We start from the raw sequence: 72,089 nt of genomic DNA on the forward strand, positions 1-72,089 counted from the left end.
GCGAAAGTATCGAGATTTGATGAACAGCAAGGGAGCGACCGTTGGATTCAACTACCATCTAATCTGAAGGCTTGGAATTTCAGCGCTGTGGTGCTTGGCAGAGACTTCCGATTTTGATGCTCTATGAAGAAGCGACCGTCGGATGCTTCTGAGAACTGATCTGATGGCTGAGAACGGAGGCGCTTTTGTGTGTAGAAAATGAGGTTGTGCGCACCATTCTTCGCGGCTTCCTTGCGTAATTTCTCCCGGCTTTTCACTACTTTTCTGCTCTTTTCGCTCCGCGACTCATCCGAACTTTATTTATTACCTAAAAATGCAAAATTAATTAATAAAAATATTTATTCTTGAAAACAATGAAAATACAGAATATGGGATAAAATGTAGAATTAATGCGCAAAAGATGAGTTAAATGCCAACAAAAAGGGATAAATATATACAATATTTGGCACTCATCAAGCACTCAGATGAAATATGTTGACCAAGGATTGCAGAATACAAGATAAATATGCTGAAAGTGTATGTCTACATTGAAGAGGGTGAAGCTCCAGGAGAAAATGATCAAGCTACTTGCAGCGCCCCCTAAGCTAGCAGCTGACTAATCCAAGAGATTAACTAAATAAAGAGGCACCAAAGAATCTAAATTATTTACTTAAACATTCAATTAAGAAATCTGCTACAAAACTTAACCCAAAACTAGCCCTGCTCAGAAATATATATACAAGAACTCCTCTCAAATGATACATATACAATAGTCATTTGGTATACAAATAGAATATACAACATGATAAACATAACAGAAAAATAACCAACGGACTCAACGCCACAAAGCTTCCGCTGCGCAACTCTGATCTGTCTTTGAAACTGAAAGTGGGAATGGATGAGCACATCATCGCTAAAAGGGATGCCCAGCAGGAATAGCATTTATCTTTAAAGAAATCATGAGCAAAATTCGGAAAACAATACATTTTTCCCAAACATCAAAGTGACCAAGTCACTGGAATGCACAAATATGTATATGGACAAACTCCTTCGTCAAACAATGTATAATATTGATGCCACTTCCACACCGAATTGTAATATTGATGCCAATTCCACACCGAATATACTTATAATAGGTATAAATGTGAAGGAGCGCATCCTATATACCACATGTGGAAATTCTCATTTTTTTGTGAACTGTATCCGAACCGCAACTCCATCCTGTTAATCCGAAAGCTGAAGAACAACTCTGTTTTTTTGTGATAGATGATCAACTCTGATCGTACATAATTTCTTCATATATAGCGTTTTGAGTGGTACAAACCAGTGATTCATTCACTATTAATTCACTTGTAAATGTGGGTTTTGAAAATGAATGAAGTATAGCTGTTTGAACTATTAAAATATGATTGATTTAGCAAAAATTGGAAAATTGGAAAAGTGATTTTGATTTCCTAATTGATCAATACTGATCGATGTAATGGATATCTTAAGAAATATTAAACTGTAACTCTGTTTATTTTGTAAGACTTGAATGTAATTCGCAATCAATTTAGTTGATTATCTCAATTCGAATGTAAATTTGATGAAATTGCAAAATCAAAAAATCAATTTCAATTTCTCTGCACATTTGTTGTGACGGACAACATTGGTTATTTTTCATCACATAGGGACTCCCTTTGGTCGTCCAATAAGACCAAAGCTGGTTAACGGGACACTCCTCAAAAGGATAAGGGCAGGTGGGTCGGCTAAATCAGAAAATGACTATTTTACCCTTCACACGGTTCTGAAGATATCTTCTTCGTCTGGTATCCAAACGAAACGTTCGAGTAGACCATTTTGCCTAACTTTTCGAGACCTATTCAATGATACTAGTTTCGTATCTAGTTCGTTGTTAGATCAGTACCTATTAATTAACGTTCGTGTTAAACTAGTCGAGTTATTATCGGCTAATTCGTCACTTGATTGGTCTAATAGCGTTGACGAGATTGAGCGTCCTTACACTACTGAAGGAAATGAGAGAGTTGAAAATCTAATAAATGCTGCTGCAAGTCTCCGAATTTATGAGAGTGAAATGGACAAAGTGGACTATCAAACAAGAGGTATCAAAAGAAGAACAATAGAAGCTGATACAACAACTGAATTTGAGGAAGTAATAGAGTATTACAAACAAACAAACAATGGATGTCGGCACTGAAGATGAAAACTCTGTCAAATCTGGTGATTATCCTAGAGATACAAATTATAGAAGGGGAGTATCAAAGAGTAAAAATATTGGAGTAATAGGAGACATAAGAACTAATGCTGGGTGTATGAACAATTTGTCAGAGGATGAAAAAAGAAGGTTGAAATGGAAAGCTCCAGTGATAGGGGAAAACAATGCAAATCCAAAAGAGATTAAACAGAAGAGACAAGCAGATTGGTTCAGAATGTTGAGTCAGTATGCAGGTCTGGGGGGAAGAAAGAGTATTGTTATCAATGACTTGGGAGAAAGTGATAAGGGAGAAGGAAAAAATGAATGGATAGTGGTAGAAGGAAGAAGAAATTCAAATGCTAGTGATATGGCTGTTCTTAATGAAGGAGTTGGACAAGCCTTGGTGTAATTGTCTAAACAATATGAACTGAATAAACAAGAAATATACAACATTTCTTGTGAAAGTGAGGAAGATAGACTTTGCTGGAGTATTATTAAAGCTGATAATAACACTGAGCAAATGATGGCCAACACTGAAGTTTTTGCTGATGACTCTATCCCGATGGACCATGTTTCTCCTTCTGAGGTATTTTTAAAAAATTCCTCCCTTATGATAAGTTAAATTTATTTTGCTGCCTTTATTTCAAAACTACATGCTGGCATATTATCAACTCAAGCTTTCTTCTTTTAATGTTTAAAATTTCTAGAATCAATTGCAAAATAAACATTTATCAACAACACCTTCATGTGTGCTTCTTTTATTTGTGTATGTTTCTCAAAAATAAGATAGATAGTTTCTTTCTTTGTATAACCAATTACCGTTCTCCTATATAGTGATGGATGATGGAGCTTATGGTTATGACTTCAAGTTTTTATCATGGAATCTCCAGGGTATTGGGTCTGAGTTAAAACAAGATCACTTGAATCATCTGAATAAAACACATACCCAGACATGATTTTCTTACCAGAGACTAAAGTTAAAATACAATGTGTAGAAAAATGTCTTACCAAAATGAAAATGAGGATTGGTTTATCATCCTCTCCATTGGTAGATCAGGGGGTTTGCTGTTGCTTGGATCTAGGGAGTATCTGCTAATCTCAATTCTTTTAAAGATAATGTTTTTAACTTTCATGATATAAAAAATAATATGAGTTTTAATATCACTTTTGTATATGGAGCTTTAGATAAAAATTTAAGGATTAAGCAATGGGAATTTATTTCTAGTTTTAGTGATATAAATAACCCTTGGGTTTTGATAGGTGATATGAATTTTATTCTTCACAAGGATGAAAAAGAATGAGGAAAGGATACTAATTCCAGTAATCTAGCTTATGTTTATAGTTGTATTCAGAATTTAGGACTAGTAGATTTAAAATATACAGGTTTGCCTTGTACTTGGACAAATAAAAGAATGGGAATGAATAATATTTAGGAAAGAATTATAGATCTTTATTCAATCATAAATGGCTATAAAGATTTCCTAAATCTTATACGAAACACCTCACAAGAGTAATGTCGGATCATGCCCCAATAATGTTAGAAACCTTGCCAAAAGTAGAATATATGAGATGCTGGCAGGAACATAAATCTTATAACAACATAATTGAAAACTCTCTAGAAAAGAGCATAAATCATTGCTCTGATATAAATGATACCACTAGAAAGTTAAGTATTGATCTTTGAATATGGAACAAAAAAGAGTTTGGAAACATTTTTAAAAAAATTTCAGATATTTTAAATGATATAGAAGTGGAAAATAGAAAACCTTATAACTACGAGTGTAGATGGGGAAAAACGATTTGCTGGTTTTTAGGGAATGGAGAGACGACAGAGCGGACGAAGGCTCCTCAACTAAGCAAACTGCCTAACCTCAAACAGATGCATTGCACGGGAGTGCTTTAAGTTCGAGAGATCAATCTATAGGACTCCGGCCTAAACCAAGATAATAGTCGTTCCAGAGTCAATTCGGTCACAAAGAGGGAAGAGGGTTGATCTGTAGGAGGGAAGCTGAGAAGTGTGTGAGATCAATGATGATCGAGGATTGTGAATGTGTTTTAGTTTTCTGTGAACTGTTGAGTTAAAATAAGTTCTGGTTGATTGATTGAATTCTTGAGTGATTGCTCGGAATTCTTTTGTTGTTCAATCGTGGATTCAGAGACTTATTTGTATTACGGGAATGTAAACATATTGATCTCCAGTAAGTGTGACGGTTGTTCGAGCGAAAGAGTGGGAAATCGTGGTTGCACCAGTTCCTCGTACGTGAGAGGGTTGGTTGCTTGTCCACCCACTACTTTGCTAACACCCTCAACTTCTTGCACGACTTACTCATATTTCTCATCGTGGATGAAAACACATGTTGTAAGCCGCCAGACCAAAACCCTAATTAATATCCCCCATGTGACGTGATTGATGTCTCATGAACGTGGAGTCTGCAAGGAAGACATGTATTTGACTAGTCAGTCATTGACTTGATTAGACGATGGGTCTAAGTATTGTTCAGTGGATCATGATTGTCTAATGCTGTAGGATTCATGGATCGAGCGTCTGCTAGGACGCATAGTTCTCGAATGAATAATGTTAATAGTCTGAGCAAATATTGCTCGTATCATGACTTGTTAAATATTGATGGTTGAATCAATATTCGAGCGTCTGAGAAAGTATTGCTCTTTCGATGGATTACTGATAGTTGAATCAATATCTGTGCAAGTATTGCTCATTCGATAAATTACTGAATATTGATAGTTGAATCAATATCTGAGCAAGTATTGCTCATTCGATAAATTACTGAATATTGATAGTTGAATCAATATATGAGAAAGTATTTATCATTCGATAAATTACTGAATATTGATAGTTGAATCAATATTCAAGCATTTGAGCAAGTATTGCTCATTCGGTAAAATATTGGTACTGTGACCAAATAAAATAATAATTAAAATATTGGTAGATGGACCGAATATTGTATAATTAATCCAGATGTTGATTGCTGGACCAATATAAAATTATTAGTGTTTGAACTTGCTCAGAATTATGATTTGTAGAGCGTTTGTTCGAAACCCTAATTTTGATCAATTATTCTTCAATTGATGATTTACTGAAAGTAAGTCATTGAGTGAAGGAGGGACCGATTACATGGGATTATGGATGACCATGTAGCACCCAATTGCTCGAGTGAGCATGCACCAAAGTCTTTTGTTGATTAGTTGGTGAAAGAATGATCAAATGTTGGTTCAATCATTTATCAAAATAGTGCTCGTGTGAGCGTTAGGTAATAAAACCTAATTATGGAGAGATGAGGGACCGACCAAGAGGGCATGGAACAGGCCCTTGTGGTCGTGGGACCAGCTGATGGTCGTTTGAGTGAGTCCTAAGTTGTTTGGAGAGAGTTTGGACCCAATATGAGCGATTGATAGCAAATTAGGTCAAAATTATGAAAATGTATAGGACCGGCTTATTGCAAGCCTTAGGGTCGGCCTTGGTCAGTCAAGGTAGCATTCCATGTCACCATGATGTCCATGTCTCAGTCCTGAGAGTTTTGGTATTTTTTGGTGAGTGATTGAGCAATATTTTGGATTTTCAGAAGAGTTTGATCTTGACTGAAACTCTCAATTTTGCTCGAATGAGCAAGCAGAACTTTGTTCTTGCTACTGATATTTTGAGAATATTAAAATAATGATATTTTAATTTTTGACGTGAGAAGCCTAGTCGGTCAAGTGACCATTTGACTTTTTGGTTTTTTCATGATTTGAGCAATATTTGAGAAAATATTGAAAAACCAGGGTTTTCGCTCAAACGATAGAGTTCCATGAGATGATGGAAAATAATAATATGAGAAAATAAGAAATTATGAGGTGTGGGACCGTCCACGGCTAAGGCATGGCCGTCCGGCTAGGTGGCCCGTCCCGTGACACCTTTCCCTATTTTTATTTGATAAAAGTATGGAGAAACTAAGAGTTTCGCTCAAACAAGGGAGTTTTCTCAAGTGAGGGAGTCTCCATGAGATGAGGGAAATAATTTATTAAAATAAAATAAAACAATGTGCCGCCGTGGCCGATGGGCCCGGCCCCACGCCTCTTGTTTATTTTATTTAATATTATTTTCCTTCATAAGTTGCTCGTTTTTCCATATTTTTGAATGATTGTTCGTAGGACTGGCAACGGATAAATATCCGCCGGATATTGGCCATACCGATAAGGTTAAGGTTAAGGGTTAGCGGATATCCGATAACATCCGAGGGAACCCAAAAATTCCAATCCGATAAGGTTAAGGTTAAACTATCGGATATCGAATTTTTATCCGATAAAATCCGGTAACAGAAGTAAATGTTCAAATAAAGTACACCCCTAGGTTTCTCAAACATAACCCATCACTAGACTACTCTTCTTCTTCACTTTTCATATCTTCACTGGATGAGTTATCTTTTCTTTGTCTAAGATCACAAAAGAAATCCGCCAAAACAAATTCATAATCAGGCATCTTCTTATACCCAGGGGTATAATTAATGTCAAAAACGAGATAATGATTACTAGCTCTTGAATTCATCTTCAGTTGTGGTAGTATATATCGAAGTATTAGAAAAATAAGATGTTGCGGTTGGAGTAGGAGAACATAGAATGAAAACGACGTTGATGGTGATAATGAGGGTGATGTTGTTGTTGGCGACGGAGATGATATGGAATTATTGAAGTTTTCCATTGTTGCAGCTTTAGTAGCAGCAACTTGGATATCACGAGGTGATTTAGAAGCTGGATGAGGTAATGAAGAAGCGAGTGTTAATCAGATGCAGTCCCGAGGTAATGAATCCCTAATGACAGGGCGACAAATAATACGTAGGGGTAGGAAATTGCAAGTACACCTAGGCTATCGGATATTAACCTAACGAAAGCAACCTATTCCGATAGGGTTAAGAGGTAAAATCCGATAGAATATCCGATTCCGATATCCGATATGTCGGATTAAATCCTATAGGATTCCGGATTTTCGGAAACGGATATCGGACTTCGGCTATCCGTTTCCAGCCCTAATTGTTCGTGCATTCGGGTGCTCGTTCGTGCCTTATTGTCAAGTACACTTGCACCATTTTCTCGGGACTTACTCGGTGATGGCTCAGACGCCCGATTGTTGAATATTTATTACTAATTCATGAAATTCAGCTGGGTATAATCCATGAAACGGAGTAATAAAATGATTTGATTATCTATTACTAATCCATGAAATCCAGCCGGGGAATTCATGGAACGGAGTAATGAGATAAAATGGTTATCTATTACTAATCCATAGGATCAGCTGGGGATCAACCATGGAACAGAGTAATGAGATAAAATAGATTATTTTCTAGGAATTCAGTTGGCGAATGACACGGTAGAATTAATCTATTTGCAGAATCAATATGAGATAGTTGAAGCATCATATTCGTTCTGAGGGGGTGTATAGTCAGGGAACAACGAGCGACGTGACGTCCTGTAAGCGTTAAGCTCTCTAACAAACAATTATGTCTAAATAACCGCCTGATTCTATACATGGTCTCTCTACATAGTCAGGGAACAACGTGCAGCGTGATGTCCTGAAGGCGTTAAGCTCTCTAAAAAACAATTATGTCTAGAGAACCGCCTAATCATTAAGATTCTATGTTGAGGTGGGTCTTTCTAGGTAGTCAGGGAACAACGTGCAACGTGATGTCCTGAAGGCGTTAAGCTCTCGAACAAACATTTATGTCTAGAGAATCGTTGAATCATTCGATTATACGTAGAGGTGATGAAATGTGTGAAGCATCGAACGCTCAGCTGAGAGGCCTTTCGAGAAACATATTCATCATAGATCTGAGAGGAATGCTCACTCAGTCAGAGATCGTGAAACAGTTCACTGATCATAAAATATGAATCGTCACATGCGTTCCTGAAGTCGGGTCAGAAACATGCAGTATCATGATTTTACGATTTTGGCTCTTGTTGAAAATCCACCATCAACAACGAGTCCAAGAAAAAATTAGAAAATTTACACGATGATTTAAATTCTTGGTATACCATAGAAAAAATGTATTGGGGACAACACGTAAAGGATAAATGGATAAAAGAAAATGATCACCAAAATGCTTCAGAAAGGAAAAGAATAAATAGCGGCTACGCTCTTAGGGAAGAAAGTGGGCTGTGGATTGAGGGTCAAGACAATTTATATAAATTAGTAACTGATCATTTTAAAAACATTTATCAGACAAATGACAATGATATTGATCCGATTTTTAGCAGAATTTTGAAACCTAAGATTAACCAGAATGATAATGCTAGTCTCTGTAGTACCCCTGATGAATATGAAATTAAAGAGGCGCTTTTCAATATGAATTCTTGGGGGGAGCCTGGTCCGGATGGTTTTCCATTGGGTTTTTATCAAAATCATTGGAATGAACTAAAAACGAATATCATCACCTGGGTTCAGCAGGTCTTTAGAGAAAAAAATAAATAAACAAGAAATAAATCACACTTTTATATCCCGATTCCAAAAAGTAAAGCACCAAAAAAACCCAGTTACTTTAGACCTATTAGTTTAAGTAATGCTTTGTACAAGATAATAGCTAAAATTCTAGCAAATAGGATTAAGCCTCACTTAGACAAGCTCATATCTCAAAACCAGTCAGCCTTTGTTCCCAAGAGACAGATAACTGACAAAAATTATAGTTGCACATGAGATTCTATATACAATGAAAACTAGTAAAAGGAAAAATGGGTTTATGGCCTTAAAACTTGATCTTTCTAAAGCTTTCGACAGACTTGAATGAAATTTTATTATAAAAATTTAGATTGTCTGGGCTTCTCAAATGTTTTCTGTGATCTTATTTATGCTTGTATCTCGTCTGTTTCCTATGCTGTCTTAGTTAATGGCATCCCAGGTGAAACTTTCTTCCCTACTAGGGGGATCAGCCAAGGAGATCCTTTATATCCTGCCATCTTTATAATTTGCATGAATGCTTTATCTTCTCTCTTACTTCATGCTGAAACTCAGGAAAATTAGCGGCATTAAAGTTACAAAGCAAATTCCTTCTCACATTTGTTTTTTGCAGACGACTCATTCATTTTCTCTTATGCTAGTATTTCTCAGGCTCATAATATTTTAGACATTCTCAAAAATTTTAGTACTTCTTTAGGTCAGCTCATAAATCATCAGAAATCTGGTATTTACTTTAGCAAAAAAGTTCAGAATAAACATTGTAAAATTTTAGCTAGGATCCTTAAGGTTAGTATAATCACCAAAACTGACTCTTACCTTGGCACTCCTCTATTTTTTTTAATATGACTAAGTCTTTTAACTATCAAAATATGCTAGATAGAGTGTATAATAAAATTCAGGGTTGGAAACCAAAATTTCTGTCACAAGCTTGTAGGACTACACTCATTAAATCTGTCACTAGTGCCATGCCAATGTTTCAGATGATGTGTTTCTCTTTACCAAAGAAAACTCTTGATAGACTAGACGCTCTTCAAAGAGATTTTTGGTGGAAAAAAACTAGGAATAATAAAGGTTTATATATAAAGGCTTGAGATGCTATGTGTATAATGGTGGCTCTCTAAAAGAGTCACAAACTAATACCGCAAGTGCACGACGTCGATGTAGCTAATGTGCAAGTGCGAGTCGATCCACAGGGACAAGGTGTGTGTTGAAATCTTCCTAAGCTAAAGTTATCTAAACAAGTAACTAAGTGGCAGTGAGATAGTGAACCAAGGAATAACTGTGAAACAATGGCATTGAGCCAAAGGCAGTGAACTAGTGTAATGAATAAAAGAAGATGAAAGTAAACAGTTGTGGATTAAGAAGATCAGTGAAATAAGGGGTTTGATTTCACCCTAGTTCATGCTATGCATTCTCTTATTGAAATGTTAAACACAACTATAGTTCTTTCCAAAGTACTAGTTGTCTTTTTAAGGTACAACTAGTCAAAGGCATGTGAATTCAGCATGAAGTTGCAATGAAAACTCACTCAACATTCAGAAAAAAGATACATAACAATGCTAGGGCTAATGAAACTATCCTAAGAACAAATCATAAGAACATAACATAACATAAACATGAACAGGAGCTTGATATAAATTGTAACAATCACACACTCAAATTCAATACATGTTGGAGTTCAGAACAGCTAAAATTAACAATGCATTTGAATTGAGAATCATGGAATTGAAAAGATTGATAACCCTCAAAGCTACAGTTCATGGAAATAACAAAACTAAACTATTCTACTGATGCTCTGGCTAATCCAGGCATGAGTTCTAATCCTCCCACACATCCCCTATTTATACATGCAACATCAAAATATCAAAATCCCCAAAAATTAGGGTTTCACCTAAATCGAAATTAAATCATACCAACTCTCTGAAATTTGATTTTGATTTCGACCCATCCCTCTTGTGCGTCTCCTACATCTCCTGTTGCTTTCAATTTGCGCCTTTAGCTTAACCTAGTTTGCCATTTGTACACGCCTAGGGTTTCATAGAGCCGTGTAAAAATGGAAAAGTAGACAGCTAAGAGAAGGGGTATGTGATGATGGGTGTGGAGCGGTGTACGTGGTGATTATGGTGGTGGTTGAGGAGTTGGTGGCGGACATGGGTGTAGCAGGTGGAGGAGCAGGTGGTGGAGGTTGTTGTGAAGAAGAAAGGAGAATAGAGGAAATCGAGTGAGAGAAAAGTGTGATCGGTTAGGGTAGATAGGGTTTGGTGTTCCGGTGTTGATCGGACGCATCAGATTTCGATATTCGGCGAGTGATAGGCGTTGGATCGATCCATCTGAAATGCATCCAACGATAAGATGGAACATAGCTTTCAGCAACCGTCGGATGAAGAGATACAACGAAACTAACGGCGTGAGATGGAGTTAGGTGATGTAGTGTTGGTCAGGAATTTCAGACTTTGATGTACTGGCGATGCTGCGACCGTAGGATGCTGAGATGATCCAATCTGACGGCTAGAAAGGGAAAACGGGTATGGATTTTGGGTGAGGGTTTTGGGCCTTGGGTATGCCAAGCCCATATCTTCTTTAAGGACAATTCTTCCTCTTCAAGCCCACTTCTAGCCTTTTGGTCTTGTGCACAACATTCTTCACGACTTCCTTGTGTAATTCCTCCCGGCTTTTCACCGCTTTTCTGCTCTTTTCCGCGCCGCTATTCATCCAAACTTTATTTATTACCTAAAAAATGCAAAATTAATTAATAAAAATATTTATTCTTGAAAACAAAGAAAATACAGAATATGGGATAAAATGTAGAATTAATGCACAAAAGATGAGTTAAATGCCAAGAAAAATATATAGAAATATGCACTTTTTAGCACTCATCAAATACCCCCAAACCTGAATTTTACTTGTCCTCAAGGAAAACAAAACTAAGGAAATCCTACCTATACCACTGTCGCTGGTCTCTCGAATGCATTTACCGTATGCACTAAGCCTTTTAAACCACTAAGTGTCCCTAGTGGACGAGTGAAGTCTCGTGAAGGTTTGCTTAGAACGTACCTACAAAGTTCTACGACAAAATATAAGCTCAGATTCCATCAAATGTGACATGTGCAAGTCAGTTTAAGCTCACAGCAAAATGGAGATGTCAATCTAGCTATCAAAGGCACAATCCTAGCACTGATAACAAATAAAGACATGTGATAAGAGTGTAAAGTGTATCTACACATGTGTAAAGAAAGATCAGATGTTATGACTACTAATCACCAAGAGATAGTTTCTCAGGCTAAGAACCAAGGTCGAAATCTAGCTAGCTGTCCGGACTTTACGAGAATTGTGAATGAGTAGGAGGTGTTTCACAATTACTCGCGTTGTACATCAATGGCATACACCCTTCCTTGCTTATTACAATAAAACACAAAAGATGACTCTTTACACGACTCTTATTTACATTGACTACTCTCTTTTATTTTTGGAACAAGAGAGGATGGAATTGATAAATACTTGATTGATTTTTTCATTTTTTCATTTTTTTTTTTTGATTTTTGATTTTTTTTTTTTGATTTTTTTTTTTGAATAGGAAAACACTTTTGATACATACAAAAGAAACAAAAAATTACATGACACTTTGCAAGAGGTAGCCCTTTTTGATGCACCCAGTTAAATTCGATGGTTGTTTTCTTAATGTAACCTCCACCTTCTATCCCAACCAACCAAAGAACAAGCTAGTCAAGTTTCGTTCAGTATTCTAAAGTGATTGGCAACTAAAACTTCCGATAGAACACCTCAAGGATGAGGCTATACATGTATTGGTAGATCGTGCGCGTGCAAGTTTCTTATCACTATGTGAATTGTGCTAGAATCAGGGTGCCTAAATATCTAGACTAAGACTCCTAATAAATACATATTTGCACAAGAGTCAACATTTCAAGGTAAATGAGCTCCATTTTTATGATTTTTTTAATTTTTAATTTTTTTTTTGGAATTTTTAATTTTTTCAAAAAGAAGGAGTTTTGTTTTCAATTATGGCATATTATCAAAGTATCTACTTTTCACCCCCAAACCTAAACTAAACATTGTCCTCAATGTTTCAAAATATGAACAATTATAATACAACATATGAAGAGATCATGTGAGTAGAGAAAAAGGAAAGAGAATACCCGATTTCGGCGAAAGCAAGATTAGAACTCCGTTATTCAAGGCAAGAATCCAACATATGTCAGCCGAGATCATATTGGATTAGCAAAATATATACAAAAGGAACAAAAGGGTTTTTAAAAATTATCTACTGGATTATATACAAAAAATTCACCATACACTAACAATCTAAAGAGTTGAGGATCAACCCAAAAGACAAGTGTTGAACAAACAGCTTCAAAACACTAAATTGGATAAATGCAGTGAAGTGAAACAAAATGAGCTACCCCCAAACCTGGATTTTTCAACAGATATTTTGGAAACAAATCTCGCAGTTTTGGGGGTTCATCATGCACAAGGTCTAATCGAAATGAACTTTGCTAGGGACGGAAACATGCATATCCTAACTGTGGCTCCTCGAAAGTATTGTATTTAGATGCAAAATAGTCCAAGAGGACTTGAGAGGCACACAGTTCCAGGCCTAGATTAGGTATTCTCATGAAAATTGGTTTGACAATATTGTTACAAACCAAATCTAGGTAGGATGCAAGGCTATCAGATTGTGACTTAGGCAAGAAAGTGACATCTAAGTGTCTCACATGCATGAGATCAAGAGTATCAATATTATCAGTCACATCAGCATTATCTAAGTCACACTCAAGATGTGTAGCATGCTCATCATCACAAAAAATTTGCACAAGTCCTAATTCAGAATCATGGTTATCCGATATATTCAAATTATCATCAACAGAAGCAATATATTGTGGCTTAAGTATGGAATCAGACACATCAACTATGTTTTCATGCATAGGATCATTAGTGTCAACAGAAGATTTACCTAAGTCATGCTCTTCACAGGATAATTGCACAATATCAAATCAGTATCAACATCACATGCATATGGAATATAGAAGAAATATCATTCATGAAGGTCGGGGCAGAAAAGCCTATGTATTTGAAACCAAAGGTTCCACAACATTTTCAGCATAGACATGTTCTTCTAACATAACATTATCATCATCATCATCATAATATGCATACTTGTCCCTATTAGCAGTTGTGGTGTCATTAGTCAACTCATGTTCCTCTAGATTAGGTTCATATTCAATATCATACACATGAGAAGGACTAGACATGCTATTTTCAAAGTTCAATTCATTACCACCTATATCATGTGATAGTGTCTCAGTTTCCCTAATGGATTCCCATTGACGGGTTTTCTCCGCAATCTCAGCTAAAAATTTCCATGCATCATCCACAGTTTTATCAAGAAATTCACCATTACACATACACTCAACCATGGCTCGAGATTTAAAGTCTAGTCCCTCATAGAGGATAGCGACAAGTCTCCACTTCTCAAATCCATGGTGTGGACATTCGCTCAACAAATCATTAAAACGTTCAAAATAGTCAAAAACAGTTTCCTCATCCAATTGGACAAAACAATTGATACTTTGACGAATAGCGATGGTCCTATGATGTGGAAAGAATTTTTTAAAAAATAGATCTGTGAGTTGGTCCCAAGTGTTGATTGATTGTGGTCTCAAACCGTAAAACCATGTTTTGGCCCTTTCCTTTAGAGAAAATGTAAACAAACGCAATTTCAGAGAGTCTTCGGACATATGTTCAGGTTGCATAGTCCGACAAATTTGTTCAAACTCTCTTACATGAGTATAGGGGTTCTCAGTATCGAACCCTCGAAATATAGGAAGTATTTGTATCATGCTTGCATTTATTTTAAAAGGGTTATTAGTTTGAGGTAAGACAATACATGATAATGGAATTTTTACTGTGGGATACATGTATTCATGGAGAGCACGAGGTTGGCCCATATTGAAAAGACACAAAGCCCACTATTTGGTTTTAATGGGTTTTCAAAAATTTGGTTTTTTATGGGAAAATTTTGGTTTTGATGGGAATGAAAAACATTTGGTTTTTATGGGTTTTGAACATTCCTTTTGGTTTTAATGGGATGAGGCCCAGCTAACTGGTTCAAATTTTCGGTGGGACAAGCCCAGCGAACGGCCTAGAGATTTGAGTACACGGCCCAACTAACGAGTTCAGCAAGCCCAGAAACTAACGAAGCCCAGCTGAGTTGGTAGGTTCAGTTAACCTTGTTTAGGTTGTTTGTTGGGTTTTTGAAACCCAAAATTTTGATAGGGACAATCCCACAGTTAAGCTCAAATACAAACCCAAAAATTAACTTAAATTACAAGCCCAACAAAAAAAATGGAAAAAATTATTACAAGCCCACAAATTAAAAATGGAAGCCCACAGGTTGGGTTCTCTTAATGGGTTTAGGCTTACCTTTGAAGCACAGCCCAGCTGTTCATCTTGGTTGGCGGGGTTAGGTATGGTTGGAGAGATCAGGGAGGAAAAAAAAAGAAATTTATATAAACAAGTAAGCTACATAGGTTGGTAAAATGACCACGTATTATTCGGTGAACCGATTTGATTGGTTAGATCTTCACTTAGATGTTGGGCGATTTAGTAATCACTAGCAGACTGCTCCTATTGAAGGTACATATAGATCAAATTGATTCTGCTCGTTCAGGAAACTAAGTTTGCTTAAGGCTAACCAACTTTATCATTGCCATTGGTTTCAGGCTTGTTGTTTTCAACTTGGGTTACCTTCCAGGAGGTGACAAATCCGATAATTACAGTGCCAGAAAAGACATCACAAGCTTTGGAATCTGCATGTAGGCTAATGGGACCTGGTGGACTTATCAGCGTCATGGTTTACGTCGGACATCCTGGTGGAAGGTAATAGTTCTGCTACAGATATATGGTGTATCTTTTTTCATAGCATTGTTAGCTCACATGGCAAAGCACACCCGTGTTGATTTTGTTGCCCTCTGGACTTGCTTAAGTCCACAAGTAAATCCAGGTAGAGGGTCAATGGTTTTTTTTTTCAAATGTAAATTGGCTATTATTTGTGGAATAAAGTAAGAAGGGGCCATGTTAAGGTGACTGACCTCATTGCTGATCATGTCTTAGCACCTTAATTGTTGATCAATAAAACATATCTTGATATTTTACTTTTGAAACCTCCCAATTCAACCTTCCTTCACCGTTGAGGACTTTCTGATCTGTATGTTAGCAAGGCCTTGCCCAACTTCCATACTTGCAGAAACAACTAACTTGCTGAAACAATAACTTGAGGGTTGCCACTATGTTCATTTTTGCTTTTACACAAGCTAACATATTTCTTCTTGCTTCCAAATTTTGGGGACACTATTTCTTATGCTAAAATATGAATACCATTCATGTTTGTTCTCAGGGAGGAGTACGAGACAATCCAATCCTTTGCTTCTGGATTACCATCCGAGAGTTGGGTTTGCTGTAAGTTTGAAATGTTAAATCGACCACTGGCGCCAGTTCTTGTATTGTTATTTAAGAAATGAATATATGTTTCCTGTATGCTATATTCATATAAAAAGAAAAACAGGGTCTTATAAGCATCACTTTGATCCGCATATGAAACCGATCCCTGGTTAATATGTTTCCTTTTTACAGTACTTGCACATATTTGTGTTTGGAGCATGTATAGGTTCTTATTTCTTTATTCAACATTCCCCTAGATTTAGTAATAACATTTCATACTGTCTTCTGTAGTTGTACGCTTAGTTTTATTATGTGCAAAATCCAGTAGTGTGGTGCAATTTCTTAAGTTTTAGGGAGTATATGACTGGTTAGTTACTTCAGTTATCTGGTGTCATGTAAGCTTGGGGACTACAAGTTCGTTGTCACGTAAGATTTGCAGCTCGGGTGCAACAACAAACAAAATCACAGACAGGTTTAGTTAGAATGTTTCGCTTATGATGTTGAATGATTCAGCACGTTTGATCATGCTCTTCATACATACCACACATGTTTGTGGTTCCTTACATGCTCCCTTGCTTCTCTTTTGGTACATTTTGGAGTCCATGTATACATTTTTAATTCAAGGGAGGTTGTTCCAATTGAAATTCGTTATATCTCTGAGCATGCACTTGTTTATCTCCTTTTCTGTCTTATCTTTTTCTTTTATCCTCTTTCTTTTCTTGATGCTGTCTGACATATCTTAATTCCACTTTGTGAAAACAATTCTCGCTTAAAAAAAAAATTAACTTTACATTTGATTACAGCCAATACATGGTTAAAAAAAAAGCTGTCATGAATTTATCAGGAACCTGATCTAACCTCACCACCATACACCAGTGAGTTGTGTCGAGAAATTCTTCACCTGAGATCGGGGTTCCCCTGAATTCCTTTTTGTCACAGCATGAAACCAATCCAAAACCAAATCTGCCCATTTTACGCATCTATTGTCTTTACTGAGGTTACGTAGAGGATGACAATTTGATAAAACATTAATGGTCCAACTATGAACTATCACCCTCCTTTTATCTTTCTCCATATTACAGACAGTTGGAGTTGTTTCTGGATGTAGGGCAACTCCAGATTTCAAGACATCCCAATCCTTCTCAACTAAAAATTAGCCCCAGCCGATAACTGCATTTCACTATGTTATTACACCATCTAAACCAGTGGCATTTTGTTTTCTTCTCGAATCAATAAGATGCAGTTGGGACTTGAGAGGTGATTACTGTAGTAACTTAAAGACAAAGGGCATAAAGGTAATTTGGAATGTAAAGGGTATAAATGTAATAAGAAATCTATCACCTCACTTATGTCCAATACCTACCTCCGAAGTCATTAAGAAAACCAGTCAGTCCACTCTGCACCACCACCCGAAAAAAAAAAGCGTTATTTCCTAAAAGCGCAGTTTAGTAAAGTCTTTGAGAAAAATTAAAGATTCTTTTATTTTTCTGTGTTGTTTTTGGCGGGTAAATCGCATTTACTGATTAAAAAAACAAGCTTAATTTTTCCCGCTCTCTGTCATTTGCAGAGACCCCAAAAGAATCCAATCCAAAAGCATAATATTAAAAAAATTTGGGTTTTCTTCTCTTTTATAATTCCAACCAAGAAAGAGAAAGTACTCACATGTTTTCCCCACTGTGTTCCACAGTCGAACCAGTACTACTTTCTCTTTTCTGTTTTTTTGAACCCTAAATTTGGATTGGATTATTCTTAATTAATTTTCTTCTGGTAAAAGAAGGATTAGGGGTTTTTTTGGCTTCTATTAACAAACATTTTTTAAAATTATTTTAGAGTTTCCAACTTTCCATGGTTGAAATTTTGAGTAGGTCCAGGTCCAGGCAGTCCTTTCTTTCATTTATTACAGTAAGACCCTCAATAAATGAAGCTCTAACTTTATGTTCTTAGTAAAATTCTTTTTCTCCTTTACCAAAAGCTTCCAAGTGAGACTCTGTAAATCTCTCTCACACTCTCAGTGAGAAAACAAAAGAGTATAGAATGAAATTTTTGAGCTCATTTAATGGTTTTTGTCTAGTTACCTCTCACTCAGGTTAAGCTCAAGAAATTAAATTCTTCTTGTTTTTGGTTGGTACCTACAGCTCAAAAATCACTCTCAAGAACTACTACTACTAGTAGTGGTACTGGTACTACATTCTAGAGTTTCTCAGCTTTCCCTATGATTCAAGATCACACCAGTTTTTCAACTTAAAAAGAAGATGAAGCTGCAGCAGCTCCATTTTAGGGTTTATTTCAGTGTTTGGTTGGTGGTTTTTGCTGTTTCTACTACTATTACAGTGGCTCAACTACCATCAAAAGATATATTATCATTGCTTGAGTTTAAGAAAGGAATAAAGAATGATCCAACTGGTTATGTACTGAACTCATGGAATGAAGAATCAATTGATTTTAATGGATGTCCATCTTCATGGAATGGCATTGTTTGTAATAATGGTAATGTTGCTGGTATTGTACTTGATAACCTAAGTCTTTCTGTTGATGCAGATTTGAGTGTTTTTTCTAAGCTGAGTAACCTTGTGAAGATATCCATGGCTAATAATTCTATTACTGGTAAAATTCCTAGTAACATTGCTGATTTTAAAGCTTTGGAGTATCTTGATTTGTCTGATAATTTGTTCTCTTCGACATTGCCGCCGGGTTTGGGGAAGTTGGAGAGTTTGAAGAATCTTTCACTAGCTGGGAATAATTTGTCTGGTTCAATTCCTGATTCAATTAGTGGGTTAACATCTGTTGTGTCTCTTGATTTGAGTCGGAACTCGTTTACTGGTTCATTGCCTGCTTCTTTGACTGATTTGAAAAGCTTAGTGTCTTTAAATCTGTCGAATAATGGGTTTACTAAGCGAATTCCATCTGGGTTTGAGGGTGTTACTACTCTTAAGGTTCTTGATTTGCATCAGAATAAACTTGAAGGAACAATTAGTGAAGTGTTTTTGTTGGAGTCAAGTGCTGTTCATGTTGATTTTAGTGGGAATTCGTTTACTAGTTCTGCTTCTCAGGAGAAGAAATTTATGCCTGGAATTTCAGAGACTATTAAGTATTTGAATCTGAGTCATAATCAGTTTACAGGGTCATTGGTAAGTGGTGGTGAACTTCCAATCTTTGGGAGTTTGAGGGTTTTGGATCTAAGCTACAATAAATTTGCTGGGGAATTACCTGAGTTCAATTTTGTGTATGAACTTGAGGTTTTAAGACTTAGTAACAATGGGTTCACAGGGTTCTTACCTAATGGACTTCTTAAAGGTGATTCTATGGTCTTAACTGAATTGGATTTGAGCTCTAACAAATTATCAGGTAAATTCTGAATTTCGATTTCTTAAATTTGCTATGCTTGTTGTTGTTTTGTTTGATCGAGCGTAATTGGGGAGTTTTGCTGAAAAAATGGAATTATGTTTTTTTCTTTGTTCTCCCTTTGTCTTGTTGTGTTTTTTTAATGATTGGATAATGTGGTTTGCCACATTCATGCAAATGATTCTGTTGACTAGGAGTATCTTTTACACAATGATCATATTTTATGTTTTATCAAGATTTTCATGTTTGTCACTCGGTCAGCGTACCTCCAATTGGGTTCATAGGCTAACCAGATAGGAATTTTCAATTTTGATATGATGCTGTGTTTCTGTGTCTGAATTTCTATGTCCAATACTTTTTTTTTTGTGAAATTTCAGGGCCAATTAGTATGATCACATCAACATCTCTACGTGTAGTGAATCTCTCTTCAAATGCAATTTCTGGTGAACTTCCTCTGCTTACTGGAAGCTGTTTTGTACTAGATCTGTCGAAAAATCAGTTCAATGGTAACTTATCCCGAATGATAAAGTGGGGTAACTATATTGAATTTCTTGATCTTAGCCAGAATCAGTTGATAGGATCAGTCCCTGAAGCGGCAACAGAGTTCTTACGGCTAACTCACCTTAACCTCTCACATAATTCTCTGAATAATTCCTTGTCTAAAGTTTTTACTCAGTATCCTAAGCTCAAAGTTCTTGATCTGAGTTTCAACCAGTTCAATGGTCCAATGTTGAATGATCTGCTAACCTCACCCACATTGCAAGAACTTCATCTTGGAAACAACCTTCTTGTTGGGCCAATCAATTTCTCTCCTTCTCTGAGCAAGTCCAACATTAAGGTTATCGATCTTTCTCATAACCAGTTTAAGGGCTATTTTCCTGACCAATTTGAATCCTTGAGTGGCCTTCAACAACTTGATCTTGCTGGAAATAATTTCTCAGGTTCTCTGCCATCGTCAGTGTCTAATTTGAAATCCTTGATTTCACTAGATATATCTCAAAACCAGTTTACAGGTCCATTGCCAGGAAACTTTCCTTCAACTCTTGGCAGCTTCAATGCATCATACAATGATCTCTCGGGGCGTGTCCCTGACAATCTATTGAAGTTTCCAGACTCTTCTTTCCATCCAGGAAATTCTCGCTTAGAACTTCCAGAAGGCCGCCCCGGCCCAGGGAATCCTTCAGATGGGAGCTCCAAAAGAAAATCAGTCAAAAATTCCATCAAAGTGGTAGTGATAGTGACGTGTGTTGTTGCTTTGGTTATTCTGATTTTGCTAGCAATTTTCCTACATTATGTTCGGATGTCAAGAAGATCTACAACTAAAAATGTGTCGAGCAAAGATGTTCTTAGGCGGAGCACACCAAATCCAACTGGCTTTAATGGAAGAGAAAGTGGAGGCGCCGTAGTTGTTTCAGCTGAAGATCTTATGGCTGCACGCAAGGGATCTTCATCTGAGATAATAGCCCCAGAGGAGAAAATTGCTGCGGTTACAACTTTGTCTCCATCTAAGACAAGTCAAAAATCCTGGTCTCCAGATTCTGGGGATTCATTCACTCAAGAGAACCTTGCAAGATTGGATGTAAAATCACCAGATCGATTGGCCGGAGAGCTTCATTTTCTGGATGAGACCATCAAGCTGACACCAGAGGAACTGTCAAGAGCACCTGCTGAAGTGCTAGGGAGGAGTAGCCACGGGACTTCGTATAGGGCAACTTTGGATAATGGAGTTTTTCTGACTGTGAAATGGTTAAGAGAAGGAGTGGCAAAGCCAAGGAAGGAATTCTCTAAGGAGGCTAAGAAATTTTCAAACATCAGACACCCTAATGTAGTGGGACTGCGAGGATACTACTGGGGACCTACTCAGCATGAAAAGCTCATTCTCTCGGACTATATCGCGCCCGGAAGCCTTGCAAGCTTTCTCTATGGTAATACCTCCTAAACTCGGTTGCCCTTTTTCGTCTTGCTTTTACCATGTTCCTGCCCTGGATTAGTTTATTGAACTTTTTTAGTTATGAGATGTTACATCGTTTTGGACATAGTTGGCTAGTGACTATTTTATTGTCAGTGCATTTAGGATGATACCTACTTTAAAGGATTTCTGATTGTGTGACGTGGTTTGACTTTAAAGACTCACAATGCACAGCCAACAATTCAGCATATTAAGAAGTTTATAGGATTTTAGGATTGGCATACTGTTCTTGTAAAAACTAGTTCTTTAGTAGATTATTCACCAGATATAGTTGGTTTCTAACCTTGGATAACTGTAAAGACGCTTAAAATAATACTCCCATAACTGGTCTAACTCTTCAATCGGTATCAGATGCTCAACGACTCAAATATTTACACTAGTATCTAATTTCACCTAAACCTCTCAGTATCTATTTGTTTTGTTTCCGATCAAAATTATGACATGCATGATCATAAATGAAGTGCTTATGTACCTAGCCAGGTTTGGTCATCATAAAGCTTGATTATCCAATTTATAGCCTTATCACGGTGGATGCCTTTGATAGAGGCTTATACTTCTTTGGTTTAAATGATATGCATAAAAGTAGAATCTGATCCTGCACAGTAGTATTACGTATTACAGAATAGAATACACACTGGATCTTACGGATATGTGCCTTATCTACTCAGTCCATTACTCTTTTCTTTTTTTATTTTAATTGAAAAAGTGTGTTGACTCAAGATTTATGACTCTATTACTCATTTTCAGTGGTCGGTGTTTTGCTTTTCTTTCCTTACTTTTCCATCTAGTGCAAATGGGGTCCATAACTTCAATGATCTGTGTATGATGTTTTTATAAACAAGATGTCATCCTTTTTCTCTTATGATGTGGCTGCTAAATATTGACAGCTATAGTAAAAGTTAGCTCTTTTAGACGATGTGACCTAGTGCTAAAGGGAGCTGAAAGAGTTATTTCCTCCAAAAAAGATACATGTGTAAAAATATCAGAACCCTGAGCAATGAGTAGGTATATGAGGAAAAAAAACGAGGTTCCTTTATCGTTCATAATTCTAATATAGGTGCAACATTAGTTGGCAGTCATGATATATCATGTTTCTTTTCTTTGTTTAAAAGACCACTTCATTATTCAGTAGATCTGCTCAATTTGGTCTCCACTACTTATAAATCTTACTTTTCAGATCGACCAGGTAGGAAAGGTCCACCATTGTCCTGGACACAGCGACTGAAGATAGCTGCAGACGTTGCACGTGGATTAAACTACCTACATTTTGATCGAGAAGTCCCACACGGCAACCTCAAAGCAACAAACATACTCTTAGACGGACCTGAGCTCAATGCCCGTGTTTCTGATTATTGTCTTCATCGACTCATGACACAAGCAGGAACTCTGGAACAAATTCTTGACGCAGGGGTGTTAGGCTACCGTGCACCAGAATTGGCTGCAGCCAAGAAGCCATCCCCTTCTTTCAAGTCAGATGTGTATGCATTTGGAGTTATATTATTAGAACTCTTAACAGGGAAATGCGCTGGGGACGTGGTTTCTGGTGATGAAGGTGGGGTTGATTTGATGGATTGGGTAAGATTAAGAGTGGCAGAAGGCCGTGGATCAGATTGTTTTGATTCCACATTGGCGTCAGAGATGGGGGTTTCAACAGCCGAGAAAGGAATGAAAGAGGTTCTGGGCATTGCTTTGAGATGTATAAGACCTGTTTCAGAGCGGCCAGGGATTAAAACTGTTTATGAAGATCTTTCTTCTGTATAATTCAAACAACCCTTTTGTTATTTTGTTTTTAGAAGTAGGATTTTTTTTTAATCTTGTAAGTTTGTTCTTATAGAAGTGAATGCCTCATTTGCCTCTATGTCAGTGTTTGGTTTCCCTTTTTTTTGGTGGGTTGTCAGGTGATTTATAGTTTGTGTTCAGTGAAGTTTGTGCTAATAGTTGCACCATTATCCCAATGTGTGAACTCCTGTTGTAATACCCAATTTTAGAAATTCAGAAACCAGGTACATCAATTGCCATTCCCAATTTAAACTTCTTAAGACTGAAACTGCTATTGGAACTTGACAGAAGGCATCCATCACAAATCAAATGATACACTGGCAAGCACGTTTTAAGTTGTTTCACAAAGTTTTTTTTTGTCCTTTTTCTATGTTTCTTTTCTCTTTTCTTTTCCTGTTCTTTTTTTGATAATGATTTGTTTCCTCTCTTTGTTGACTTGGTAGTAGGCAATTCTGATGATTGGGAATATCAGGACTCATAGTGCACGCGACTACTGACCTTCATGTTGTGAGGTAAGTGCTATGGCATTATTCTACAACTCGTAAATAATTTAAACTTTTGGCTATTAAGTTTTGGGCCTGTCTAGTGTGGTTACTATCTGGAAAGTCAGAAAAAAAAAAGAAAAAAAAGGAAGCTGAGACTCAGTTATTCAAAAACAGACACTCATCGATAGATGAACTAGTCAGCATCTGGCCTTTCAATAAGTCAATGAAGAACAGGTAAAGAGAGAACAATTTATCTGGCTTTAGCTAAGGTTTCCAAATGATAATTTATTGCAACTTGATTATAGACTAACTAAGCAATTATCCCGTCTATCTTATCTACATATGAGCTTATAGAAATTAACAGAGCAAGAGAGAGAGAGAGAATTGTGCAAAAAGGTAGTATTGCATATTTTGTGCTCCGATCATCATGATGTTAAAAATCTTTTCCCAGCTGATCCTCTTCTGCTGGGTAGTATTTTCACCGTTGTGGTCGGCAACGGCTGCTTCATTTATCCAGACGAAGCCCGGTTGCCTAGCTAAATGCGGGAATGTTGACATTCCATATCCGTTTGGTATAGATACCACAATTGGCGGCAGCAGTGGGGATCAGTTCGGTTTGAACTGCTCCATTGATGGAGTTGGGATTGGATACAGCTTAAGGTGTAATACTTCTTTTGACCCTCCTAAGCCCTTTTTGGGCATGGGTGAAGTCTTGAATATATCCGAGACTGAAATACGACTGAAAAACCAGCACCCAGGCCACTTATGCTACAATAGAAGTGATATCGCTCCAAATTATGATACAGATGATCAGATGCTAATAATAAACATAAATAGGACCTCATTTACACTCTCGCATACCAAAAACAAGTTGTTTGGTGTCGGGTGTGACACAAGAGCTCAGCTTATGGGATTCCTCATAGGTAGTGGCAATGTCAGTTATGTAAGTGAGTGTATGCCAGAATGTAATAGCGAAGATAAGGTGGAAGAAGGGTCTTGCAGAGGCAAAGGTTGTTGCGAGTTGGCTTTCCCCAAGGGGCTCAACAAATTTGTAGGATCTGTGCGCTCTTTTGACAACCATACAAACATCTGGTCTTTTGATCCTTGCAGTTCTGTCATGGTTGCTGAGCAAGAGCAGTTCAAGTTTCGTGCATCAGATCTTCTTCCAGCCGCCAATTTCCTTGAGAGAGCGAAAGCTATGCCTTTTGTTCTGGATTGGGCGATAGGGAATATAAATTGTGAAGAAGCACAGAAAGACTTGGCCAGCAACGACACTTTCGTTTGCAAAGAGAACAGTAAATGTATCAATTCCGAAAACAATCCTGGATATCGTTGCACTTGTTATGAAGGATACGAAGGAAATCCTTATCTCAGTCCTGGATGTCAAGGTACGTATATGTTACATATAAGTACACAGAGGAGATATCTTAGTACGTGGCTATTTAGACTAGTAAATTTCCTTTATATATCATCATTTGCTCATGTAGCTTTTATTGTCTTGATAGATATGCAAAATAATTAACTAATTTGTTCTTTTTAAGTTAAATGGTGAAATTTCCTGGCTTAACAGACGTGAATGAGTGCGAGGATCAAACCAATAATCCTTGCATAGGGATATGCACGAATACTGAAGGAAGTTACACTTGTACTTGCCCTAAGGGAAGCAATGGTGATGGGAAGAAAGACGGAAGTGGTTGTACCAAGAAACAAGAATCTCCATTATTGCGGATCAGTCTCGGTAGTTAACTGATGATAACCATTATGGCCATGTTTCTGAGGCAAATTTGCCAAAATTAATTTGGAGAGTTTATAGTTCTTAGGTTCAGAGCTTTAATATATGTGAGTCTCAATTGCTTATTACCCTTGCAAAATAAAAGCTTAATTAATACTAATTGATGCAGGTGTTGGCTTAGGATTATTGTTTTTGGTAATCGGCCTTTCTTGGTTATACATAAGCATAATGAAGAGAAACCGCATCAAACTCAGAGAAAAATTCTTTGAGCAGAATGGTGGATTGCTACTAAAACAAAATGTACCCTCAAGTGAAGGTGGTGTCGAGTCCACTAAGATCTACACAGCAAAAGAGCTAGAATTGGCAACCAACAACTACGATAAGAATCGAGTGCTGGGAGAAGGAGGTTATGGAACTGTTTACAAGGGAATCTTATCTGATAATCGGGAAGTTGCCATTAAGAAATCAAAGATAGTTGACCAGAGTCAGGTTGAGCAGTTCATAAATGAGGTTATCATTCTAACTCGGATTAATCATCGAAATGTCGTAAAACTATTGGGCTGTTGTTTGGAGACTAAAGTTCCTTTGCTTGTTTATGAATATGTCTCTAATGGCACCCTTTATCAACATATCCATAACAGTAGAAGCGAGACATCTTCTATTTCCTGGCACAACCGTTTGAGGATTGCTACTGAAACTGCAAGTGCAATTGCATATTTGCACTCCGCCGCTTCTACACCCATCATTCACAGAGATATCAAGTCCGTTAACATTTTACTAGATGGTAATTACACTGCAAAAGTATCTGATTTTGGAGCATCAAGGTTGATCCCTTTGGACCAAACCGAAATAGTGACACTCGTTCAGGGGACCTTGGGGTACTTGGATCCTGACTACTTCAAGACCAGTCAGTTGACAGAGAAGAGTGATGTTTACAGTTTTGGGGTTGTTCTTCTTGAACTCTTAACCGGAGAAAAACCTGTTTCTTTTGCGAGGTCCGAAGAACAAAGAAATCTTGCATCGTTTTTCATTTCAGAAATGAAAGATGAAAACGCTCTAATTCAACTCCTCGATGCTCAAGTAGTAAAAGAGGAAAAGTTGGAGCATCTCCTCCCAGTTGCAGAGCTTGCAAAGAGATGTCTTGCGATGAAGAGTGAAGAAAGGCCTACAATGATGCAAGTTGTAGCAGAGCTTGAAGATTTGAGGAAGTTGGGGATGTCCCAAAACAATAATACGAGGTTTGTACCATCAGAGCCAACAGATTTGTACAGTGTGCCAATGAGCTATTCCACCATCTTCGATTCTGGAGAATGCAGTACCTACACCACAAATACAATGGCTTCCATGAGGGATCCCCGGTGAATTTAAACTATTCGAGTTTGTTTGTCAGACAACTAATTGTTTACTTGCTTTAGACCAAGTAATGTACATGAGATGTAATGCTTGATCATTGTTTTTCTTTTTTCTGTAGTGGTTTTTGGCTCCTGTCAAAAAACCCTTGCTAGTTCTCAAAAGAACAAAACAAAAAAAGAATTGTAATCCAAGAACCATGTATTGGTTGGAGATTTTTTTTTTTTTTTTTTTTTTTTGAAGATTAGGAAGGGACTAAGGTGTTGTCTAATTTCCAGTGGAGATTGTGGGTACGAATACTAGTAGTAAAGACTCATCCACTTTTTATTTTAGTGCACCAACACCATGTGTGATTAACTACTTCTTCAGTTCTGTCGTCTTTCTTGAAGCTGCACGGCATGCATGTACCTCATACTAGGCAGTGAGCGGCCTATTCTGCAAAAACTTGTGAACTTTCAAAGCCTCCGATTTTTGTATAATCTAAGCCAAATTAAAACAGATAGGGGTTTATTAATTTTAATGAGCTACATAAGTTCGGAACTGCTCATATTTGCTCCCCATTATCAAGTTATTTATGTTTTTATTTGCGGAAAATTGTTCATTTGTCCGAATATTTTTAAATCACGGTTCAAATGGACGGGTAAAAAATAATTTGGGTGAAATGGCAAAAAAAAAAATAGTAAGGATGAAACTGGTTTCATTCTATCTTAAATTTAAAAAATAGCAAGAATGAAACTGGATACATCATGTTTAAATTAAAAATAAAAAAAAATATTTGAAAATAGGCACGATGAAATTGGTTACATCCTGCCTATTTTTATATTTTTGACCATTTAAACAGTATCAAAATCTAACTGTCCATTTCATCTAGGAATTGTTGATTTTGATTTTTTTAACCAATTTTATGTTTTATTTGCAGCTTGGGTCTTTGTCAGTGTCACCCTCCTTTGTCTTGATATTCTTTCTTCATTAAAATATGTCCTCTTGCCTCTTGAGTGTATATAGATCAATATTTCTCCAAGGAATGTAAAATATTCTGTCAAGTTGATGTTTAAGGCTCCGCACCATCCAAATAATAATAAAAGTTTGAGGTTCCGCACTATCTCACATTTTACCAAGTCCAGTTTCGGTTTCCTTATTGTTTTGTTTTTTCATTTTCGGCCACGACATTGATTTGTTCTTCAAATGCAACTCCATCCTTTTCACCAACTGGGGAAGTACATTAGAAAAAGATAAGCCATCGAGATTAATTAAATGATTCGGATTAGTTTCGTTCTTATTTTACAGAAGAAGAAAATGAAATGGTTTCTGACTTGGATTTTTTCAATTGCCTGTATGTTACTAAGTCAGCTCAGGTGGAAAATGGCCTCTCTAACACTATGTTTGTTTACTCCTGACTCATCTGAGTCGTCTGGATCTGAGTCATCCGGATTTGAGTGAAATCACCTGACTTATCTGGATCTGACTCAATATGTTTGTTTTGAATCAGATCTGACTCATCTGATTTAAAAAGCGTGAGTCAGTGGTTTGGTCCCGTGAGTCAGGGGTATTTTGTTGCCTGACTCAAACGGTTCCGAGTCAAGGATTATGTCTAAGTCGTTGGTCGAGTCAGATCTGACTCAAAATGCAAAACAAACGGTCTGACTGCTGACTCGGCCCGAGTCAGAGGTTGACTCAGATCCAGACGTCGAGTCAGCTGCAAACAAACAAGAAGTCAACTGGAAAAGGAAAAGAGCTCCTAAATCTTCAGTTTTGTTTTAGGAGATGCAAATGTAATTATTTTCCAGCTTCCAGTTTAAATGAAAATCAACGAAAAGTATCACAATCTTAAGCAAAATACTTCAGAAAATAAATCGAAATATGTTTCCACAACTCTTATTCCAGGTGACGGTGATCATCTGGTGCTGGCAAATTACATTAGTTTCATCATCATTATCATTCTTCCAGACGAAGCCTGGCTGCGAATCCAAATGCGGGGATGTTAGCATTCCTTACCCATTTGGCATTTTATCCTCATCTTCTTCATCAGGAAGAGACTGCTCCATCGATGGTGCACTTGGAAGTTATGGCTTCAGCATTAACTGCAATACTTCTTATGATCCTCCAAAGGCTTTCTTAGCTTCTGGCAAAGGTGAAAATGAACAGTTCTTTGTCTGGATAGGTGAAACTCTAGAACTCAACCTTGAAATTTTAAGTATATCAGAGTCCGAAATTCGCCTTAAAACCTGGCAAACCACCTCATGTTACAATAAATCTGGTGCTTTGCTAACGGCGCCACGACGATTTATACAAGTTGATTTTAGCGGATCCCCATATACATTTTCGGAAACCAAAAACAGAGTGTTTGCAGTTGGCTGTGATACATTTGCGAGTACCGATATGTCTGATACCTTTAATAAGACTTACTCACACAAGTGTCGATCAATATGTGCTAGCCGAGAAAATGTGTTAGATCAAGCAGGTTCTTGCACTGGTAGTGGGTGTTGCCAAATGTCATTTCCTAAGGGGCAAACTGAGTTTATAGGAGTCCAGGTGAGCCCAAGCAATCACACCGACGTATGGTCTTTCAATCCTTGTAGCTCTTTGTTCATGGCTGAGCAAGATCATTACAAGTTCAATCCTGCAACTGATCTTCTAAACCCTCCCAAAAACATTTCCCTAGTTTACAAGGAAGGGAATAAAGATATACCAATACCTGTGGTGCTTAATTGGGCTATCGGGAATAAGACGTGTGAAGAAGCACAAAAAGACCAGGCCACTTTTGCATGTCACCAGGAATACAATACTTACTGTATCGATTCTGACAACGGTCTTGGATATCGCTGCTCTTGCAATAAGGGTTACGAGGGGAATCCTTATTTCAGCCCTGGATGCCAAGGTAACATTTATTTGCCTTCTTTCCATTTACTAGCAGATTGCTGTTTTTAGCTACACTAAATGCAATGTTAATAATCAGTCCTGTTAGCTTTTCGGCCAGCACATAAAACTTAGTCAACTAGATTCTCAAGCCATATGCCTAGCTACAGTTCATGTTTGTACCAGTTTAGCCAAACCAAAAACTTGCATTGGCTGACAGGATAGGAATAGCTTGATGCAGTAGAAATATATTTCCTAAATTTTCTTCCGGTTTTCTACTTGACGATGTTATTTATGTGGGAATTTCCCAACATAGCACAGAGAGGAGTGAGAGAGATAGAACACAGAGTAGGGGTGGGACTTGGGTTGGTTGGGTAGGTTAGAACTTAGAAGGCTTGGCCGAGGCAGACCCGAACTAGGAATTCTTTGCCCATATTGCTCATGAAATTCGTGGAACCCATGGAGGTACTGCCCAAGTCCGCCCAAGTTATGTTCTTCGGGTTGGCCCAAATTTCATACGAGTTTGTTAATACGATAATAACAAATTTTAATAATAATAAGATTTAGTTGTTCCATTTATCTTAAATTTCCAAATACTTGAAGATTATTTACAATGATATAATTTTTTTTCATATTGAATGATCAGTGAGATAGATATAATTTATATCTTTATTATTAGATTTGAAGATAATATATAAAATTACTCTAAACAAACAATAATATTATATATAACTATATCATAGTTTTTCGGGTTGGGCGGGTTGTTTGGATCAGAAATATTTGTGCCCGTGCTTGCCCAAATTTTGTAAAATTTATGCCCAAGCTTGCCCAAAGTTTTAAAATACGTTGTCCATGTCCGACCAACGTCCGGGTTGGACATGGGTTGGGTGGGTTAACTCAACCCAAGTCCCACCACTAACATAGAGTGAAATAAAATCTACATTGATAATCTTTCTGCATATTTCACAATTGAAAACTAACTTTTATATAGGCTGTAACTCAAAACCCTAGAATATTCTCATTATCCCACTACTAACAAAATCCTAATTTATAGGAATTAAGTCACACATTTAAACGTGTTTACTATTTTCCCAAAGTCTAGGACACTTAACAAACAATTATTCAAATTTCAAAATATTAAAAGATCAAACAGAATTATTCTAAATTTAATATTTGAATTATAATTCCAACACCCTCCCGTAATTCAAATATTCTTCTTAATTTTTTTTATTATCTATCATCATTACATGTAAATTAGAAACATCAGGCATCACCATCATTATTCTAAATCTAATATTTGAATTATAATTCCAACACCCTCCCGTAATTCAAATATTCTTCTTAAATTTTTTATTATCTATCATCATTACCATGAATTAGAAAACATCAAGCATCACCATCATTAACATCTTTGATTGTTTGCCATCTTCATTGGTATCATCATTATTAGCAGATCAACCTCAGCATCATTTCAACCAACCCAACATATTATGCAAATCAATAATCTGCATCTTCATCATCATCATAGTATAACATTTTTCTTCATCACAATAATTCTTTTTTTCTCTCAAAATCAATATTTGCACTCCCAATAAACAAAAATGAGAACCATTTTTTCATAACAATTTCCCTTCTGGAAATCACCCTTTTTCACTAGACAAATCAATTCATTGTTTTTTTTTAAAAAAAAAAATTATTGTAACTCTCCCTCAACTCAATTCTCTGCCCCGGCTCTGATACTATGTAGGAATTTCCCAACATAGCACAAAGAGGAGTGAGAGATAGATCGAACACACAGTGAAATAAAATCTACATTGATAATCTTTCTGCATATTTCACAATAGAAAACTAACCTTTATATAGGTTGTAACTCAAAACCCTTGTATACTCTCATTATCCACTACTAAAAAAATCCTAATTTGTAGGAATCAAGTCACACATTTAAATGTGTTTAGTATTTTCCTAAAGACTAGGACACTTAACAAACAATTGTTCAAATTTCAACATATTCAAAGATTAAACAAAATTATTCTAAATCTAATATTAAAATTATAACAATTTATTCTTCTTGATTATGAGCGGCTCTTTAGACGTGAATGAGTGTGAAGATCCAATGAACAACCCTTGTGAAGGGGATTGCACAAATACTATTGGGAGTTATGGTTGTAGTTGTCCAAAAGGAAGTTCTGGAGACGGGAGGAAAGATGGAAGTAGTTGTGCACCCAACAACAACGAGTTTCCTATCATAAAAGTTGCTATTGGTATGTTCAGTTCCCTTATTAAATAGACCGGCATGCATGATCTCAGTATGTATTTTGACTACTTTAGCTAACCGAAAAGGTTCATGTTAATGGTGCAGGTACCGAGGTAGCCTTCGTATCTTTAGTTATTGTCAGTTCTTGGTTATTTTTAACCATTAGGAGAAGGAAGTTAAACAGGCTTAAAGAGAAATTCTTTCAACAAAATGGTGGTTTACAACTACAAAAACAAATAGGCTTACATGAAAATGGTGTGCAATCAACACAAATATTTACAGCAAAAGAGCTAAAAAGAGCTACTAACAATTACAACAAGAATCTAGTACTAGGGCGAGGAGGCTTTGGTACAGTCTACAAGGGAACTTTATCTGATAATCGGATTGTTGCTATTAAGAAGTCTAAAATAGTTGACAAAAGCCAGATTGAGCAATTCATCAATGAGGTTGTAATTCTAACTCAAGTTCACCATCGAAACGTGGTAAAACTATTGGGATGTTGCTTGGAAACTGAAGTCCTGCTACTTGTGTATGAATATGTTTCCAATGGCACCCTCTCCCACCATCTCTATCACAAGGTTAATGGAATATCCACCATTTCTTGGGAAGGTCGTTTGAGGATAGCAATTGAAACTGCCTCAGCACTTGGATATTTGCACTCTGCTGCCACTGTACCTGTTATCCACAGAGATATGAAGTCGGCCAACATCCTTTTAGACGAAAATTACACTGCGAAAGTATCAGATTTTGGAGCATCGATGTTGGTTCCTCTGGACCAGACCCAAGTAACCACATTAGTACAAGGGACGATTGGGTATCTGGATCCAGAATACTTCCTAACCAGCCAATTGACAGAGAAAAGTGATGTTTACAGTTTTGGTGTTGTTCTTGTTGAACTTTTAACAGGAGAAAAACCATTACTTCTTGATAGATGTGAAGAACAACGTAATTTTACAACGTATTACATTTCATCATTGGGAGATAGAAGAATGTTTGAACTTCTTGATGCTCGAGTTTTGAATGAGGGAAAGCAAGAACAAATTCTTATAATTGCAAAGCTCGCAGAAAGATGTTTAAACATGAAAGGGAAAGATAGGCCTAAGATGGTTGAAGTAGCAGCAGAACTAGAAGGTTTGAGGAGGATTCTAGAGACACTTACACCTGGGACTGATTATCATCATCCAAATTATGGAAATAAGAAAACTCACAAGCTTGAGGAAGGCGATCTTTACCCTGTGCCATTAACTGTTGATCAGTATATGGAGACAGATATGACCATGTCTATGAACATCCCCTCATGAGTGTACTTATGTTAGTCCCCAAACACATTTTTTGTTTGTCTAAACACATATCAAGTACTGTCTAACACATTTTTTGTTACTCCCCAAAACTAGCTATTTTCCTTGCGTAAATATGTCTGAGGATGCATCACCAAATTAAAGCGGGTTCCGCATGTACTCATGACTTAATGTATGATTTAGTCAGCCAGGCCAAATCACAAGTCAAGTGAGCAATTATTTCTTATTTTATTTTATTATTTTGATCGACAACCCCGTTTTTCTTTTTCTTTTTGAATGAAGGGAAAGATATTATCAGTGAACAACTACCCTATCTATATCCGGTAATTAAGCCGTATATTATAATATAACCAAGTTAAATCTTATGTATCAATCTACAGTAGAAACTCCATTAATTAATAATTTATTATTTAATAAATATTTTAAATGATATTTTTTTTCGGTCCGAACCGGGGGCAACGTGTCAAATTAATAATTTGCTAAAATTATAAGATAATGCATTTTTTTAATTACTTATTTAGAGGTCTCATATGAAATATAAATGAATAATGCATTATGTATATATATATGTTGAAATAGAATATGGAAGAACAGAAGAACATAAACTCTTATTCATTAGAGATAAGTTACATGTTAAATAGGTTTAAGCCTCTATATATAGGTTATGAGGTATACCCTGGTTACATCCATAAGGGCCGTACATGCATGGTCCTAAGGCCCTACAACACTCCCCCTTGTGCGGTCCCATATTAGTGCTTCATATGTAGTTCTTTAAATGTAGTTCTCTCCTTGATGACCTCCGTATCTAAGTCTATTGACTCATTAAAACCTCGAAAGGAAAACCTAGAGGGACAAAACTTGAACTAAGGAAAATGAGTACAATATTAAGAAAACTTAGAACAAAGTCGAACTCGCATATGTTTCCTCGTTAAAACCTTGACAAGGGAAAAACCTAGTGGGATAAAACCTCGAGGAAGGAAAAAGAGTACAACACGATAAGTTCGAAAGTATTCCTTTTCTAAATACCCATACATAATGTCTTATCTATGTTTATAGATGATTGATGAACACCTAGTATTGATATGCAATAGTAATATCAATACTACTAGTTGACTTGTGGAGAAAACTGTTGCCATGTAATCCTTGCTTTGTTGTGCTGCTTCCGTCTTTGGTTTCACTTGACAAACTATCGAGTTTCATTTATTTGATTATGATATTATTCAACAAGCAATCTGCAGGTCTTCATCATTTATCATGTAGTTGGTGTAGTTATGGTTGTCTCGCTAAAAACTTTGACGAGTAACAAAAACCCTGTGGGAAAAACTAATCTCGACCGAAGGGAAAAAGAGTACAACAAAGCTTCACATTTCGGAGTTAAATATGTCGACATCATATCCTTATATCCCAAATGAAGTCTTCAAGTCGTTAACCTATAATGGTTTTGGAAAAATCTAGGTTAAAGGAGAACCAACTCTAGTCGCAACTAGGACACAGGAAAGTGTCGGAATTAGGTTTTCCAGTTGCTAGAGCTCTCCCTTATATAGTTGTTAGAGCACTGCTCGGTCGAACTCGCATGCGTTGCTATCTCAAGCATGTTTTTCAATGTTAGTGATCAAAACTATAAGTCTTGATTTCTAGCCTATTTATAGATGTCTCGGACCAGGACATAGTTTGTGTGATTGAGCTTAGACTTCACGGCGCTTATCACTTGAATACGAAGAACTACTAAGGAGAGCTTGTGTAACTTCATCGACAAAAGGTATGTGGATATTTAAACTCATCTATTACTTGGAAAGTCTATTTCTACTCTATCTCCTATATTGAGACATAAGTCGTGTTACGATATAGTTTTCTCTATACACATTTGAGATTTCGAGCTGAGTATATCTCGCTTACATATTTCTCGAAATATGTGTTGGTAAGCTTTCGCTTCGACCAAGTTCATCTTATATCATGAGAAAATTTCCGAGTAACATCTTACATGGTTTGTATGATACAATCATTTGGTGTAAGACTTGGAATTTTTCGATAATGATTATTTCAATATCTTGAAAATTGCTTTGATGCTAATAGTGTGTGAAAACGACTGTTGTCATTATAGAATAATGTTTCAATGATTGAAATAAAGAGTTTAGAATCTTGTAACCATCTTTGGATACAACCATAATGTGTGTAGGATCAGAATCTCGCAACAACGACATGCTTGCGAAATTAATAGCAATACATCACGAAGATATCGCAGTATGATTTCAGAAATGACATAACAGATGACATCATCTTAAACATGAGAAAAGAATGTTGATCGTGCGAAATTTAGGATTTTTGCGAAATTAACATTTGTAAGCTTGCGAAAATACCGCAAGCCAGATCCGAAAATAGGGGAAATATGAGCTGTAATCCACCATATATGAGCTGTCATCCATTATGTAAATACCTATATAAAGAGAAAGGCAAGAGAGAGAAAGGAAGATAATCAAAAAGAAAAAGGAGAGAGACACTTTAGGGAGGACACATTTGTAGAGAGATAGAGCAGAATTTGTATTATTATCTTCTTCTTCCTTCTTCAACCAAGAGCTCCAAATACTCATTAATGGAGTCTCAATTGTAATCCATATGTAATTACAAACAATCATAGTGAAGATCCCTAACCCGTGGATGTAGATCACATTGATCGAACCACGTAAATCTTGTGTCTTATTTTCTATTTTCATTATCTTTATCTTTATTTTCATATCAAATAAGTTTAGATCTAGAAATCATAGTCATGATAATACAAGGGGTGTTGTAGGATTTCCTGCAACTATATTTTTGGCGCTAGAAACAAGGACGAGTAAAGGATTTATCCTTCCTGTAACTTGTTGGTTCAAGAAATTTTCATGAAGATTAGCTACTGTTCATATTTTTCTAGATCTCCAAAGTTTAGGTTCAAAAATGGAAATTTTATGGAAGAAATCACACTTTCAGGGAGTAAACATCATCAACAACTCAAAGACATGAAAAGAGTGAGAGAAAAAAATAGTTGTTGTGGTGAAATTTAAGGAAAAAATGGAAGTTTCAGTGGAAGATTTTCATGTTCAGGAGAAAGCAAGAGGCATTTTGTGAAGAAACAAAGGAAAGACGAAGATAATGATAAGAGGCAGATGCTGCAATTTCTATCACAAACAGAAATTCGCACAGATGGTTCAAGGCTGAGCGAAAAATAAATAGGTCACAGGTTCGAATTCGCAGAGACACATATTTTTCATTTTCTTCTCATTTGCATGGGAGAATAAAAGAATAAGGAAAAAAGTTATGCGTTAATTTCGCAGAGAGGTTCTTGTAAAATTGGTCCAGAGAGCAGTATGTGCGTTAGTGGTCGCAAGTTCGAATTCGCCTGCGAACATAGTTTTCTTCTTTTTTACAAAGAGCGAAGAAATGAATAATTTCACAATATTGTTTCATTATTTCGCAAAAAAGAGGCAGCACAATTGGTCATCTGCGAAGTTAATGAGTTCATGGTCGTGTGATCAAGTCCCAACACCTGCGTATTTTTTCGCACATATATTTATTTGATTATTTCACACAGAAGAGAGTTGATGATAATTTCGCAGAGATATTTTGCAAAGAAGAAGCTTGCATAGTTGGTCAGGAGGCATGAATGCAAGCAGCAGGTTGCGAGATCAATTCTTGCTTCTCGCATGATTATTTTTGTTATGCGAAATTTATACAGAATTGTCGCTCACACAGTTGGAATTCGATTACTTCGCAAGAACTCTGATTATTTCGCAAGAGAGGCTTAGCACAGTTGGTATGGTGTGAGAATATGCAAGTAGAAGGTCGCGGGTTCAATTCTTGCCTCTCGCATCTATTTTTGCTAAGCGACATTTATACTTCGTGCAACGTATTTTTCGCGCGAGATTGACAGCAACAGCGAATCACATAAAATCTAAGTACTACTTTCCTTGAACATTTTACTTTTACAGAAAATAAAAGATTTTTGATTTGATTTACAAAAAGCGATTCAATCGCACGAATACAAAGATTTCAAGATTACAAAAAGCGATTCAAGATTATAAAGATTACTAAGATTTCAAGATTACAAAGACTTCAAAATTACAGAGATTTCGAGATTTCAAAATTACAGAAAACTGAGAAAATTCAATTTATATGTTTCTCTAGAATATTTCTTTTGCAGAGAATAAAAATATTTTTGATTTGATTTACAAAACGCGATAGAATCGCAGAATTACAAAGATTTCACACCTACAAAGATTTTAGAGTTACCATGTATTAGAATTTCTCTTGAATATTTACTTTGATTCAAATGATATGATATTATGAGAATGAAAGAATGAATGAAAGAGATGACAGAAATGAAATAATGAATGAAAGAGATGACAGAAATGAAAAGATGAATGAGAGAATAAAGAAACGCGAACATTTCGCAGAAACAAAGAGACGCGAAAATTTCGCAGAAACAAAAAGAGAAAGGGGCGAACCTTTATGACGTACACCCTAGTTCGCGAATACAATTTCGCAAGAGGCAAATGTAAGACCTAAAGTACGTCATATAAGGGGGTACCTGTTGCATGGCTCAGGGAAAGGCTACACCGCCACCGGAACCTGAGTCATGGAGATTTGGGGTCAATAAAGACCATTCGGGAGAGACACCTTGGATTCTCATCTTAAGCTTATGACTTAGGTTGGGCGAATAAGGTAATAAGGACTCTCCCAAGGAGTGCATAATCTTATCAAGGCGTCGAGGTACACGGTTGAGTCAAGAGTGCCAGGGGCGTCTGGATCGTACCTTGCCATTCTTGACAAGTCTTGGCTTATACTGCACTCGGCCCGAAGAAAACCCCACTTAGGGTGCAGTCTCGTAACCATAAGCCCTATAGGTAAAAGGGACAAGAGGCTGCGAAAACAACTGGTTGGTTTTAAGACCGGATGGGAGGAGCTAACCTTGTATAGTATAAGTACGTCTCCTTGAAAGGGAAACCAGGGGGAGATAAGGGCGGCACCCTCCATTAGGGAGATGATAAGTGTCTTAAGACGCAAATGTCATGAGGCTTTTTACTCGCAAGGGTATTAAGACTTGTCATATTAGTGCGACAATCCTGAAGAGGAAATAATACTAGAGAAAAAGATAAGACGAGATCAATGGGTCATTACATGAAAGTGTGAAGACGTCATGCAATTTCGTCGCAAGACGGCAATGTCATGGGGCTTTATTTTCGCAAGAATATTTAGGCCTGTCATATTGTCGCAACAATCCCGAAGAGGCGATAATACAAAATAAAAAGTTAAGGCAAGATCAATGGGTTTTTGCATGAAAGTGCAAAGACGTCCTGCGATTTTGTCGCAATGACAAGAGGTGGCAAAATAAGACCTTTAACTAGGAAGGCAAAATAAGACCACATAAGAAAATGAGTAAGCAAGTAAGCTTGCGAGAATGATTATATGTAAGCAAATACGCTTGCGAATATGTATATGGAAATGAAACTGAGGCAGTGAAAATGCCGCAGGATTGATACTATGATCATATTGTTATGAGATACTAATAGTGCAGGAAAAAGGAAAGATGAAACACAAGTAAGAACTTGTGAGGAACAATAACTACACGAAGAGGAATGCATACACTAAAGAAAAAGCCAGAGAAATGGAGAATGGGGGAAATTTAAAGCTACATCAATTTTAGCGTGCAAAATGAGCTAAGTAACACAAAAATTAGCTATACATTGCAATAGATAAACATTATCATCATACAAGCATCATACTCGCATCATAAAAGCATTGCATAAGCATTTCATAGCATAAATATCGCATACACATTTCATAACATAATAATCACATAAGCATTATTTTCGCACAAGTACTTTACAAAACTGTACGGAATAATATTGCAGAACTTCGCAATAATATCGCAGAATTTAGCAGAATTATTCAGGATTACTCAGAATTTCAATGGATTATTCAGAATTTCGCAGAATGATTCGAAATTTCGTAGAATGTGTCAGAATTTCACAGAATGTGATTATTTCGAATGATGTGATTATCTCGCTCAATTATTTCGCACAATTATAAGCAACTTGAAGAGATTATACTATCGCATGAGCACAAAACATGAGACCGAGGCAAGATAAGAATGAAGAAACAATTCGCACGTTCAACATTTTTTCAAGGATTCTACCCTCATAGATAAAGAACAGAGGCAACTATGAATTACCAAGAAAACATTGTATGTTCTTTATCTTCTCGGCAAGAATCACCAAAAATGGAGTAATAATTTCGCATGAATAGAGGCAATACTTATTATTCTCATTCAAGGACAGATATCTCTTATATTTAGAGGATTGAATACTTATTATACTTCTCAAAGGATACTTCATACTTCATACTTCTTATATATTTCGATGATTGAGTACTTCTTATACTTCTTCAAGGATACTTCATACTTCGCATACTTCAAGAGATGATACTTCTTATTTACTTGGCAAAGCTCCGGAACTTCACAAAAGAATAGAGGCAAGTACGTACTTTTCAAGTCTAGTATTATTTCGCTCGTTCCTTCATCAACAAATATCAAAGACTACTCCAACAACACGTATCTCGCTCCAACAATTACAACAATGGGTTTTTTCCTGAAGATCGCTCTTCAAGCAAAATATTCAAGAAAAAAGAGGCAAGATGTAGGATCAGAATCTCGCAACAACGAAATGCTTGCGAAATTACTAGCAATACATCACGAAGATATCGCAATATGATTTCAGAAATGACATAACAGATGACATCATCTTAAACATGAGAAAAGTATGATGATCGTGCAAAATTTAGGATGTTTTCGAAATTAACATTTGTAAGCTTGCGAAAATACCGCAAGCCAGATCCGAAAATAGGGGAAATATGAGCTGTAATCCACCATATATGAGCTGTAATCCATCATATATGAGCTGTCATCCATTATGTAAATACCTATATAAAGAGAAAGGCAAGAGAGAGAAAGGAAGATAATCAAAAAGAAAAAGGATATAGACACTTTAGGGAGGACACATTTGTAGAGAGAGAGAGAGAGAGCAGAATTTGTATTATTATCTTCTTCTTCCTTCTTCAACCAAGAGCTCCAAATACTCATTAATGGAGTCTCAATTGTAATCCATATGTAGTTACAAACAATCATAGTGAAGATCCCTAACCCCGTGGATGTATATCACATTGATCGAACCACGTAAATCTTGTGTCTTATTTTCTATTTTCATTATCTTTATCTTTATTTTCATACCAAATAAGTTTAGATCTAGAAATCATAGTCATGATAATACAAGGGGTGTGTTGTAGGATTTCCTGCAACTACAGTGTGTTCGCACATTAGTGTATAAGTCCAAAACCGGGAACCTAAAGTATGCATACTTGTATGTATACAAAAAGGTTGTAGGATATTGGGTAAGTATGCGTACCCATACACATACTGACGGAAGTTCACGTCCGTGAATTTCTGCTGAGTTTGAAAACCAAAACCAAACTCATCGGTTACCTAAAGTACGCGTACCCGTACGCATACTGGCGGAAAGTTCACGTCCGTGAATTTCTGCTTAGTTTGAAAACTAAAAACTCAAATCCGGTTACTTAAGTACGCATACCTGTATGCATACTTAAGTGGTTGCTTTTTAAAATCGGTTGTACATGAACCTAAAACATTTATCAATAAGGAATGCAATCTTTGCAAACCGTGGCTATAATGTTCATGTATTGATTCGAGTGAATCAAACCGATTTTGCTTCAATTGTGTTCTTGTATAAATCCATGATAATATAGCAATTGAACAACTCTTTAACTAGTTTCATTTGAGTCATTTGAACTAGTTATGGTTAAGATGAATAAGGTTGATATGATAGTAATCATATGACTAACCTCGGTTAACTATTTGTGAACCAACATGGTGTATACGTTTGGGTACGGTTACATAAACCTAAATGAGGGTACATTTCATTTGTGTGTAACAAGCTAAGTTCGATCTAACGGTTGAAAGATGTTAGCTTGGTTGAATCAGGTTTTTCATCTAATGGTGATTATTGAATGCTTTGTTACCAAGGTAACTTGGATTGCAAACCCTGATTTGAAAACTATATAAAGGAGAACTTTAACAACTGGGAAACCTAATCCTCACACCTCCTGTGTGCTACTAGTTGCATAACTAACCTTAGGTTTCTTCTCGAGACCCTGTAGGTTAACGAATTGAAGACTTCATTGGGATTGTGAAGTCAGACCCAACTATTCTCTTTGTAGTTGCTTGATATGATCTTGTTGTTTCTATCGTGATTGAGTGCAATTGTAAAATTGGCTTGAGATTTATATCTCCGATAGGCAATATAGAAAAGTAATCACAAACACCTTCGTCTCATCGTTTGTGATTCCACAATAACTTGTTTCGGTAGTCGATTAAGTTTATTGTGAGGTGATTGATAATACTAGGATGTTCTTCGGGTATATAAGTCCGGTTCATCAATTGTTTCCTGTTCACCTTGATTTATCAAAAGACGGAACAAAAACTCTTGGGTATTTCTATGGGAGACAGATTTATTCAATCCTATAGACTTTTCTGTGTGAGACAGACTTGTTTATCAAGTCTTCGACTTTGGGTCGTAGAAACTCTTAGTTGTGGGCGAGATAAGCTAAGGGAATCAAGTATGTAGTATCCTGCTGGGATCAGAGACGTAAGGAGCGCAACTGTACCTTGAATCAGTGTGAGATTGATTAGGGTTCAACTACAGTGCGAAGTTAATTCGTAGTAGGCTAGTGTCTGTAACGGCTTAATACAGTGTGGTGTTCAATCTGGACTAGGTCCCGGGGTTTTTCTGCATTTGCAGTTTCCTCGTTAACAAAATTCTGGTGTCTGTGTTATTTCTTTTCCGCATTATATTTTGTTATATAATTGAAATATCACAGGTTGTGCGTTAAGATCAATCAATTAGAATATCCGACTTTTGGTTGTTGATTTACATTGATTGACACTTGAACATTCGTCTTTGCTACCGTTCAAGAAATTCCTCTTATATTCAATCGGGCTCGGAGACTTCTATTTGCTGATTGCGGATTGAATTAAGAGTTAGAGATATTAAACTCCTTGATATACTTTATTCTGGATTGAGTCTGACTGTCTAGTTGATTCTCTAGAAAGTGTATTGGAGTAAGTCCTCTCAGATTGCCAAACGAATTGTTGGGTGTGGTTGTTAGACCCCCGCATTTTCAATAGTCTTTCAAATCAGGGCTTGCTTACAATCAAAGCTAGGTTAGCTTAGAAACAAAGCATTCAGTATTCACCGTTAGATGAAAACCTGATTTAAGATTCAAGCTAAGTTTGCTTAAAACCAAAGGAATATCTCTCCACCGTTAGATGGTCTTAGCTTGTTACACACAAATGAAATATACCTTCATTTAGATATGGGTAACCGTACCTAAATGTGCATACTGAGTTGGCTCAACAATAGTTAACCGAAGTTAGACATATGAACACTTTTGTATTAACCACATTTATCTAACACTTCTAGATCAAATATGATGATCAATCAATTATGAAAGATAATCAAATGAATATAATTGTGTTACTCATATAGTTGTTCAATTGTTTATATCTCATAAAAGTATACAAGACACGGATTTGAAACAAAATCGGATTTGATTCATGATTGTACAAAGTACTTATACAAGAATCAATTCATGAACATTCAGCCACGGTTTGCAAAGTTTGCATTCTTTAATTTGTAAATGTATTTTTTCATGAGTATGGAATCATACTTAACCGATTTTAGAACTTTTACCACTAAGTTTGCAAACGGGTACACAAACTTTAGTTCCAGACTTTGGTCTTGTCCAGCAGTTTGCAAACCGGTATGCATACTGCTGTCCCGGACCGTAACTCAGGTAGAACCCTTCGCATTCTGGTATGCATACTTGGTTCCCAGACTTTAACAATTAAAACCGTCCGCATACTGGTACGCAAACAATGTTTCCGAACCTGTATCATACCACAACAATTTGCATACTGGTATGCATACTGTGTTGTATCCAGACAAAGGTTAATTGTTATAAACTCTCATCAATCATTAAAACATCCTCAGAAGACGAGAATGGTTGTCTTACACATACCACTAGCTTATAAGTAATTTTCAAGTGATCGAATGATCAATACGAAATATTCCGAGTCGACATCAAATGATTGTCTCACACAAATCGTGTAAGATGTTTCAAGGAATTTTCACATGATCATCTTTTGACTTATTATTTAGTTTCCAACAAATAAGTTGTTTCCAACTAAACTCATCAAGAATAATGATGAACGTATCTAAAGCAAAAAGCTTTCAACTCGTATGTCGAGAAATTGATAAGCGAGTTAAAACTAGGCTCGCAATATCAAATTCGTATAATATAAAAGTCTATATAGCTATACGACTTAGTATCATTAGGAGATAGAATAGAATTTTGAGTGATAGATAAGTTTTAGTCTCCACATACCTTTTGTTGATGAAGTTCCTCCAAGCTCTCCTCAGTAGATCTTCGTCTTTAATCAATGAACGCCGTGAAGTCTAAAGCTCAACTACACATTCTATCCTAATCCGAGACATAGATATAAGTAGACTAGAAATCAATACTTATAGTTTTGATCATCTAAACTTGACAAACAAGCTTGAGATAGCAACGCTTGCGAGTTCGACCGAGCAGTACTCTAACAGAAGGTCCCTCAGATTGAGAAGATCCATATAGATGACAATGGTTCTCATATGATGACAAAGTCAGTACCAAAGTACAAACATGTTCATTTCTGCAGCAGGGCAAGCTTGGTGGTGGCGGATCCTTATCCATAAGTCATGAGGGGGAGATTGTTGGGCCTGGTCACTGCCATATGGCTCAACAGTCCATGTTCCCCTTATCAAATGAGGGGGGATTGAATTAGTGCTTGTCCGAGTTAGGTTATAACATAAAAAGATCCAGGAAATTTGTTTCTCCTCGAGTTGTCGTGAAAAATAGAGAGAGAGTTTTTTATGGCGGAAGCAAGAGAAGGAGAGAAAAGAGGGACAAATTTTTTTAGAATTTTGAGGGAAGAAGAGGGATTTTTCTAAGGGAGTATTTGGCAAGTCTTGGTGAGCATAATCCATCAAGTTTTTGCACTTGTTCTTTTATCCAAGCTTGGAGATTTCTAGGGTTTGTTCAATCCCTAGTTGTGAGTATTTCTACTCTTGTTCTTGATTGATTATTGTGAATCTCATCTATTAGGTGAAAAAATTGTTAATCCACCCTAATGGTGAGTGTAATTAGGTAAATTTGATATCCAAGTGCTATATGCACCTTGAAGAAAAGTGTATCCCCAAATTAGAAGAATTGTGTGTAAACCATTATTTATTATGGTGGAAGATTTGCCCGTGATTTTTTACCCTTCACTTTGGAGGCGTTTTTTCAAATAATACATGCACAAATAAAGGGCAAACCCTTCCAAACTGACGGATTCACACATTCAAATCCACGACCTGGGAAAACGCCTGATTCGCACCAGTAAACGCTGGATACTTTCTAAATTCTAATTGTATGCCTCCACTAATCAAATATAGAAGTTACTGCAGTGCACAGTTATGCTAGGTCAAGCATCAACTATCATCATTATCCAATGAAGGTACTCCAGGATATTGGTATGCTCTTGCACACTTTCTTGGACAATTCAGATATCATTCCTCCGTCACGGTTGCACCAACTACGAACTGGAGAATTTATATCCCTCCAATCGTGCCATGAGTCATTCATACTTGACCGCATGCATTTATGGATTCGAGAAATAGCTCATTCATAATTGGAACTTCAATGTAAATATTTTCAGGTGATTTTTTGTCCAAAATCATTATCACGTTAAGTCTGAAACTTGTTAAATAGTACCACATCATCTAGGGCAACTTACGATCCATGTTTAATAAATCATGGGCAACCCTAATCTTGCAAGCCGGTTTTCGAGGTTAGTTAGGCCCATGGATTTTTAACATGGTATCAGAGCCAGACCCCTCTGAACCCACCCATGTCCATCCGTGTGTCTGTGATTTCCGTATCACCCATCAGTGTAGCCCAGCCATCGGCTTTCGTATCATACCCTTCAGTGTAGCCCAGCCAGCGGCTGTCATACCCATCAGTTCAGTGTAGCCCTAGTCGTTGAGGGGGGGTGTTAAATAGTACCACATCGTCTAGGGCAACTTAGGATCCATGCTTAATAAGTCATGGGCAACCCTAACCTTGCAAGCCGGTTTTCGAGGTTAGTTAGGCCCATGGATTTCTAACATGGTATCAGAGCCAGACCCCTCTCAACCCACCCATATCCATTCGTGTATCCGTGGTTTCCGTATCACCCATCAGTGTAGCCCAGTCAGCGTCTTTTGTATCATACCCGTCAGTGTAGCCCATCAGTTCAGTGTATCCCTAATCGTTGAGGGGGGGTGTTAAATAGTACCACGTCGCCTAGGGCAACCTAGGATCCATACTTAATAAGCCATGGAACACCCTAACCTTGCAAGCCGGTTTTGGAGGTTAGTTGGGCCCATGGATTTCTAACAAAACTAACCATGAAAAACATTCTAGTATGAACTACAATTTCGAACCTCTTGCCCATGTTTGCCATCACCTATTGAAGTGGGTGTTAACAAGTAAAGTGTTGGGTGGATTTAATAACTTTTTCTTTAGAAAGTATAGTATTTGGGGACGGTAATAATAGACAGTAAAAAAACCCTAATCAAATTCTCCTTTAAAACCCCTCCAGTGCCTCCTCTTTGGCTTCTCACATCTCTAGTTTTTCCATCTCCTCGTTTGTTTTTCGGTTTTCCCTCAGCGTTTCTTGTTTAACAATCTGTATTTTATATTTCTAGGGTTTTAGACGTACTTTGTTTATTGATTCGTGGTGCAGTGATGATTTTAATACAATCCAACTACGAGACCTTACTTTGTGGAAGGTCAGGGAATTAAACCATTATCTGAGCATCAACCTTCTTTCTTGCAAACTTATTGTTTGAAACGAGGAAATCAATTTCTGTGGCTCTTTAGATTTTCTTTTCTTTTAAACACGTTGAATTTTTATCGTGTACTAGCAATTAGAAAAAGCAACGATACAAATTATATAGTCAATGATGTTGGAATTTGTCCGTACCATCTGAGCTCTGATCTTTGACGAGACTTTTTACAAATTTGTGAGGCTATATTTGTTTTTCTGTCAAATTTTATTTAATTTAACATTAACTAATAAGTAATTACATACCAGGCGTCTAATCTTTTATTTTATTATTATTTTAATCGTCCGTGTTTGCGGGTATGCCAACTTTTTATTTATATCCAAGGAAACAAATAATAGTCGCTGTTGGCTTATTCACTGTTATTCTTAGTTATTCACAGGTGATATTTATAGGATTTGATTGTGTACGGCAGAATCAATGATGCTAGAAAGCGTTTTCACTTCACATGGAGGTTTGATTGTGAAATCTGAATTAAACTCCCCGTATAAGCGTCATTGAGCTTGGAGAAGATCGCTGCAGTAATCATCAGATATAAATAGATTGATGAGGTGAATATTTTTTGCCCAAACAGATAAATAACAGGGGCGGAACCATGGCTTGGCTTACCATGCTCAAGCACCCCCACTCCCTAAAACAAGTACAGGAGGAGCACATAAAAGTGCATTCAATGGCCAAGGCCAAAGCCAAACAAAAACTTAGCAAACTACCAGAGCCAATAAACAGCGAAAGGGCAATCTTTAATTTTTTTTCTTCGCAGATTTTCTTTGCAAGTACTCAGTTATGCCAGCCAGGTTGAATCGGCATACATAATAAACCTAGCTGCTTCGAAAGTTCATTGCTTTGAGTACATAATATATGCCGTCTCTTAAGAAAAAAAATCAAATAACATCTCTCGAGCAGCCAAGTTTTCCATAATAAAGTCGATTACACCTGCAATGAATGTGAAAGCTAGGGAACAAGTGAATCACAAGGTTCGCATTCTAGCTTAGCCACAACTTTCGCCTGCAACTCATAGCTCCCTTCAATTGGTCTACTGTTACCATTATCCAATGAGCCTACCAGGATGTCGGCGTGCTCTTGCACAACTTTCCAAGCCAAAGTCACATGTCGTTCTTCCGTAAGGGTTGCACCAACGGCAAATCGGATAATATATAGCCCTCCAATCATTCCATGAGTCATATGTACCTGACCGGATGCATTTATGGATTCAAGCAATCTTCGGTTGAGCTCGTTCATTATTGGATCTGCAATCTGATTCTGTGGTGATTTTTGATCAAAAACTACTATCATTTTGAGTCTGAAACACACCATGGAAAATGTTCTGGGCACTACAATTTCGAACCTCTCATCCATGGAGATAAGTTCTTCAAACTGTTTTGCCATCTTAACATGGCTCCTTATACAATTTCTAAGGTTAGCTACTCCGTAACTTCGAATTACTAACCATAGCTTCAGTGATCTAAATCTTCTGCTTAAAGCTATTTGCCAGTCTTTGTAATCGATAACTTTCTCCGACTCAGTCGCTTTATTCTTCAAGTACTCCGGATTTGTTGACAGAGCCGTAACTAGAGCACTAGAGTTCTTAACCCATAAACAGCAACAATCTAAATTAGTGAATAGCCATTTGTGTGCATTGAGGCTAAACGAATCTGTATTTTCCACACCATCAATGAAATGTCGGAATTCGGGACAAATACAAGCACTTCCTGCATATGCAGCATCAACATGAACCCATATACCGTACTTTTTTGTGACTTTGCATAATGCTCGTAGTGGATCTACCGCAGTGGATGAAGTAGTACCAACCGTGGCACATAGATATAATGGAGTTAACCCAGACTCTATATCAGTCAGAATTGCGGATTGAAGTGAATGCGGAGAGAGCTCAAAATTTGTTGCCTTTGACGTGCTGATGCAGCGGAAATTTTTCGGGTGTATTCCAGCAATTCGAGAAGCTTTCTGAAATCCGCAATGAGTTTGATCAGAACCATAAACAACTAGCTTACCAATATTTCCTCTACCAATTTTGTTCAACATTTGATCCCTTGCTGCAGTTAGTGTACATAAAATGGCTTCACAAGTAGTCCCTAGTAAAACTCCACCTCCTGAACTTCCTCCGTAATTACTATCCGATGAGAAGAGAAATGATTTAGGAAGTTTAAGCATTTGACCAAGCCAATTCATAACTATAATTTCCAACTCCGTTGCAGCTGGTGAAGACATCCAGCTAAATCCTACAACATTAAAACCCGTACTAAGCATTTCGCCAAGAAATCCAGCAATGCTAACAGTACAAGGGAAGTACGCAAAATGATTTGGACTTTGCCAGTGAGAAAGACCAGGAATAATATCATTTTGAACATCTTGCAGAATTGTTTCAATGGGTTCAGAGTTGTATGGGGCAGATTTTGGTATACGTTTAGTGAGATAACCGGGTTTGACTTGGCTTTGAACTGGATATTTCTCGATATCTCTATAGTAATCAGCAAGGAAATCTACAATCATATGACCTTGTCTTCTGAACTCTTCTGGGTCTAATAGATTTTTACTAGAAGAACATACTGCTAATGAATTGCTTTCATCAGAAGGTAGTAAGCTACCCATTTTTTCTTTGTTTTTGTCAGATTTTTTTGGATGCATGAATTAATTAGTTGAATGAAATAAGTATAGAAACTGAAAAAGGGTTAGACAAATATTTTCTTTTTTGGGTATGTTCATTTTGTGTGATGAGCTTCTAGAAATTGAAGAGGGTGAGAAAATGGGGTGTCATACATGAATGAAGCGTGGATTTTAAGTTGGCAAGATTTCTTCCCAGACTGTGGAAGAAATTTGGGAAATCTGGTAAGCATGAGTTAGAATATGAGCAGTGAGCACGGGAAATGTTTACTTGTGAGAAGCTGTGAAAAAATTTACCTAGGTATTACTTCCACTTATCTGGCGGAGTTGTATGTGTTGAGATTATTAGTCTCACATTGTCTGGGCAATTTAAGATCCTGCGGTTTTTAATCCTACGGGTCACTCCATTCATTGCCAATTTGTTTTGAGTTGGATGCCCGTATTCTAACATGGTATCAGAGCAGGCTATTTGCGACGAGTCTTTGACCGCGCCTTTACTCCTCGTCACCCGATTTAATTGTCCGCGTGTTAGACCCAACGAGTAGTCCCACATTGTCTGAGCAATCTAAGATCATGCGGTTTATAATCCTACGGGCCACTCCACTCTTTGCCAATTGGTTTTGAGTTGGATGCCCGTATTCTAACAGTATGGTATGCTGGTGGGTCTGGAATGGGCTGTTCAATGGGGTTTTAGAAGAATTGTTATCCGCTCTGATTCTTCTGGTGTGATTAGAACTTTGGAGGATAATTCAGTGCCTTGGTTTGCTAATCAGAGGTGGACTGAGGCGAGTGGTTTATAGATGTTATTAGGTTTGTATCGTGAAGCAAACTTTTTCGCAGATAAAATGGCTAAACGTGGTTGTTTGTTGGAGAAGGATGTGGGTGTCCTGTTTTTTAAAGCTCAACGGAGTTCCTTATTCATTATAAATAGTTTTGTGAGTTTTTGAGGTTGTCGTGACCTCTTTTCTCATAAACTATCCTGTAAATATTTCTTTTGATTCCTGGCTTGGTTGGGGGTATACCCAAATTAATCGGGGTATACCTAACGAGACAAAAGCTAGGTCATTATGAAGTAAAAGAAGCCACCCTTTATCCTTGTATTTTCTAAATGGTAAAATTGCCCCTGCAATGATTAATACTAATTTCGTTCTCTTTCTTACTCTTAATTATTTCCAAATCCACTACGACGCGTTCAATTGGATTGTCGAGAAAGCAAAAGAGAAGATGTGTGTTCTAGTGAAAAATACCCAACAAAAAGATACGCGGTTTGAAATGGTATGCGAGTGTTATGGTTCGCCGGACGCAAGTCACAAGAGAAAGGGTTATGTGTATGATAAGAAGACGACTAGGGTGTATAAGACGAAGTCAAAGAAGTGTGGATGCCCATTCAAGATTATATTTTGGAGGAACAAAGAAACCGATAACGTGTGGAGAATGAATAGAGTTGATGTTGGTTGGCATAACCATAAAGATCCAAAAACTCTTGTTGGGCATTGTCAAGTTGCCAAGTTGAAACCGCACGAGTTCGAACAAGTAAGAACAAGTTGGGGAATTAAACCAAGCAAGCTCCTTAGTAAGTTCAAGAGGGATGACAAGAATAACTCTCTTCATTGTCTACAATTTATGCGGCCAAGGAAACTATCAAAAGAATTGAATGGGATGGAAGAAAGGTGATGGAAGAATCACAATGGATAGTACACAAATACAACTACAAGGTGAGACTCCATGAGTCATCGAAGGGCTTGGTGGATCGTATTTTTCTTGCACATCCCGATATGATTCAATTGGCGCGTTGCTTTTACCAACTTTTGTTCATGGATTGTACTTATAAGACGAATAGGTACAACATGCCTTTGTTGAATATTGTAGGACAAACCTCAGATAAGCAATCGTTCACGGTGGCATGGTGTTTTATGGATCGTGATAAGGATGATAGCTATATTTGGGCATTGGAAACTTTGAAGCTTCTCTACCACGAAGACGAGACTCCCGGGGTTATAGTGATCGACAATGAGCAAGCAATAATGAACGTCTTGAGGATAGTTTTTCCAAATGCAAAAAAAATTCTTTGCACTTGGCATATACAATGCAATCTTAGAAAGAATTGTAGGAATCATATCCAAAAGCCAAAGGCAAAGAAAGGCGCTAAACGTGAAAAGGAGGAAGATGAACGTCTTAGTAAACTAACTAAAGAGGAGAGGGAGAAAGAGAAAAATAAAGAAGACGAAGAATGGAAAGAAGGTGAGATCAAGTTTGGGTTATTCATGAAAGTGTGGGATAAGGTGGTTTGGTCGATGAGTGTTGCAAGATATGAGATAAACTTGAAGGAGTTCGAGGATGAGTGGGGGACTAATTACCCCAAAGTAGTGGAATATTGCAAGAAACAATGGTTGAGGCCACAGAAGAGAGAGGTTTGTGTATGCTTTTACTTACGACTATAAACATTTAAAACTTGAATCCACAAGTATGGTAGTGCAAGCTCATGGGAGACTAAAAGATCCACTTTTCACAAGTCAAAATGGGATTGTGACGGTGCAACATGCTATCCATGAGTACACTAATAATGATATCAACAAGATAAAAAAGAAATTCCAAGAAAGTAGCTTCCGGAAGTTGAGGGAGTTTAAGGAGGATAATTGGTTGCTTATTGGTATACATTGCAACGTCTCGCATTAGGAAATACGTTTTATGATGAAACATCTCAAGTTGTATCAAAAGTATGACAAGCCGAGCACTCTTTTTAAGTGTAGGATAATGAAGGCTATCAGACTTCCATGTCGTTATATGCTTGGTAGGTATAAAACTCTCATTCCTCTTGAAGATATCGATCCTTATTGGAAGAAACTATCTTTCAAACCGGCTCCAAGAGAAGATCCCGGTGAAGAGTTTGGAGACATGGAACTTGCGAGAATAATCCTCGAAAAGTACCCCACGTTGAATAGATTGTACAAACAAACTATGAAGCACAAGTTGATGCCGATTGTTTACCCTTTTATGGAAGAACTTCAAGAACCGGCGAAACAAGATCCTTGTGGTAGACCACCTACCACAAAGACGAGGGCGGAAGAAAGGGAATAAATTAAAGAGTATTTGAGTACAAAATGCGATCCATCCGGACATGTTTATACTGAGGCGCAATACAAGGAGGAGCCGGCTAAAAAGAAAAGAGGTCGTCCGAGGAAAGAAACAACTACACCAATGGTTTCAAACTTGAATCCAAATAGCACTCCACTTCTTGAGAGTCAATCAAGTGTGGATTTTTTGGAAAGAAAAGAGGTCGGCCAAGGAAGGATTCAACTACACCAATGGTCTCAAACTTGAATGCAAATGGCACTCTACCTCTTGAGAGTCAAGCAAGCCAAAGAGATGTTGCAAAGAAAAGAGGTTGTCCAAGGAAGGTAGTTTAACCGGTATTGCAAGAGTATCACGTACAACTCCCTCAAATTATTCAAGAGTTCGTTATTGGTACCGACGACGTCCCAAAGGATGGAAATTGTGGGTTTCATGTTGTCTCGCAACAATTGGGACACGTTGAGGAGAATCTCACACAATGCCAATACATAAGAAAGAAGATGGCCACCTGACTAGAAAAAGACAAGGAGTTGCATATCTCAATGATGCTAGAAGGTTCGATGGAGGACAAAGAAGCGACTTTTAAAGAATTGCTTACTAGTGCTAAATTCCCGGAGGGAAATGCACCGATCAAATGGGAGGATGAGATTGTCGGAGTGTGGACATCTATTGGCGGATATGTGGTCTTGCGTGGTACATTTTTTTAGTAAAGGACTATCTATAGCATTTGCACCGAAACATGCGGTTTGCGTGGAAAAACTCAAGCATAGAAGAATTGTTATGGCTTTGGTGGATAAAAATCATTTTATTGGTCTACAACTCAACAAGGAATGTCCAGTACATCCTCTTTGTAGGTTTAGTTTTTGGGAGAAGTTCATAAACAACAAGAGCCAGGAATGGGTGAAACTTTATGAGGACAACATGTACCTTTGGAATGTTTTAGATGAGTCTAGGGAATGTCCCATAGATCTGAATAAAGGAGGTTTAATAGATTTGAATGAACTCCCTCCAATAGATATGAGTGATGATTGATTATGGTTAGGAACTAAGGAATCTTTTTGGAGTATTTTTGTAATCACATTCGTGTTTTGTGTAATGTACAAATGAATGAAATGGATGTGGTTTTTTTGATGTATACTCCTTTCGTCAGCATTGTATTTACACGACCCTTCCGACCTTCCCAGGGTCGGCAAGTTATAAATTCGTCTGGTTGCCGGTTGCACTGCATGACAACACAGGAAAAAAAGGCCTGGAACGGTCGGCAAGGTTGTTTCCCTCCTACAGTTCCGGCTTCTTTGTGGTCGACGCAGTTTATGAGGACAACCATGCCGATCAAAACAGAAAAAAAAGTTGTTCCTGGATGTTCCTCACCCATTATAGTCGGCTGGGTTGATGAGGAAAACCATGCCGACTATACGTACGTCGGCACTGTTAATAGACTTCTGCGTACCGACTGCTAAGCATCCGACACGCTTTGAATTTAGTATGATGCCGACTAACATTGAATACAAGGATTTTTAAAAACTTAAAAAACTTTTGAAACTTAATTAGAGCATACAAACCTTAAAAACTTAATTAGAGCATACAAACCTTAATTAAAGCATACAAACGTTAAAAACTTAACCCTAACACATTTGGGACATATATAGTATATTTTTTCGGTACACAATTTCTTAGGAGAGGTAATTAGCTTCATCTCACCGTCGCAACATGGATATGTGCATGGTAGAAGGTTGATTTTAGAAACTTCATCTTCATACGGATCTAGGCGCTCATCTATCCAATAGAAAAACCCACAACAAGTGCATTTTGAAGCATACGGCTGATGTACATCTCCTACTGCATCTTTCATGAGAAATAAGAATCCCTTACAACCTTCAATAGTGCATTTGCTTCCTTCAAAGGGACAATCGTTTGCAAAATGACCACTAAGTATACAAAGACTACAAATATTTGGTTGTGTTGCACTTGAAACTTCCATTCTTTATGCAAGGTTGAAGATGAAGTTGAAAATGCTTTTATAATATCAACACACCTAATATCTTGATTTTGAAATTTATAACCGTTGAGCATTCAATGGCTTGTATTTTGTACTTAAAAAGTAATATTTTTATACTACTAATATTTAGGTCGGCAGGATCGAGATTTCAAACCACGCCGACTACCTATCCCTGACAGCACTATAGCATATAACATGGGATGGTCGGCAGGGTCGAGCTTACAAACCATGCTGACTTACTGCAACTCTAATATTTTTTAAAACTGAACAAAAAAGAATAAGTTCTAAAGCAACTGAAACTGAAAATTAACATAAGTTTAACAAGTCTAAAACCAAAAACTAACAGTTCAAAACATAATGTAATAGTTCAAACCACAATCTAAGTTTCTAAACCAAGTGAAGCATGATAAAATTTAAGAATTTCATGGATCCTTCTTGTTGTTGTTATCTTCCTCCACATCACTAGCTTTTCACCAGCATCAGCTTTTGTTTTTCCCTCATCTGGACCTATGTAGTCACCGACCTCATTGTAATATGGGTTCACTCCAGAAAAGTCACATGCGCTGAAAAAAGTTCTTGGATCAACATCCTCTTCTTCCTCCTCTGATGATGTGAATTCTTCATAGTTGAGGGGATTGCTAGGACTATCCATAAACCTTAGAAATTCTTCAGGATTTTCCTTACCCATCAGAAGTAACTTTCTTACAGGATAATTCTTTTCAGTTTCATCTTTAGGATCTTCTAAACCAGGATAAATCCTGTCAATAAATTCCAATAGCTTTGCTGTATTTCTAACAATACAAGGGGTATCTTCTATTTTTGCCTCTGGGAACCTAAACAATACACAAATAAGAGATACGAAAATTCTAAACATTGAAACATGGTTCTGGTAATACAGTCGGCATGGTCGATATCTAAACACTGCCGACTAAATCATGGTCGGAGGGGTTGTAATCATATATCATGCCGACTAATACATAGTCGACATGGTCTTATTCAAGGAAGATGCCGACTAGTAATTAAGGAAAATCAAGTTTCCGTGACCTAAAGTCGGCACGGTACAAGTCTAAGACAATGCCGACAATCGGTAAGTCAGCAAGGTTTGTTATTATACCCTGCCGACCCTGGTTATTGTCTAACATTCGCCATGGCTGTTATGAAAAGTCGGCTGGTTATTCATCCTGAGACCATGCCGGCTCTTACAAATTTCAATAGTCAGCGTGGTTTTAAATTATCGACCTTGCCGACCAAAAACCCTGAAAATCATAATTTTCGATTTCTAACCTAATATAACAATCATATAACACATCAGAATAATGAGTTTGAGTTTAGATATCACTTACAGTCTTCTTTTCACCGGTGGAGGGTTCTTTTCAACATTCTCAGGGATTGGATTTTCGGGTTTACTAGTTCCAACTTTTTCCTTACATTTTCCCTCTGATTTGGATCTTTTCATGTTACCTGCTGAATCTCTCTTGCTACTGGATCGAACCATTTTTGGTAGAATATCAAAACTGAAATTTTTGGTTGATGGAATAAGATAAAGGAAGGATAAGAGGAGAGGGATTAGAGAAGATAGATTATGACAAGATTAAACGGTTTTTAGTTTTTAAGTTTAGGGTTTAGTTTTAGGTTAATTAGTGCAGGGGTACTAAAGTAACTTCATCCTGTTTTCACCTCCCCTTAGTAAGGTCACATGTCCATTTAAATTTGGGTATACCCCAATTAATCTGGGTATACCCCAATCTCGCGAGAATTTGATAAGTACAATTATTTGACTTATCAAAAAAAAAATGAAAAAATTTACAATGATTTACCAAACAACTGCAAATTTGGTGGGCCTCCAATTATATGCCCATACCCCTTTGCATATTCCTTGAACTCACTTCAAACGGCCTACTGCCTAAACTTGTTTCCTATTCTAATTTGGATCTCTTTGGTTCAGTAATATATAAATAGATGTGTTTTGTTTTTGTATTTATAACCTTAAGAATTGGTGCAGATCGCAGCATATAAAGTTCTGCCCAGAAACATAAATCCGGGGGTGGTGCAAGTGGAGTTTGTGAAAATTCGTTACCAATGGATGAGGAGAGTGAAGCTGAAATCGTCTTTAAAATTAAGCTAACTGCCGTCGAAAGGGATACAAGTTTGAAGAATTTTTTGAGCCTGTGCGATGGGCGTATTGATGAGGATAGTGGGTTAATCAGAACTTACATGATGACTGAAAGAGAGATTAATCGGTTAAATTTTGAATTTTATCGTATACTTACGGAAACTCGGATGCATAAAGTTTACGTTCGTTCCTTGGAACGCCACAAGCTAGCGAAATTACAGAACGACATAGCGAGAATCGACGTTAATCGAAAAAGAAAAGATCAAGTTTCTTAATTGATTTTCAGTGAAAATTTAATGTATTTTTGTTTTATTAAAGAATTTGGGAGAGAACAAGATTGTCAATTTTTTCGTGCTTCTTCTTATTATTGAAGATGCGGTTCTGATTTCCAGTTTAGAAGAAAATAAAAAGGATCAAAATTAAATATGTATCCCAAGAATGTGGAATCTGAAATAGAAGGGTCTTGGTTATTTTCTCGGCGCTCATTTGATTTTGTGCAATCTTTTGGTATCTTATTTATAAGCTACTCGCATTTATTTTTGGGTTATGATGAAATTTTTTGGATTATAAGGAAAATTTCAAGTCACCTAGTTGTTGCACCTAGCGGTTTTAGTTCACATAATGATTTTATGATTCACGTTGTTATAACCACAAAAAACATACTTTGAGTTACGAGGCATTTTGTTTGGTCATGGACATACTTCGGTCACAATAGAGATTTTCTGATCATGTATACGTAAAACTTTGAGACAAAAGAAAATTTTCAGATTACTTTGACTGAATGTGCGCAGATTCTTTAACGAGGAAGACATCAGACTTAAGCTAGATTTTGGTTAAGAATAACAAAGTTTAGGTTGTACGATAATTTATTGGTAACGTAATTTTGAGTAGTGGGATAGATTTGGTGATTCACAATGAAAATTTTAGGCCACGAAATATATTTTGGGTCATTATAAAGATTGCACTCCACAGGGAAGATTTTGAGTCATATGGTAAAATTTCCACAATAAATTTCAAGTCATCGTAGAAATCCATTGGTCATGATACAAATTTGCGTCACAACACAATTTTGAATTCATGAGTTGATCTTGGATCATAAGTTGGATTACATTGGCAAATTCAGGTTATGGTATAGATTTTGATACATACAAAAACAAAATTGGGTCACCATAACAGTTTTAGGTTCGAAGAGCACAGAGACATTGCTTGTTTAACGACAGGTTTCTGGTCACGAGGTATACTTTATCCCTGAAAACCCCATTTCAAGTCCCACAAACTTGTTAAGGTTAATAGATATTTGGAGTCTTTATTTTGTAAGACTTTTGATCATGATGCAGAATTCAGATCAATATGCAGCTTTTGGGCCACCATATTTATTTTCATGATGTACTTGAAAAATCTCGAAACGTGAACTCAAGCATTGGATGTTCATATATCTTATCACTTTTGAGGTAAATAATAATTTCCACTGTTAAAAAAAAACTATGTCTGTGATATAAGCCTAAAAACGTCAAATTGTACTTTCGTTCACAAACTGATTTTTCAGTTGTGAACTATGCAATTTTGAGGAGTTCCTGGATACTTTTTGAAATTTGCGTGTTCACGAACTGATTTTCATTCGTGAACTATGCACTTTTGGATATGTTCTTGGACACTTCAAACATACTCAGTTTGTGAATCACTTTTCTTAGTTCGTGAACTGGTCTGTTTTTGGGTGCTGCTGAACTCCAACATTGCTTGATGATTCACGAACCATACTTGGTTAGTTGTGAGTTAATTTTATGCAAGGTTCTTTAATCGACAAATATGTGGGGTCACATTATTCTTTGTACTGTAAAGAAATCTTCTTACATACTTACATGGTTTCCATCATTTGGAATCAACCTATGTTGAGAAATTTACTTTTTTTGGGATCAATGTAATTCTTAAACATGGAAAATAGTTTGCGAACTTTCTTTGATTACAAGAAAATTTGCTTGAACGTTAAACAATCTAGCATGTTTCATCATTATAAATAGAGGACTCTCTGCAAAGTAGAGTCTCAATCCCTACATGACGTATACTAGTTGCGGATAGAGGCATCCTTTGAAGACCTAGGTTTCGTCGTCAAACATAACTAGGTTACGTCTTTGAAGACTTTACTTGGTTAGAAAATTGTAATCTCAAGTAAATTATATGATAAGAATTACTATTAAAGTCAACTTTAAACTACTAAGAATACACAATGTGTACAAAGAGGCAACTGTGTAGAAGAAGATCTAAAACCTTGAATTTCAAGATAGATAAATTGTTAGAAGGAACTTAAAACTTTTCTTACAAAGGAATTAGCTAAGAAATACAATCTGTAAGCGTGTGAAACGTTCTCCTTCAAAACTAAAGAAGAATGAGTCCAAATCCAATAGTGTATTAGGTTGACGCGTTAAGCTTTTAGGTTTGTGAACTCAAATGACGAGTTCTTGAACTCATGATAGAAAAATATAGTTCAAAATCTTTGAAGGTTCGGAACTCAAATTTAAATAAAGTTATAGGAAACATTCAAGATTTAGGTTCAGAATTCAAAAGGTTAGGTTCGCAAACTTAAATGCTCAAAAAGTCACTGGAAAATGTTTCTTGTACTAGGTTCGCGAATTCACCCTTTTATGTTCGCAAACTCAAATAGAGTTAAGTCTAAGAATAAGTTATTTTCACTAGGCTCGTGAACTCATCTATTAAGGTTGCGGACATAATTGACTTATTGACTTAATTTTTTGAGTTCTACAAGCAACATATTCAAAGAGTGAGTGAAAATCATCAGTAGTAAACTTACCAAAACAAAAGCTTACAAACTCAAGAATAAATTTGCAAGTCTTGAGATTTTCATTAAAACACCTGTGCTTTCTCTCTCAAGTTTAGTTTTGAGTTCTCGACAAGAAAGAACTTGAGAAATTGAAACATCACTGACTTAGCAAAAGCTAATGCGTGATATGACATTTTTTCAATATGATCATTCACAAGTTCTCAACTTTTGTTAAGATAGATAGATAGATAGATACAAAAAATGGAAAAAAGCCCGAAAAAAATACCAGCCTTCGTTACTTATTTCGATGAGGTTTCTTCTAATTGATGTCCTCGTGTGATCTTGATTTTTTTTTTTTTTTTGAGTAACTTGGAAAATCCTAAGACTCTATTGATCAATCTATTTCAAAATGAAGATGACTTTAGTAGGCTTGATCAAGAAATAAGTTGGCATCTAAACTTGATAACATACTTGACATACCAAGGTATGTGGGATCAATCGAGCATTCACTCTAACACGCCTTCTTGAACGAGAATGTAAATATATGTTAATATTTACGCCTTTAAAGTAACATTTACCTAAATTTTCATAAGCTTTGCAATTTTCAATTTAAGATTTGGAAAACCCCGTATATATTTACACAAACACACGATTGCGCCACCTTTAAGAAAGACCCTCTATTTGAAAGATTTTGAGACTGGAGAGGAACATATGGAGCATGTCAAAAAAGCTCACTCAATGTTTTTTGTTAAGAAGTTCACCATCCTTGATCCTTGAGTATGTTGTTTACCTTTTGGGGGTGTCTGTTAGAAACTTTTGCATTTTATGTTCTGTTTCATCATGGAAGAAATTGAATTTTGAAACAAGTTTGTTTTTATTATCATGATTATGGATTGAATCTTTAAATGGAATTTTGGCTTGGTATCCTGTATTTGTTGTTTAATTATTTAGGCATGGAAGTATTCTTGTTTGTGAATCTTTATAACATAATACGGGTTAGATGTGACAACAGAATCAGTCCATCATCTGACTAAGGAGACTCAGTTCTGATTCAGATGTCAGAGACATAGTTTTCAAACAAGAACCCTCTTATCTGCGTCTTCGGAAATGTTTCGTAAAGGACTACTGATTTGAACCCACGTTCATGTGTTCACATTGCACTAACATGGTTTAGGATCATAAGGTTATGAAGCATGTGTTATTTTTTCTCATTTTTCGATTACTCCACATGCTAGTTAGAGGATTTATTTGGGATCATAAGGTTATGAAGCATGTGTTGTTTATTCTCATTTTTCGATTACTTCACATGCTAGTTAGATGATTAGATAGCTAATAGTTTAGACTAAGTAATGGATGTGTAAAAAGTTATTGTGGTCATGACTCTTTTACAGTATAACCAGTTAGACAGGGCAACGATCTCAAATCTTTCTAATGCGAGTCTTAGCTAGTACAATTGTATTATTGTCGGTCTTGAGGTGAATATGAGACCTGATCCAGGTAGTTGTCGGGCTGTGGTAAATGTTATATGATTGATGTCGTCGCACCAGTTCAAAAGTATTCGCCAGTAATTGTGTACATTCGTAGAATTGCAAAACCCTATATATATTTACACAGACACACGACTGTGCCACCTTTAAGAAAGACCCTCAATGTGAAAGCTTTTGAGACTAGAGAGGAACATATGGAGCATGTCAAAAAAGCTCATCCAATAATTTTTTTTTAAAGAAATTCACCATCCTTGATCCTTGAGTATGTTGTTTATCTTTTGGGAGTGTCTGTTAGAAACTTTTGCATTTTAGGTTCTGTTTTATCATGGAAGAAATGAAATTTTGAAACAAGTTTGTTTTTATTATCATGATTATGGATTGAATCTTTAAATGAAATTTTGGTTTGGTATCCTGTTTTTTGTTTTTTAATTATTTAGGCATGGAAGTATTCTTGTTTGTGAATCTTCATAACATAATACAGGTTAGATGTGACAACAGAATCAGTCCATCATCTGACTAAGGAGACTCAGTTCTGAGTCAGCTGTCAGACACATAGTTTTTAAACAAGAACCCTCTTATTGTGTCTCCTGAAATGTTTCATAAAGGACTACTGATTTGAACCCACGTTCATATGTTCACATTGTATTAACAGGGTTTAGGATCATTAGGTTATGAAGCACGTGTTATTTATTCTCATTTTTCGATTACTCCACATGCTAGTTAGAGGATTATTTAGGATCATAAGGTTACAAAGCATGTGTTGTTTATTTTTATCTTTTGATTACTCCACATGCTAGTTAGAGGATTAGATAGCTAATAGTTGAGAATAAGTAATGGATGTGTAAACAGTTATTGTGGTCATGATTCTGTTACAGTATAACCAGTTAGACAGGGAAACGATCTCAAATCTTTCTAATGCGAGTCTTAGCTAGTATTATTGTATTATTGTCGGGCTTGAGGTGAATATGAGTCCTGATCCAGGTATTTTTCGGGTTATGGTAATGTTGTATGATTGATGTCGTCGCACCAGTTCATAAGTATGCGCCGGTAACTGTGTACATTCATATGTGTCTTTCTTAAATGATGTCCGCTAGTGCTTTCTCTGCCCTGTAAATAGTGTGATTAATCCTTGATACACAACATTGTAGTATATATTTGGCTTTATTGCATCGATAAAAATTTTACTCAGTGGATTTACACGAAGCTATGTTTGTTATGTATTTTTATTTGTAAAAGAATGTGAAATGTGAAGCTTAGTTTTTGGTGTTGCAAGTCTAGCGCTTGTGACTCGTATGACTAAGCCTTGATACACAACATTTTGTTGTATTTATGTCTAGATTTTGTAGGATCATATATGTTCTTGAGAGTAAGTTTGTTGCTTCAATAATTTGTTTGTCCAGCTTTACTCAGTGGATTTGCACTAAGTTGTGTATTTTATTTTTATTTTTTGATTGAGTTGTTTCTTGTACAATATCTGCAACACAATTGTGTTTAATGGTTCCACTAATTTAAAAAAAAAATTATTCCATTAATTTCCCTAGCCTGAATTGCGAGGAGAATCTGGAAATATTAATCCTTCAAAAATTGTCTCTGCTTTTTGTTCACCTATTTGTACAGGATTTACTTGTGAAAGGATACGTCATACCAGTTTTAGCAAGGCTTATGCCTTTGGGCTTACTAGTGCTACTACTGTTATTATTGGATTTACTCAAGGGTAAGAAGTTCTAGTACTAATACTTATGGAAGTGTAGCATCTTTATAATGTAAATATAATTTATCTATCAAAATGTAAAAAGGAAAAGAAAAAAGAAAAGAAAATTACCTACTGTAGTTCGATCCTGAGGCCGTAAGAAAAACCTTGTTTTAAGGGATCGAGGTCCCTTGCTTCATCAGAATTTGGAGTTTGCGAAAAGTATATTTTTGAAAAACATGTGCCGAAGTTCATAACATGATTTATTTTCTTGCATGAATAGTTTTTTTGCATATAAAATTTCTTTTTAGCATATGAAATGCATTTATTATTCACATACTACTAATCCAAATGTTAAAATATGTTTCATATATGACAAATACAATGTATCATGATATGAACTTGGTTTTTGTCGATGAATATATTTTTACATATACTTTTTCTAGTATAATATGATTCATTATCTTTTCATATAAATATTTTGTTCGCATATAACATCATTATGAATTCAGATATTTTGGTAAGAATTTTTAATAAATAAACTCCCTAACTTCAAATAATTCATATAAAAGATAAATATCATTTCAAATGCTAATTATTTTCAACCACTAGACGAGAGAGCAACTCTGTGCACCCGAGGGTGCAAGTTTCGTATCCTTCGATTAGCTGGGATTAAACGGGCGTTTGTTTTATTATCCGGAAATTTTTATATATAAAAACACATTTACTTAAATATATTTTAGGTTCCCTCTTTCCTAATTTAGTTTATCTATCCTCATCTTATATGTCGGGATTTTCCTTTTCCATAATTGAACAAAAAACCAAAACTCTATCATTTCTTAAAATATTATATGACATCTCTTTGGGACCGGATTATTCTAAATTTATGTTTAATATTTAACAGTTTGATTAGGAAAATTGTTATCGGTATTGATTAAGGTCGATTACGATCATAATTGTATATCTCACTAAATTTTGTTTCTGTAAATCCATTAATATACTGATCCAGAGGAAAAAGAGGGGACTGGGAGATTTGGAAACCATTATTAATGTTTTGTCTCCATAATAGGATTTGAAAACGCGAGGGTATAACAACCACACCCAATATTTCGTTCGGAAATATGTATGGACTAAACTCCAATATAATTCCGAGAGCACCAAATTAAAAGTGAGACTCAATCAAGAAATATATCAAAGAGATTCATCTCTTTCTCAATACAATCAGTAAATCAACTAGATAAAATCCGTGAGACTGATTGTTATGAGAATAACTCGGATGGTACCAAAGACCAATGGCCGAGTGTCAATCAAGTCTTATCCAACAAGGAAATGGTATGCAAGATCTAAGCAAAAGGTCAGGGAAGAAGATGAAGTTTATATTGAAGGGTATCTATTGATCGGGCAAGGAAGAAGATGAAGTTTATATTCAAGGGTATCTACGGTATTTTACAAGTAATATTATTATTTTTATTTTAACTTTACACACATGTGGAAATCATGTGTTGACTTAACTGCACGGTCATGGCACATCCAAATTAAAGGGGGTTTCACCTATTTTGGATTTAAAAAGAGGGTAATGCAAAATAGTTATTTGTTTTGAGGGGGAAACACAAAATTCCCCTTAAATCAAATGGTAGTAAATTGGTTGTTTGTAATATGTATTCACCTTGTGATTACAATGAAAGAGAGGTTTTATGGAAGGATATGGAGGAGTTGAAGAATTGGTGGAATGGTCCTTTTTGTTATGCTAGAGATGTGAATGCTGTTATAAATAGTGAAGAAAGTAATAGGGGTGAAGGGGATAATAGAAATAATTCTTTCCTAAACAATTTCATTTACGATCAGGAATTGGTGAATTTACCATTATTGGGAGGTGCTTATACTTGGTCAGGTATGCAAACTAATCATTTATTATGCAGGTTAAACAGAATATTGTAGAGTGTGGACTTTGATGTAATGTTTCCTGATGCAGTGCAGATGGATCTTACTAGAGTTATTTCAGATCATAAACCTATATGTTGATGACTAAACCTGGTATTCAGTGTAAGCCTTATTTCAAATTTGAGAATGGTTGGATTCACCATAAAGATTTTATAAAGAAGACGGAGATGTTGTGGGGAATAATGAAATATGAAGGTGCAACTATCTTTATTTTCTTCAAAAAACTTAAAAATCTTAAGTACATTTTGAAAAATTGGAGTAGAGAGGAGTTTGGTGGTGTTAGAAGGGTGAAAGCTAAGTTGAAAGAGAAATTATATTTTCTAAATCAGATGGAGGAATCACACCCATTAACAAAGGAACAATTTGAAGATAGACTGGACAGTTTACTGAAGTTGAAGAATATAACTATTATGGAAGCAAGGAAATGGTATGCAAGAGCTAAGCAAATGATTTCAAGTGGGGAGATTCAAATACTTCTTACTTTTTTAGAACTGATAATGCTAGGAAAAAGAGAAACACTATAGTCAAACTAGAAGTGGGTGGGGTTGAATGTTTTTGTTAGAGCACTGCTCGGTCGAACTCGCAAGCGTTGTTATCTCAAGCTTGTTTGTCAAGTTTAGTTACCAAAACTATAAGTCTTGATTTTTAGTCTACTTATAGCTAAGTCTCAGATTTGGATAGTAAGTGTGTTGAGCATTAGACTTCACGGCGTTCATCGATTGAAGATGAAGAACTACTAAGGGGAGCTTGTGGAACTTCATCAAAAAAAGGTATGTGGAGACTTGAACTCATCTATCACTCAAAAGTATGTGTACTCTATCTCCTATTTGAGATAAAAGTTGTATAGCTATATAAACTTCGATTATACACATTTGATATTTTGAGCTGAGTTTAAATCGCTTACATATTTCTCAAAATATGTGTTGGTAAGCTTTCGCTGTAACCAAGTTCATCTTATATTCTTGATGAAAGTCAAAAGATGATCATGTGAAAATCGCCTTGTAACATCTTACATGATTTGTATGAGACAGTCATTTGATGTAGACTCGGAATGTTTCGTATTGATCATTCTATCACTTGAAAATTGGTTTGAAGCTAATAGTTTGTGTGAGACAGCTAGTGTCTTCTTCTAAGAATGTTTCAATGATTGAAATGAGAGTTTAGAACAAAGAACCATGATTGGATATAGCACAATATGCGTACTTGTATGCTAACTATTGCAAGTTATTCCAAGTCCGAGAACCATAGTATGCATACATGTATGCTTACTGGTTGGTTAATGAAAGTTCAGGAACTTAGCATGCATACCGGTATGCGTACTGGCGTGAGTTTCAAGTTCCAGAAATTCAAATGAGTTTGGAAGGTATGCGTACCCGTTCGCATACTAGCGAACCCAAACTAAGTCCGGCCACTTTAGTATGCTTACCCGTTTGCATACTTGAGTAGGTTATGTTCTAAAATCAGTTTGTTCATGAACTAATACATTTATATAATAAGGAATGCAATCTTTTGCAAATCGTGGCTACAATGTTCATGAACTGATTCGAGTGAATCAAAGTCGATTTTGCTTCAATTGTGTCTTGTATACTTCTATGAGAATATAAACAATTGAATAACTCTAGAATTAGTTTCATTTGAGTCATTTGAACTAGTTATGGTTAAGATGAAGTGTCCATATGGCTAACTTCGGTTAACTATTATTGAGCCAACAAGGTGTACACGTTTAGGTACGGTTACTCGTATCTAAATGAAGTCACTTTTCATTTGTGTGTAACAAGCTAAGTTCGATCTAACTGTTGAAAGATATTAGCTTGAGTCTAATCAGTTTTTCATCTAACAGTGAATATTAAATGCTTTGTTACCAAGGTAGCATTGATTGCAAACCCTGATTTCAAGACTATATAAGGGGGAACTCTAGCAACTGGGAAACCCAAACCCCACACCTCTTGTGTGATACTAGTTGCAGAGTCAATTCTCCTTTAACCTTAGGTTTTTCCAAAACCCAGTAGGTTAACGACTTGAAGTTTTCATTGGTATCCAGACCCAACTATAGTCCCTGTAGTTGCGTGTTCTAATCATATTTTTTTCTATCGTGATTGAGTACTATCTTCTCTAAGATTTTCTCGAGATTTAATCTCTGATAGGCAAGATAAAAAGTAGTCACAAACATCTTCGTCTCATCGTTTGTGATTCAACAATATCTTGTTTCGCTATCATACGATTAAGATTATTGTAAGGTGATTGATATTACTAGGCTTTTCTTCGGGAATATAAGTCCGGTGTACCAATTGGTTCTTGTTCACCTTGATTTATCAAAAGACGAAAAAAAACTCATAGGTATATCTATTCCATAGACCTTTCTGTGTGAGACATATTGGTTTATCAAGTCTTCGACTTTGGGTCGTAGAAACTCTTAGTTGTGGGTGAGATCAGCTAAGAGAATCAAGTGCGCAAAATCCGACGTGGTTCTAGAGACGTAAGGAACGCGACTATACCTTGATCAGTGTGAGATTGGTTAGGGCTCAACTACATTCCATTCCAAAGTTAACTTGGAGTAGGCTAGTGTCTGTAGCGGCTTAATACAGTGTAGTGTTCAAATCTGGACTAGGTCCCGGGGTTTTTCTTCATTTGCGGTTTCCTCGTTAACAAAATTTCTGGTGTCTGTGTTATTTCTTTTCCGCGTTATATTTTCTATATAATTGAAATATCACAGGTTGTGCATAAGTTCAATCAATTGTGAATCCAACCTTTGGTTGTTGATTAAATTGATTGACACTTGGATATTGGTTTTTGATACCGTCCAAGTTATTTCTTATATTCAACCGGGCTCGCAAATTCCTATTTGTTTGATTGCAGATTGAATTGAGAAATAGAGATATAACTCTTGGATATACTTTTCTTAAGATTGAGTCTGATTGTCTAGTTTATTATCTTGAAAGTATATTGGAGTTAGTCCATACAGATTGTTAAGAGAAATACTGGGTGTGGTTGTTAGACCCCCGCTTTTTCAGTTTTAACAAGATGTCATTAAGTTGGATATGAGGAATTTTTATTCTAACTTGTATCTGAAGATAATGACGTGGCTTATTCTGCAGGTAATTTGGTTTCCTAACATTAATGAGGAGGAGAAATGGGAGATGGAGAAGGAGTTTTATGAGGAGGAGGTTTTCAGTGTGATAAAGCAAAGTAGAGCTAATAAATCTCCAGGTCCTGATGGATTTTCAATGGAATTTTATAAGTGTTGTTGGTCAATCATCAAGGAGGATTTCATGAAGCTAATGGATGAGTTTTACAGGTATGGCACTTGGGATTGAAGGCTTAATTATTTTTTTGTTTCTTTAATTTCAAAATAAATAAATAAGAAGATTCAAGTACTCCAAAAAATTTTAGGCCTTTGAGCTTGTTGGGTAGTGCATACAAAATCGTGTCTAAATTGTTGGCTAACAGGTTAAAGGGTGTTACGCATAAGTTAGTTTTTGAATATCAAGGTGCATTTGTGAAAGATAAACAGATTCTAAATGTTGTTCTCATTGCAAGTGAATGTATTGATAATAGGTTGAAGGAGAAAAGACCTGGTGTTTTTTGTAAAGTAGATATGGAGAAGGCTTTTGATCATGTGAAGTGGAAGTCATTGTTTAGGATTCTGGAGAAACATGGCTTTGGTATGAAGTGTATTTCTTCGGTTAGATGGTGTGTAACTTCAAGAAATATTGCAGTATTGATGAATGGTAGTTCAACTGAAAAGTTCAAACCTACTAAAGGGTTGAGACAAGGAGATTCATTGTCCCCTTTTATTTTCTTGTTAATGGTGGAAGTATTGTTTAAGTTGTTGAAAGATGCTATTTTCAGAGGTCATAATAATGGGTTTCATGTGGTGGAAAATGGTTTAATGATTTCTCATTTACAATTTGCAGATGATACTTTGATATTCTTGGATGCAAAAGTTGAAGATGTTAGAAATCTTTTTATGATCTTGAATACTTTTGAAATGTTAACAGGGGTAAAACTAAATCTGGATAAAAGCTCAATGATCAGTGTTGGAGCAGATGATATGGTGAAGTCTTTAGATTTTGAGTTGGGATGTAAGGTGGAGATGTTGCCAATTAAATATTTAAGACTGCCAGTTGGAGCTACTTCAAGATGTTGTTCAGTTTGGGATGAGGCTGTGCAAAGGATGCAGGTGAAATTAGCACCATGGAAAAAGAATTTTTTATCAAAAGCTGGTAAATTAGTTTTGGTAAAGAGCTGCTTATCTAGTTTACCAGTATATTTTCTTTCTCTTATACATATGCCAGTTTCTGTAGAGAGATGAAGTTGGAGAGGCTTATGAGGAATTTCTTGTGGGATTCTAACACAGAGAAGAGGAAGATGTGTTGGGTTTCTTGGTTGAAGATCTGTAAAACAGAGAAGTTAGGTGGTTTGAGTATTAAGAGTTTAAGATGTGATGGTAGAGCTTTGAAAGCTAAGTGGGTTTGGAGATACACAAGAGAGAAGAAGGTTTTATGGAGGAGAGTGGTACAACAGAATTTCAATAATAATCCAGAAGCTTTGTTGCCAAATGATGATGACAAGCCTAAGGGGAGAAGTGTATGGAAAAATATCTTGAGTTTTTTTTTTTTTTGCAGGAATACATTAGCTTGAAGATGAACAATGGAAAGTCCGTTGTTTTTTTTATGGAGATACACAAGAGAGAAGAAGGTTTTATGGAGGAGAGTGGTACAACAGAATTTCAATAATAATCCAGAAGCTTTGTTGCCAAATGATGATGACAAGCCTAAGGGGAGAAGTGTATGGAAAAATATCTTGAGTTCTTTTGTTGTTTTTTTTTGCGGGAATACATTAGCTTGAAGATGAACAATGGAAAGTCCATCAGATGCTGGTTGGATAATTGAACCTCTTCTGGGATGTTAAAAGATAGGTATCCAGCAATTTACAAAGTTTGCAGTAATAAGTTTGCTTCCATAACTGATATGATTGTGAATGGAAGTTTAACTTGTAATGTAAGAAGGAATTTGAATGGGTTGGAGCAGTTGGAGTGGGATAGGTTGTGTAATAAGTTAGGTCATGTGCATGGTCTTAATGATGAAGAGGATATGGTTCAGTTTATGATGGTTTCTCTGTGAAGAAAAGCTATGAAGTGCAAGTCCAAGAAGATGTTGTTTTTTATTTCAATAAGTTTCTTTGGAAAAAAACATGTTCCACCTAAAGTGAGTTTTATGCTGTGGACAATTCTCTGCATACTAAAAGCATGTTAAGAGATAGGGGAATTGAAGTGAATATTGTACAATGTGCGTTCTGCAACAATGTGGAGGAGAGTGCAGATCATATGTTGCTTCACTGTGACTATTTTTTTAAAGTCTGGTCAAGATTTATGGAAGCATTTGGAGTGAAATGGGCTTCTTGTAAGTCGGTAAAATGTTAGTTTGAAGCTTGGAAACTAAACAATTTGAAAGGCAGATGTAAAGAAGTCTAGTAGAAGGCTATATATGTTGTCTTATAGCATATTCGGAAGAAAATAAAATCCAGAGCTTCTGGGGGGAAGAACTAAGGAGTTTGATGAGTTGTGTTTAGTGATTAAGCAGTCCATAGTATTATGGTTGTCTGAAACTAATGTTTGAAGGACATCCCTATTAGTTCCATCTTGTTTCAATGGAACTCTATTATTCATATGTAATGTTGTGATAAAGTCTCTTGGTTTGTATTCTATATATATTTTTCTCTTTAATATAACGGGCCGTGAGTTATAACCCCAAAGATGTCAATATCCATCCACAAAAAACCCATCAAAACAAAAGTAACACAAAAACCCAAAATAAAAAAAGTAACACAAAAACCCCAAAGGTGTCACTATCCACCACCAACCAGTAACACCATTACTAATCAACGGTAGCGTGACAAACAACATCACTTCCACCATCCTACCATCACCAACCAGCAACACCATCATCGCCGCCACCACTACTATCACCAACCACCACCACCATATCCACCATCAATATATACCAGCACCACATGTTAGAGCATTGCTCGGTCGAACTCGCATGCATTGCTATCAAGCATGTTTGTCAATATTAGTGATCAAAACTATATGTATTGATTTATAGTATACTTATGACTAAGTCTTGGTCTAAGATAGTTAGGAATAGTTGAGCTCCAGACTCCATGGCGATTATCTTGCAAAGACGAAGAACTACTCAAGGAACCTGTGGAACTTCATCCGACCAAAAGGTATGTGGAGACTTGAACTCATCTTGTCACTCAAAAGTCTATCTACTCTATCTCCTACTCTTAGACAAAATTCGTATAAGTATGATAGTTTTCATACATACACATTTGTTATTTCGAGCCGAGTTTACTCGTCTATCTTTTTCTCGAAATACGTGTTGGTAAGCTTTTGCTTTAACCATCTTCATCTTTACCCGTGACGAAAGTCATGATGACGTTTCAATCTTGAAAATAGCTTTGATGACGATAGTCGATTCTTTATGTCTAACGACTGTTATAACATTATAGAAGAATGCTTCAACGATTGAAATGTAGAGTTGAGAATATGTAACCACCTATGGATGTAAGCATATAGTGTGTTCACACATTAGTGTATAAATCCATGTGCCAAAAACCAAATGCGTGCATATGTGAGCATGCGGTATTGGTGAAGGAGACAGGTTGGGTACGCGTACTGGCGGAAATTCACGTCCTTGAAATTCTGCTGAGTTTGAAGTTTACGAACTCAAAAACCAGTCACCTTAGGTACGCGTACCCGTACGCATACTGGCGGAACTTTTTCACCCGAAAAAGTCTGTTGAGTTTGGAAACTAAAACCAACTCAAAATTCGGTAGCTAAGGTACGCATACCCGTACGCGTACCCAAGCTAGTTATTTCTCAAATCGGTAGTTCATGGACTTAAAAAAATAAATTATAAGGAATGCAATCTTTGCAAACCATGGGTATATTGTTCATGAATTGATTCAAATGAATCGATCCGATTTTGTTTCAATTGTGTCTATCTATAAATACCTAAGCAATTGAACAACTCTTGAACTACTTCTTATGAGTCATTTGAACTAGTTATGAGAAAGATGAATACGGTTAATATGAAAGCACTCATATGGCTAACCATTGATCAACCATTTGTGAATCAACCAATGTACACGTTTAGGTAAGGTTACTCAAACCTAAATGAATACATTTCATTTGTGTCTGACAATCTAAGTTTCGATCCAACGGTTCAAAGATATTAGCTTGGATAAATAAGGTTTTTCATCTAACGGTGATTGTTGAATGCTTTGTTACCAAGGTAACTTAGACTGCAAACCCTGATTTGAAAACTATATAAGGAGACGTCTAGCAACTGTGCAAAACTAATCCCCACACCTCCTGTGTGATACTAGTTGGTTTAATAGATGATAGACACATTTTTGTGTCTAAATTGTACTTAATGTCTCTAGTGTTAGTGCTCGATTTTTGTACTAATTTTGATGCTTTGTGTGTTTGTAGGTGTTTTTGGAGAAATACACTTGTGTGGAAAAAGTTGCTCAAAAAGTGCTATTTGGACTCCCGGAGAAAAGTACTAAAGGAACCCTCAATTTGGATAAGGGGCACCTTAGTTGGGACCTGCTATTCGCACCCCCAGTTTGGTTAGGGGGACACCATCTTCAACATTTCAAAATTTCGTTTTGGCGGGAAAATTTTATTCTCAACTGTGTAACTTTCGATCGATTCTTGAAGGAGTTCTGGGTAGACTAAAGGGCTGAAACTTAATGGGTAGTTGTGATATGTCCTAACAAAGCTAGTATGGGTGTTTGTTTCGATCAAATTTGTCTGGATAACTTGGTTTAATCCAAACAGGAAGTTGGAGGAAAAACATGAGCTTACACGAGTTGTGGTGAATCTAAACGTGTATTGCACGTGTTTGGAAGCCTTAATCAACACTTTGGAACGTGAAGAAGATTTATAAGGAATTTAATCCAGTTGCAGATGCGTAAAAATCAAAATCATTGATAAAAAAAGAAAGAAAATATCCCGAGTAAATGAAGATTATTTGGAGTTAATGGAGGAGATTCAATGTCGCAATCACGTATAAATATATTCACAAGGTATCATAGAAGGGGTGTCGAGAGTTTGGGGGGCTGAGGAGAGCCAGAGAAGAAGAAAAAATCAAGTTACAGAGCTGCCATTTTTCTGCTGCTGCTGAAGAACGCGAAGAACATAAGACCCACAAGGAGCAGTCTTATTTTGTTACAGTT

At 36.5% G+C, this 72,089-nt stretch overlaps 3 protein-coding genes, 1 long non-coding RNA gene and 1 other non-coding gene across 5 annotated transcripts; 4 read left to right on the forward strand and 1 right to left on the reverse strand.

Moving 5' to 3' along the window:
* The first annotated feature begins 15,199 nt into the window (after positions 1-15,199).
* Positions 15,200-16,270, forward strand: LOC113328595. Its single transcript, XR_003349471.1, has 3 exons — positions 15,200-15,266; positions 15,353-15,509; positions 16,027-16,270. It is a non-coding gene; the product is annotated as an uncharacterized LOC113328595 (long non-coding RNA).
* Positions 16,271-18,006: 1,736 nt separating this feature from the next.
* Positions 18,007-23,404, forward strand: LOC113285867 (probable LRR receptor-like serine/threonine-protein kinase At4g20940). The gene is made up of 3 exons (XM_026534612.1): positions 18,007-19,415; positions 19,790-21,337; positions 22,559-23,404. Exons 1-3 carry the CDS (start codon positions 18,323-18,325, stop codon positions 23,140-23,142), a joined length of 3,225 nt encoding a protein of 1,074 aa, XP_026390397.1. The 5' UTR covers positions 18,007-18,322; the 3' UTR covers positions 23,143-23,404.
* Positions 23,405-24,014: 610 nt separating this feature from the next.
* On the forward strand, positions 24,015-33,214 carry LOC113304328. Its single transcript, XM_026553446.1, has 7 exons — positions 24,015-25,033; positions 25,216-25,383; positions 25,547-26,735; positions 28,217-28,241; positions 28,612-29,605; positions 31,674-31,844; positions 31,943-33,214. The coding sequence occupies exons 1-7, from the start codon at positions 24,073-24,075 to the stop codon at positions 33,136-33,138; spliced, it is 4,704 nt and encodes a 1,567-aa protein (XP_026409231.1). The 5' UTR covers positions 24,015-24,072; the 3' UTR covers positions 33,139-33,214.
* A 13,043-nt stretch (positions 33,215-46,257) lies between these two features.
* Positions 46,258-46,334, forward strand: LOC113342471. The gene has a single exon (XR_003356689.1). It is a non-coding gene; the product is annotated as a small nucleolar RNA snoR117 (small nucleolar RNA).
* Positions 46,335-46,882: 548 nt separating this feature from the next.
* On the reverse strand, positions 46,883-48,764 carry LOC113328604 (tyrosine/DOPA decarboxylase 1-like). Its single transcript, XM_026575665.1, has one exon. The coding sequence runs from the start codon at positions 48,750-48,752 to the stop codon at positions 47,097-47,099; it is 1,656 nt and encodes a 551-aa protein (XP_026431450.1). The 5' UTR covers positions 48,753-48,764; the 3' UTR covers positions 46,883-47,096.
* Positions 48,765-72,089: the final 23,325 nt, after the last annotated feature.

The sequence above is a fragment of the Papaver somniferum genome, chromosome 1 (assembly GCF_003573695.1).
Source record: "Papaver somniferum cultivar HN1 chromosome 1, ASM357369v1, whole genome shotgun sequence".
NCBI classification, from domain to species: domain Eukaryota; kingdom Viridiplantae; phylum Streptophyta; class Magnoliopsida; order Ranunculales; family Papaveraceae; genus Papaver; species Papaver somniferum.

Bases quoted from the DNA above. Each gene is read 5' to 3' on its own strand.
- LOC113328604 (XM_026575665.1), bottom strand. From the start codon at position 48,752: ATGGGTAGCTTACTACCTTCTGATGAAAGCAATTCATTAGCAGTATGT.
- LOC113304328 (XM_026553446.1), top strand. From the start codon at position 24,073: ATGATGTTAAAAATCTTTTCCCAGCTGATCCTCTTCTGCTGGGTAGTA. The intron at 25,384-25,546 runs GTAGTTAACTGA...TAATTGATGCAG, and splicing joins ATTATTGCGGATCAGTCTCG to GTGTTGGCTTAGGATTATTG. The intron at 29,606-31,673 runs GTAACATTTATT...GCGGCTCTTTAG, and splicing joins TTTCAGCCCTGGATGCCAAG to ACGTGAATGAGTGTGAAGAT.
- LOC113285867 (XM_026534612.1), top strand. From the start codon at position 18,323: ATGAAGCTGCAGCAGCTCCATTTTAGGGTTTATTTCAGTGTTTGGTTG. The intron at 19,416-19,789 runs GTAAATTCTGAA...GTGAAATTTCAG, and splicing joins GAGCTCTAACAAATTATCAG to GGCCAATTAGTATGATCACA. The intron at 21,338-22,558 runs GTAATACCTCCT...CTTACTTTTCAG, and splicing joins CCTTGCAAGCTTTCTCTATG to ATCGACCAGGTAGGAAAGGT.